At 43.4% G+C, this 72089-nt stretch overlaps 1 long non-coding RNA gene across 1 annotated transcript; it reads right to left on the reverse strand.

Annotated features, from left to right (window-relative positions):
• Positions 1 to 13823: 13823 nt before the first annotated feature.
• LOC125428514 lies at positions 13824 to 35920 on the reverse strand. Its single transcript, XR_007243858.1, has 3 exons — positions 35909 to 35920; positions 29347 to 29355; positions 13824 to 13934 (listed from the first exon to the last, which is right to left on the reverse strand). It is a non-coding gene; the product is annotated as an uncharacterized LOC125428514 (long non-coding RNA).
• Positions 35921 to 72089: the final 36169 nt, after the last annotated feature.

Genomic DNA, 72089 nt, shown 5'->3' on the forward strand with positions numbered 1-72089 from the left:
AGGAAAATTAAAAATTCAATTAACATTAAATCCTGTTTTAACTAATAGCTTGGAACACAGATTTATATCTTTGAATGATCTATCATACAGTTGCGCTCTCACAATGAGGAGGGTTGTGATGGGTTTTGAGCATTTCATGCTATAGCTCACAAATGCAGCAGTTCATAAGTTAAAAGTGAGATAGGACAAATATCAGCCCAGTAATGAGGAAGAAGAGATATTCAATGTACGGTAAGTGTGTCATGAGAATGCCAGCATTTAATAAGAAAATAATAAGCAGGGTTACATCTGTGCTCAGACTGAGAAACTGCCTTCTTCAGCATCAAGCCCAATGCAGGGAAATTAATTACTGGGGAAAAAAATACCCCACTAAACATTGGCACGCCTTCAGTGAGATTCTTTGCCCTTTTCTTTTGTTGACTGCAACTTTCTTCATCTGCCATCCTTCTTCCTTTCCTTTCTGTTCCCTATTTCTGCCCTTATTTGCCCAAACTGGCATTTATTTGCATAGGCTGTGACAGACTACATCATTTTGACACATACTGAGATATCTTTGGCAGAATCACGTACTGCCAGCGAGGGGCTAGCAAAAAAAGCTGAGTACAGGGAGGCCAATGAAGAGAAAGACACTGGAGTAAAGAGTAGCATTGAAACCTGGCAAAATGCAAATCCGTGCCCTCCCTCCCTTGCAGGGAAAGTGAAGGAAATTAGCATGTGTTTTTGCTTTCTTCAGGTATCCTTGCTCCTCCTGGCTTTTCTCACCCACATAACAGCAGTTCTTACCTGTGTGGGTAGAACAAGGAAGTGAAGGGTGGGCAAAAAAGCAGATGGACTAGGCTTTCTTTGCAGTGGGAGAAACCCATTGAAACAGAAAACCCACTACGAAGCACACAGCCACAAGGTAAACCCTGCTTGCATAAATTGTCCCAGATTGCTAGAAGTTTTTCGTGCTTTGTTTCACTAAAGGCATTATTGTGTGACACATTAAGATATTCATAGACCTTCTGCTTTACTTGAATATGGGAACTAACAGGAGATGGGGCTACTCCAAGAGGCCTCCTGGTAATAGCATACAAGCTTGGTGAACTTTGCTTCTGGGGGTGGGTGGGGGCATGAGTTGAGAGAGTTCTGAGAGAACTCAGTCAGCAGCCTACTTACACACTCAGAAATTCCCGTTTGTGGGTCTATAACTTAGCCCCTCCAAACCAAACTTCACCAAACATGGAGGGCATCATCAGGACAGTCCCTGGATGATACCCTGAAAGTATGGTGCTGCTAGCTTTAAAAATGGGCCCTCTGCAGGCCAAAATGTGAAAAAATACCTCAAAACCACAAAAAAAACAGACCTGAACATTTCAGATTTACCCGAAAATTCGGACACATCCGAAAATGTTATGTGTCTAATTTGAGCATACAGATAATTTGATGCCCCCAAAAATCCAAATCCGAATTTTAACGAATTTTTAGGGATTTACCAACCCTATTTGGAAGGCGTATATTTTTGTGTGGTTTTTTTAAAGTATTCAAAATGAATAAAAAGGTTTGCCAACAAAGGGGCAGGGAGGTTGGTAATTTTTCTCCCTGACACTGGAGACTATTTTTTTGAAAAAAATGTAACTAATCATGTTGCATTTGTTACCCTTAATCATTTCATAGTAAGGGCTTTCTGAGAGCTCATTTATTAAGAGCAGCTGAAAATAATGTAATGCCCAACCATTTATTGGACAAGTTCATGATAATGTAAGTGGATAAGGACTAATTCATATGTGCTTAACTATTCACCGGTACTTAAAATGTGGCCCAGACTGAAAACAGACTCACTAAGGTCTGCATGCCTAGCTCTGCGCTGAAGAAATCCCTGCCAGCTCTCTGATTGACTGGCTGGAGAGGAGGCCTGCAGGACCCTGTGCATGCTGCATAAGACCCCAGGAAGACAGTAGCATCCCACAACAAGATGGCTCCCAGCTTGGCAAGCAGCCTGCCCTGCAGGGTGCCAGTGGGGGTCCTGGTAAGTTGGGAGGCCATGCTTAAATCTGATTAGTTTTTACAAAATAAGAAATGTCAAAGATGGTGATGGAGAAGAAGAGCGATTACACCAAATGCTGGTTCAGAATTTATTTTAGAACAAAGCATATTTAAATATGATCATTTCAGAACAATTCTGGGGAGACAGAAGACTTCCCACCACAACCAAAACATCTCAAAGCTATATAAGCTGCTGAACATTTTGTGATGAACATACAGTTTTCAACAGCTGTGATTACTTGTGCGCTGAGCTATGAATCTCATCTTGTGGTTGTTCAAACAGGATGGTGAACACCTTTGCAGCTGCAAGGTAGCTGTGGTGGTGGAACCATGTCTCCCCGTATTGCCCCATCAGGTCCCTCTGTTCTTCGGAGGAGAACCTGTTAGAGGTCCCTGACCTGAAATACATCTGTCAGGCCTCCATGAGGGCCAGGGCTTTTATGGCCCTGGCCTCTACCTGGTGGAATAGGCTCCCTTGGAAGATCAGGGCCCTGTGAGTTTTGCAAAGTTTTTGCAGGACTTGCAAAACAGAACTATTCCACCAGGCGTTTCCATCGGGTTTATTGTATTTTATGGTTTATTGCATTTTATGGTTAATTTTATTGTTTTATCTTCTTGTTGTTCACTGCCCTGAGCCCTACAGGGAAAGATGGGTTATACATTTAAATAAATAAAATAAATATATACCTGGGCCTTTTTATCCTGGTTTCTCCTTTTGCATGGCTCCCCACTTCTGCCCATGAGCAGAGTTTAGTGACCCAGTTTGCTCTACATGAGATGAACTTCTGTATTTACTTTGGAAGCATGTCTGAGCATGCCCAGTTTCCTGCGTTCTGATTGGCTATTGTTTTTGAGTGTCAACTTGAATGGATGTCAGGTGGGGAGATCAGGCAGCTGGGTGGGAAAAAGAAACTTGGTCTGCTCCCAATTGGTTTTTTTGTGTATGTGCTGTGAGAGTGGAAGAAATTGATCTGTGTTTTTAATGGTTTAAAGTAAGATTTTGCTATCAGAAGGAGAAAACAAGTTAATACAGCTGCTAATTGATTTAAAATAAAACTTGTACTGTGGAAAATATACCAACTGAATGTTCTGATTGGCTGTTGCTTTTGCGTGGCAGATTGAATAAATGTCAGGCAGGGAGATCAGCCAGCTGGGTGGGAAAAATAAACCAGTGCTGCTCCTGATTGGTTTTTGCATGGTACAGGCACAAGCAGTGTCACACCGGGATTTTTAAAAAGAACCTTCAAACTGGTGATTTTTGAAAATCCTGAAGGTAAATATTGGGAGGCAACACCGGGGCAGACTCTGTGCAGCTTCAGGAACCGTGCAGAATTTCCGGCTGCACAGGGATATTTTCCGTGCTCACCCCGGGAGATTTTGACCATGCAAAAACAGCCTTAGAAAACCAATCATAAGACTTTTGAAGATTCTCAAGTGTGACTGTATCTCCAGTAAGGGGGACTTATATAAATTAATAGGGCATCCTGTGCCTGGAACTAGCAAAAGTAGAATACACATATAATTTGTATTCTTTTAGCTCAGTGTCCCTTTGATGCCAGTTTCCAACATCAGATATTCAAGTATAGCCCAATATAAACAAAAAAGGAAATATGGTCACAATTGGCAAAATATGTACTAGCTGAAGCAGTTTTGCTTTTTGGCTGATAAATGGAAGATGTTCCTAGTTTGGAATTCCTGATTTCCTGCCTAGATAGTGGCTCTGTCTTCCAATAGATATGCTTTTCAATAGCAAGACATCAGAGGGACCCTTCCATTTGTTTGCTGTTGCAAGAATTACAGGGATTTCTTGGTAGAAGAACCTTCTATACAAGGTTGAGTTGTAACACTATTTATTTGTAAGGACCCTACTGCACAATCTCCTTTTTTATCCTTTTGAAATGAAAGTTTAGATCATTCATTGGTACACAGCAGCACAGATAAACATAAAGCTTGTTTGATGATTCTCAGTATTGCTGTTTGATCTTGGATGTATCCAGAGGCAGATCTTTCTCCAAGGCTCCCCCTTGTGTCTCCCTTTCTTTTCATCTTTTAAAAAGAATATTCTTGAAGCTGCTTTATTTTTAGCTACTTTGTATATGAAGAGGATCCATGCAGTAACAGGGCTACCCTGAGTTTTCAACAGCAAGAATAAGAAAATAAATAAATAAATAAATAAAATTGCTCACTGTGAAACTGACAGTGTACTGGCTGAGATATCCTATCTGGATCAAATCCAGACCACTGTTTTCTGTCCTGGACATATCAGAGACCAAGGCACAAAAACTAAGGTTGTTTGTGAGATTCTGAATGAACCTCGGAAGGGAACTGTGGAAAAAAATCAAAGAGATTATGTTAAGTCTCTTCCCAGATTAAATCATTACAAGAGAACCAACATGAAAGGCACCATTTCTAAGGAGAGAAACTTGTGAACTGTGTAGAAAATTAGTCATGGACTCTGAAAAAGAGACTTTTCATGTGATGTGCCATCAACTAATTGCAGAGAGATTTCACTTACTGATGCAACTGGACTGAGCCAAAGAAACTGAGGAACAATGGTGTCCTGAGGCTACACATTCTGCAAATGAATTGTATGATTCCTCTTAATTTGGCTTCTATTGAAAGTAATGCAGCACTTTGATGGGAACTGATTTATCTACTCAGAGGCATGTGCTGCCAGTGCATACTTACCCAGGCATAAGTCCAACTGAGCATAGTGGAACTTACTTTTGGATTGAAATATCTCAGGTTCTTTGTAAGAAGGGATGACAGATTTCTAAATTTAAACTCATGGGAACTGTATGAATTTGCATAGCACATTAGGTAGAAACCCTTCAGAAGAGGTAGGCAAAAGCTGAAGATGTTGTAACTCAGGCACCTTCTGCACCTGCAGAATAATGCACTTTCAATCCACTTTCACAATTATTTACAGGTGGATTTTGCTATTCTGCACAGTAAAATCGAGCTGCAAAGTGCATTGAAAGTAGATTGAAAGTGCATTATCCTGCATGTGCGGAAGGGGCTTCAGTCTTAAGTCATTGATCTTCAAATGATGTGGGTTTGTGATCCATAAGTAGACCCCACCAGAATCTCTAAGGTGGTGTAGAATTAGCATTGTTACCATTTTCTTTTTCCTGATGAGGCTATTTATATTTTAGTTGTGCATTTGTTGCATGTGTGATAAGTGCTGTCAAGTTGCTTCTGACTCATGGTGACCCTATAAATCAATGTTCTCCAAAACGTCCTAGCATTAACAGCCTTGTGGAGGTCTTGTATGCTGAGGGATGTGATTTCCTTTATACCATCACTCTATCTCGTGTTGGGTTTTCCTCTTTTTCTGCTGCTTTCAATTTTTCCCAGCATGAATTTCTTTCCAGTGACTCTCGTCTTCTCATAATGTGACCAAAAGTATTATAGCCTCAGTTTAGTAATTTTAGCTTCTATAGATAATTCAGGCTTCATTTGATCTAGATCCCATTTCTTTTCTTTTCTTTTCTTTTCTTTTCTTTTCCTTTCCTTTTCTTGTTTTCTTTTTTTTGGGGGGGGGGAGTTCAAAGTATTAGTAACACTCTCTTTCAACATCACATTTCAAAGCAATTTACTTCCTTCCTCTCAGCTTTTCTCATTGTCTAGCTTTCACACCTATACATAGTAATAGGGAATACGATGGCATGAATTAATTTGATTTTGGTTGCCATTGGCACATCCTTACACTTAAGAATCTTTTCTAGCTCCTTCATGGCTGATTGATTGATCGACTGACTACATGTTGTCACTGAGGTTGCTTTGCACATGCATGTTTTTGCTCAGTCACATGGGAACAACAGTTTTCCACCTTTTGTCATTTAATTAACATGATGCAACTGTCCATGACCATAGAGTGAATAGATTTCACCTGCTGTACAAAGTAGAAGTTGTTTGCAAGTTGGCAGTAAATGAATCTGAAACACTGCTGCCTCTGAGTACTTGTGAATCTGTTCAGCAGTTGCTCAAGATTGACGGCAGTGAGGTGAGCAGATCTGAGGTGCTGGTCAATTTTTTTGCCTGCCTAATCTGTTTGCCTGGAGATTCCCAACAATGCAGCTTCACATGAAGAAGTAGAGTTTGGATTTATACCTCACTTGCTCCAACCATAAGGAGCCTCAAAGTAGCTTACAAACTCCTTCTCTTCCTCTTCCCAGAACAGGCACCCTGTGAGGTAGGTGCAACTGAGAGAGTTCTGAAAGACTGTGATTAGCCCAAGATCACTCAGCAGGCTGTATGTGTAGGAGTGGAGAATCAAACCCAATTCTTGAGATCTACCAGTCCTAAGCACTACACCACCCTGGCTCACATTGCTGGCTCACATGGAATAGTACATGCTTTTAGTTTGGGTTTATTGAAAGTTCTACAAAACTGTTCTATGTTTTCACCTGCCAACAAATTAGGTCCATGAAAACAATCATCTAAGATTTTTATGTGACTCTCGTGGCAGCAGTCTCAGGGCCAAACTGAATGTGACAGCAGCCACAGGTCTGACCCATTAATGCCACTGCCTTTTTCAAGCAATTTTAAAATGCCGGAAGGACCTGATCTTGATTGGACCCACAGCCCAGCAGGCTGAGGGATTCTTGTCTCCCTGGCCCCGTGCTTTTTCAAGACTAGTTAGGTTCTGAGTTTGACAGGCAAGGAAAAATAGATGTTTTTCTCAGTTCCAGCTGGATTCTCTCTCTCTGGCTCCTCATTCAGAACAAGCTTCAGCATCTGCTGTGGAAACTCTCCAGAGTCTCAACCAGAGACAAAGAATGAAGGATATTCACTCAGCACAGTCCATATTTCTGAAGTGATTACACTACATGCTGGTTAACTGTTTTCACAAGGATACATTTCAAAGAGAAGCTGGGACAGAGTGTATTTCCCCCCTGCCCAAGATAGAGAAGTGTTCCATGTAACAGAGGGTGTTCAGGGAACTCCGGATTTGGATAAATAACACTGTTGTTCACTGGGAGAAACTAATTAGCAGGGAAGGGATTAGAGGAGGAAGAGACACTTTCTTTGAAGACCTGTAACGGGCTGCCAGTCTCTCAGTCCCTGCAAATATATTTGTATTTTTCTCACTGTGTGTATGAGTTGTCATTACACTGTACATAGAAAGGTGAATTATGTGAGCTAGTTCCCAGGTCCTTCAGATCTGATACAGTTCTGCAGAGCCTAAAAGAGTTGTTCCACCAGGGGTACAGTTGAGGCTTCAATGATTTTTCTACCACTAGCCTCCATCCTTCTTTATATTTTATCAACATTACATCACATCTGTGGTTGTTCTTCAATAACCATAATGTGACTACAGAGGTCTATGCTCTGATAATATTCTGGCCAGATTACTATAATGTAGCTTACTTAAAAAAGTGTTTTCGAGGGTTCCTGTGGGACATTTCCCTCTGTAAGTCTTCTTTCCATTGGGATGCAATTCTTGAGATTGCACCCCTCTTCACAGAGATCCTCCTTTCCAAAATCCAGGTAGTCAAGAGAAAGCATTTCTGTTCTATAGTCAATGAAAAGTACAACACAGTTTTGCTTCAACCTTGCCACCGAAAGTGTATTGGGATAACATTGTCAGATGGTGCCATTCTCTCAAAGGATCCTTCTTGACAATCATAAGACGTAGAGAAAGATTTTCCTCCCTTGCAGAAGGGGGAACATGGAAGAATTGGTATGTATTTCCTTTGTCTTTTCCTGGCCCTAGGACCACTGAGAGCAGAGATATAAATTTCATGCTCCCTAGTTACTCTGGCTAATCTAAAAAGTCAACCTTACTTTTCTCTCCTACTTTCACCCATTACAATGCTTGGCTCCTTCACAAGAAATCAGAAATATGATATGACAGCATTTATTGTACATAGTCAAAGAACTATATATAATAACTACAATCAACTACAAAAAGTTAAAAAATAAAAAATAAAGAACATAATTCAAATAACCAGATCCTAATACAATGTAAAAAAGGGTTGACCCACATTAAAATATTACTTTATAGCCTACTTTTCTCACTATCACTCAAAGCTTTAAAAATAAACATTATCTTTCACCTTTGGCCTATATCATGTATAAAAAGGTTTAGAGACATAGACCATTTGTGCATTTATTACACTGGGTCAGCAGTTAGGAGAGAGAGAAGCTAAGGGAAATTGCCACTCACTTCTAACTCCAGACACAACATATCTTTGCCTTAGATTTTCACTCGCAAATACTAAGCAAAATTGACAAAGCTCACACAATTGACCTGGCTTGTGCCTTTACCCTAAAGTTACTTGGTTACTGCGATAGGATTTTAAAAAATCATTGCAAAAATGGAGCAAGGGCTAGGGGGGGGGGGAGGGAGAGAAAATGGTTAAAGGGGAAGGTTGTTTTTAGTAGTCACATGTAGAATAAATGCAACTGAAGAGTCTATGGAGAAAATGATGAGGGGTGGGGAAAGGAAGTGTCCGGAATTATTTCACAGAAAACATTTCCAAATCCCAAGGTTTCACTACTGGGAAAATCTGTGGCAAACTGTGCATGTGGAAAAGGCTCCTTTCATGTAAAACATCCATGAAATGCCTGGCTAATTTCAATTCTGCATCATGGTCTTTTAGTTGGTTTAGGAAGCAGCCCAAAGAAATTACAACCAGATATTCCATGTGGAACCCTGCAAATAGCCGTCTTCTGCCCAATCTCTCTAGTTTTTAGCTCCACACTAAGCAAGCCCCACCATGTTCCCTGAGGACTCGATTCGATTTCGAATACCTTTAATGGCATATAGATTGTTTAAGATTAGCTTAGCAAGATAATAACAGCCTTTACAACTTTACAATTTCTGACGAGTTAAAATAACACCATTTAAAAATTTAGCCACCGCTTCCAACAGCTCGTAGTTGTGGCTGTTTAAAAGATATATAACCTTCTGTTTATCTGTAATGCCTTCACTTCCATGCAGGAAGGGGATTATGTGCTTCTTCCTACCTATCTCATAAAAGGGACAATCTAACAGCATATGAGATACTGTTTCCACAGAACCCATGCCACACGGGCATTTCCTTTCTTTATGTGGGATTCCAAGGTGGCGTCCAAGGCTAAAGGAAGAAGGCAGGGCATTACACCTAGCTAAGGTGATTGCTCACGCCGGGCCTCAACCAGGAGATAAAGGTACTGGGCTGCAATTAGTCTATCCATAGGTATTCCCAGAGAGATCGGGGAACAGGTTTTATTAGCTTCCTCTAGCATCTGTTGAAACTCTCTGTCAAAAAGTCTCTTCTTGATAGCCCCATAGACCTCCTGCTCTGTTAGCATTAGCAGGTCCTCCAAGGAAATGCCCAACTCATTAAGTTTGGCTTCGATTTTAACCCACCACTGGGTTGTGTGGAGGATGGAGCGTCTCCCTGAGGACTCAAGGGAACCCTCAGCTGAGGGTGGGAGTGTAACATGGTCCTATTTTGTCCACCTATTTCCCATTGGGGTTTGAGGGCCAGACAAAATCAGCCTGGTTCTTCCCTAGCTTAAGGTGACCAGATGGTCACCTTTGTGAACCGGGACTGGGGTGGGTGGGTAGGCGGCCGCACGTGCACATGTGCACGCAGCCGCAGGAGCATGGCCTTCTGGGGCTTGCCATTTGCCACCCTGTCACAGGGCGGCAAACGGCAAGCCCCAGAAGGCAGTGTGCTCCTGCGGCAGCCTCCCAAAAATCGGGACAATTTGAAGAACCCGTGGGATGCAGGACAATTTGTTTAAAGGCGGGACGTCTGGCCAAAAGTGGGACGTCTGGCCGGCCTACCCTAGCTCTACAGCAGCAGGAAAAAAAGATTCCTTGACGAAGCCTGCAGATGTAGAGGAATCACCATGAGGTGAGAGCCAGGAAGCATAATGGGTGGAGAATGGAAAGATGAAAGGTGGTACTAGTCATTTGTGAAAGGGGAAACGAGCAAGTGGGGGGGTGGGGGTGGAGAAGGCTTGGTGCACTTGTTCTGGTTCACTTTCCCCATGAAGTAAGTGCCAAAAAAGGTCAGGTTTTGCCAGCAATGGAAAAATCCAGGAATTCTCTCCCAAAAAGCATATCTGTGCCAGAACTATAGTGTAATTGAAAATCTAACCTGGAAATTGTATTGAATCTGTTGTGTAATTAAAAATCTAACCCAAAGGAAAAGTATCCTTGCCGTAAGAAGACTTTCTGTGAGTAAACGGCAATAGTTTCAAGGGCTACATATTGGGTACTGATCCAGCAAAGGAACAGGCACATGAAAGTTTGCTCTTGCATACCTAATGCTATGTCAAGTTATCTATTTTTTAAAGATTATGCTAGCATTTGTGGGGAAAGAATAATGTGGTCTCATTTCTTGTGTTTAAATGCGGGAAGACACACATTTTAGCCATACTAAGTTTAAACAATGTGAAAGCCAGACTTGCAGTAAAATCCCTTTGGAATAAAGTCCTTTGAGTCAATTTTTCATCTTAACCCATCTCACTGGAGACATCTCCTATAAATAAATGTGTGAGTTATTGCCAGCATGCGCTTCTTTATTAATTTTGTGTAGAGCAAGTTGGCTTGTGCAGAGGTTAATTTTCTGAACGAGAGGAAAAAAATGGCACTTCACCAATCTGAAAATAAATAATTGTGCTGAGGTCTCAGTTCATTATATTTAATTCTGCCAAGTCTTGCAGACTCCAGAGATTCAGTGACAACTCAGAGAAACAATTATTTTCACTAGCCGGTCCTGGTCGTTTTATGATGTGTTTCTGCAGGATGATGCATTTGGAATCTACTCCCATTAGTGATGACAGTTTGGGTTGGTTTAGTAGATACAGCCCCAAAGCATTTCACCAAGTTCCACAGGCAGTTTTCATATAAAGTGAACAAGAGAAATACAACATATAACACTGCCCATCCATTTATACCACTGGCTACAGAAACTATGATGCAGTGTAACTGTAGCTGGAATGAAGCACAAGAGCAAAAAATATCAAGGGAGAAGAAAAATTAAATAAACAACAGCCTAAAGTTGAATCAGCTATCAGAAGTTCTGCTTGGCACCAGTGAAATATAAACAGGATATGGCATGCCTCCACAGGTACAGAAGGTTCCCATACTGGACAGCAGTAAGATCCTGGATCCGTATGGAACAGCTATCAAGAAAACCTTACTTCTACAGTTCTTCTATGATGTTATTCAGAAGTATTATTATGGAAATACTTAAGCATGTACATGTCAAAACATTTCCACACCATTGCTTTTCATTCATGAGATCATGTGAATTCATTCCCACTCTCTCAATGGTCAAACCAGTTAGAGAAGTCTCAGACTTCCTTTATCCCTAAAGTGACCCATGTTGCAGAGGTTTACCTCATGTTGAGAGAGGGAAGAAGGACATGCTTGCTTCCATCAACCAAGGCCCTTTCCTCATGGGCCGAATACAGCGCAAAGCTGCCATTTTCCCACCTCGCTCCCCGAGCAAGGTTTTTGAAAAAAGGCGGCTTCCAGCCGCTGCTATTCGCACGACAGCGGCTGGAAGGCACCATCCCTCCCCCCTTGCCCAATCGACCTACCTTCTCTGCGGCTGTCTGGCACGTTGCCAAGGCCTGGGGACACGCCCCCTGCCCTGCGACTCCGGAGTGGTCGCACAGGGCAGGGGGCGTGTCCCCTGGCCTCGGCGACACGCTGGATGGTCACAGAGAAGGTAGGTCGATCGGGCGACAGCACCCCGTGGCGCCGTCTTCCCTTTTGTTACCGGGACCGTTCATGCAAACGGTCCCGGGGGGGGGGGTCCCGGTACATGATGCCGATCCAACCCCCAGCATGGCTGTGCGGAAATGGCCCAAGACCAACAATTGTTGGTCAGGGCTAATGACTGTGTGCTGTTATGCTTTGTGTGTATTTTCAACCTATAGAAAGGCAGGGTTGTTGTTGTTTTTGGCCATGGCAGATGCATGTGCCATTTTACTTCCATATGTTTCCTGATATGCATAGAGAGCCTTCCCTAGCCTGCTTCTTCTCCACTTAAGGATCCTTTACTTTACTCCTTCACTTTAGCTTGAGAGCCAGCATGGTGTAGCGGTAAGAGTAGTGGGCTCCAATCTGGAGAACCAGACTCAATTCCACACTCTCCCACATAAAGCCTGTTGTGTGACCTTGGGCCAGTTACAGTTCTCTCAGAGCCCTCTCAGCCTCACCTACCTCACACCTGTTGCAGGGAGAGATTGAGGTGTGATTTCTGTTTTGAAACTTCTTAAGATAGAGAAAAGTGGGGTATAAAAAACAATTCATCTTCTTCCAAGCACAAGTTGTCGGGGGGTGGGGGGCGCTCAGGAAATTCTCATGAAACGTGCGAAACATCTCATGACTCACTAAATAGAGTGGGCATGCTCATGTATTTATTTATTTATTTATTGGGCTTGTATACCGCCCTCCCCCTGAAGGGCTCAGGGCGGTTCACAACATAATTATATAAATACAATCAAATATATAAATAGACTCCAAACGTCTTAATACCCCTCCCCATTAAAATACAGTGCTCAATTACAGCATTATATTAAAAAACAACAACAGATGCCATCCGACAGTTTAAAACTCCCCTGGAGGGAGGAACAGCAGGGCTCGAGCTGTCAGGGCAGGGGGGTGCTCATCAGCGGCTGGCCTCCCCAAAAGCCCGGTGGAACAGCTCAGTCTTATAGGCCCTGCGGAACTCCTTGAGGTCCTGCAGAGCCCGGACTGCTGGAGGGAGAGCGTTACACCAGGCAGGGGCCAGAGCCGTAAGAGCCCAAGTGGAAGCCAGCCGCATCATGGAGGGGCCAGGGACCACCAGCAGGTTGGCCTCTGCTGAACGCAGGGGCCGAATTGGGACATAGGGGGTAGCTGCATGTGTATTGCATACGCTGGATCTAGGCCAGTGGTGGCGAACCTTTGGCACTCCAGATGTTATGGACAGATCTAGGCTTTTAATTCTCATGCTAATTAAGCATTCCAAGTAAGTATTCCAATAAGCAAAGCACACATTAATGCATCCATTTTGTCAAAATGGGTAACATTAAAAAAAAAGGAAATGTTATCTTACCAGTCTACTATGTTGGTGTAATTTCACTTTTGTGTGCAGATTTTTTTTTAAATTTGCTCATGCAGTTCCATCCCTGATATACAATTTGCCTTTTATATGAATGTCTCCTAATTACATCTCATGCAGATGATGTGTTCATTTTCAGTTCAAAGCGCCAAGCTTTTCTGTTCTTATTGGTTAAGCTTTAATCCAATCTGTGGGATTTAACTGTATGGTGTTATAATTATACAGTTTGCTAAAATGTTACTTGGGTAGAAATTAAATGCATGTTAAATATGGTCCCCAGACCCCAAGTCTACTAAGTCTGGGCTTAATAGAAAAATTTCTTGAATGTTATAGCGCCAGAGCATAAGGGAAAGCCAAAGAGGGAAGGGAATAGTACATTCAAATTCTATGGTAGAATTTAACAGAGGAGATTATATAAATACACTTTATTTGTTTCAATTTGCATCCCTTAATCTTGTATGCAGAATGTCTGTCTAGGCTTTCACATTCATGATTTTTAACATTTATATTTACTGAAATTGATGTATCTAGACTTTCCAAAAAATTACAAAAAATATGAAATATACAGTGTGAAAGTTAAACACAAATTGCATCAGAAAACACTCAATAAATAACTGAGGAACCCAGTATTTTGGGGGGGAATGTCTAGGTGGAAGGTTGTTGCTTGATGCTTGAAAGTATTTCATTAACATTGAAAATTGGACCTCTCTGTGGAGGACATTCTAAAGATGGGCCCACTCCACACAAGCCAAAAACAGTGCCCTAGGCATGGTAAAAACACTGTTCCTGGGGCACAGTTTGCATGACTGTTGCCTCCAAAACAAGGCAGCATCATGCTTCCCTCCCCCCCTCATACACCACTGACAGGAAAAAACACTGTTTTCAAACTCGCTCAATGAATGAAGTTTTTGAAAAATAGCGTTTTGCACCTGGTGCCATGTGAATAGCACCAGGTTGGAGACACCACTTTTAGGAGCCTCCTGTTTTTTTTAAAAAAAACCTATGTTTTCTCCCTGCGCAGCTCCACAGGGATGAGGAGGCATGCCCACGCTGCCCGCCAACCCATAGGGCATCATCATGGCTGTGGGGGCATGTCCCCTCATCCCTGTGGAGTTCCGCAGGGAGAGAAAGTAGGAGGTGCCTCCATGTGGAAGCGCCTCTGCAGGCCACAACAGCTCCGGGGCCGTGCAAATGATCCTGGGGCTCCACCGGCATCACATATGCCAGTGTGCAGCCGCTTCACTAGCCTGTGCAGAACAGGCCATGGAGAGTAACAATTGAAAAGGTCCTATCTTTAGTCACCACATTTTACCCCAGGAGAAAGGAGCATCTGGAATGTGCCTTCTGCTGATGACCTCTGTAAAGAAGTAGGCTTATATGTGAGATACTCTGTGAACAGGTTGCATAAAAAGACAGCTAGCAGCACAATCCTCCTCAAACTGGCAGACCAATTAAGATATACACAAGTAGATTTATATCTACATGAGATTCTTATTCAATTTGTGGTCTACTAAGAGTCTCATATCCCTTTCACATGTACTGTTGTCAAGCCAGGTGTCACCCATCCCATATTTCCGTGTTTCATTTTTTCTTCAAAAGTGTAGTATCTCACATTTATCTCGGTTGAAATTCATTTTCTTAGTTTTGGATCAGCACGCTAATTTGTCCAGTTCATTTTGAATTCTGACTCTGTCCTCTGGGGTATTAGCTACGACTCCTAATTTGGTGTCATCTGCAAATTTGATTAGCATGTCCTCTATTCCATCATCCAAGTCATTGATAAAAATATTAAATAGCACTGGGTCCAGGACAGAACCCTGGGACCCCCCCCCCCTCTAGTCACTTCTTTCCAGGATGAAGATGAGCCATTGGTGAGTGCCCTTTGAGTTCAGACTTGGTGTCAGGGGGATGCTATCTAGGTGATCGAGATACATTCCCAGAATGGTGCAACTGCTTAAAATACCAAATTGTCAGAAAGATATACGTAACCAGCCTGCTATATGTATCCACTCCCATCTGTGCATTCTTCCCTTGATCTTTACTTTATGGCTTCACATGCTTGTAGACAACTAGGCTTCCCTTGGCTCTCCTAGCCCATGGGAACTGTGTTACATCCATTATCTCATAGGGCAGGAAGCCAGGTGGCTCTCTCTTGCTATCTGCCATTGACCTTGAGGCACCCTAGCTCCAAAGACTGTTTTTCACAAACTCTTGGGAAAATGGGGGGGGGGGGTTTCTCCACGGTGAATAAAGGGAATTGTGAACGCCAGCTTTGTCAGAACTGGCTTGCAAGTATGGTGCTTTGATGCTGTGAAGAAGGTCTTTGGCATGGCCTGGCTAAAGGCATAAACTATGAGACCCTTACCCCATAGAAAAGCTGTAATACTGTGTTTATGTTTCTACAGGAAATTAAATTCCCCGGGACCACATTCTAAAACAGTGGTGGCGAATTAGTTATGATAGGTCACCATATGAATTAGTTATGATAGGTCACAAGAGAAGAGCCTTCAATAAAGAGAGATTAATTGGCCATGCTGGCGGGGGATGATGGGAATTGTAGTCCATGAACATCTGGAGTGCCATAGGTTCGTCACCACTGTTCTAAAACCTAACTGTCAGTCCAAGAAGATGGATCTGGCACCCAAAAGAGAGACAAAAGGCCATATAACTCAGATCACAAGGATTGGGAGGAGATTCCATTCTTTTTGATTACCCTTCAAACTAGGAAGAGGCATGCTAGAACTTGGAACTTGAATAATTTTTTGTTATTTTTTCTTTTCTTTTAAATAAAATCTTTGAAAAAGCCAGCAGTTTCAGAGTATCTGGATTTGAACCCTGTTCTCTCTGTTAAGTTACAAGAAAGAGTTGACCCCACACCCCTGTTTCTTTCACAGATGCCTACTCAATAAATGCTACTGATCAACACTTCAGAGTCTGTTTCTTGGCTTGAGGTTCCAAGACCTAACACTTGCACACAAAGCAAAATGGTCTGATGTGCCACCATTGGTCTAGTTGACATGATGGGGTTTGCCTGTCTGATATACATTGTAATTTTTCCTGAAAGATCATCAACATCCCCACAACCTTTTTTGAAACTAGCTATCATTTTAACTGAATGTAAAAACCCAAGACCTTAAGAGGGTACACCAGACATTTTTTATGAGCCTTTTGTTAATTTGAGTGAATTTCTGATTATTCACAGCATCATGCTATTGTGATGAAGTCCTTGACCATACCTATCAAATGTATTATGATCTTTTTTTCTTGCAGAGGAGCCTCTTTTCTGCTCAGCGCTGAGGGAATAACAATTAATTCGCACAAAGTAGCGAGTATGCAGATTCACTTAAATGCTTATGTTTCTGGTTGAATGTCAAGTCTTCAGATAAATCAAGGCAACGATGGACCCAGAATAATGAAACAGCTACTGAAAAGCCTTCCAATCAGCCTGAGAATTACAGATGTATGTGTGCTGTTTATTCCAGTTAATGTCAGAACCTTACAGAAAAATTTGGACAGGCATCTGCCAGAAATGTTTCATTACAGCTTTTTCTTTCTTGGAGCAGGCAGTTGGATGACAGGGTCTACTAGATGGCTAACATGATGGAACAAATATATGGATGGGTTGAATATGGGAAATGAACATTCAGATCTCGACAAACTATGAAGTTACTTAGGTGACTGGCTTGAGCAAGTAATCTTGAGCGTGATCTATCTCACAGTTTGATGTGGGCATTTTCATAAGGGGAACAATGATCAAATAAAATTGAATTTTATAGGACAGTTGTGGCGAACCTATGACACTCCAGATGTTCATGGCCATGCTGGAAGGGGCTGATGGGAATTGTAGTTCATGAACATCTGGAGTGCCATAGGTTCGCCACCGCGGCTATAGGAGGACACAGGAAAGCAACTTTCCATAAAAGCGACAGTGTTGACAGTGCTGAAATTTTAATTATGAAAATTTAGGCAGTTTTACTTTTTCTCTTTACTTTCATACAGCATTGTTTATTGGCTGTATTATAGTATCTGTCTCACTTTTCACACACTGTAAAATCCACTTAACTGGATCTTGTAATTTGTCACATCTCTCACACAAACTCATTCACTCCTGAAGACACAGAGGTTCACACCCTCTAGTTTTGTGAACGAACTGGAATTTGACATGAATAGTATTAGGAAGCGAATTTGAAATGATATGAACAAACAGAAGAAGCTGCTAAAGACCTGAACAAAGCAAGGAAAGAATGGAAACACAAAGCTGGCCTTGCCTTAGAACAAGGTGACATACAGGCCAGGCCTAAGCAGAAAGAGATCCTGATGTTAGATAGGTAGACAGACAAATACAGTAGGACCTTTGCAATTTGTGGATTTTGTGACTCGTGATTTCACATATTCATGATCTGATTGTGGTGTGGTTTCTAGCCTGTGTCTATTCCCACCTCATATGAACACACATGAATCCACAGTATGCTGAATCAGACCACTAGTCCCTCAAGGTCAGCATCTGAATCAGACCATTAGTCCCTCAAGGTCAGCTCTCCAGGGTCTCAGGATTTTCACATCATCTGCAACTCAGTCCTTTGAACTGGAGATGCCAGGGATTGAACTTCTGCGTGCAAAGCAGATGCTCTTCCATTACATGGTTAGATTTTGGTGTTGAAATTTATTTATTTATATATTACATTGTTAAACCGCCCTCCCTAGGAGGCTCAGGGTTGTTTTGTGGTTGTTTTGCTACTGGGAGGCAGTGATCCTGGAAGCGGATTTCCTGTGAATGGGCCTACTGTAGATTTAGATGTTTGCTCTCTTCAGTATCAGAAGTTCTACTGATATAAATTAAGCTTACCCTGGACTCCAGAGTCTATAGTGTTTATATATGAACAGTAAAAACAAATGGAACAATAGAGGCTTAAAAGAATATTATTTACCAGGTGACATTATTTACCTCCAGCTGCCCACTTCTGGACTATTGACTAGCCTGATCTTGTTCAAGCTCAGAAGCTAAACAAAGTTACCCTTGGTTAGTATTTGAATGGTAGATCTCCAAGGAATACCAGTGGAGACAGGCAATGGCAAGCCACCTCTGAACATCTCTTGCCCTGAAAACCCCACCAGCTGTTTTCATAAGTCAAATGTGACTTGATGGCAAAAAAATTGGCAAACAGTAGCTCTCTTTGAAACTTTAGTTCAATGTATGCAAACTTTTTTTTAAGGAGCAGCAGTGGCGTAGGAGGTTAAGAGCTCGTGTATCTAATCTGGAGGAACCGGGTTTGATTCCCAGCTCTGCCACCTGAGCTGTGGAGGCTTATCTGGGGAATTCAGATTAGCCTGTACACTCCCACACACACCAGCTGGGTGACCTAGGGCTAGTCACAGCTTCTCTGAGCTCTCTCAGCCCCACCTACCTCACAGGGTGTTTGTTGTGAGGGGGGAAGGGCAAGGAGATTGTAAGCCCCTTTGAGTCTCCTGCAGGAGAGAAAGGGGGGATATAAATCCAAACTCTTCTTCTTCTTCTTCTTAAGCTGAATTGCTTTAACACTGGGGTGCTGTGTGGTTTCCGGGCTGTATGGCCGTGTTCTAGCAGCATTCTTGCCTGATGTTTCGCCTGCATCTGTGGCTCTGAAGATGGATCCTCTTAAGATGCCAGCCACAGATGCAGGCGAAACGTCAGGAGAGAATGCTGCTAGAACACTGCCATACAGCCCGGAAACCACACAGCACCCCAGTGATTCTGGCCGTGAAAGTCTTCAACAATGCTTTAACACTGCTTAGGTCATCTTGGCAAAGAAACACTTAGATGACTAGAGAACTAAACCAGATGACAATGTTGGTCAAGGTCCAGTATAGTCTAAAAGAAAAAGAGTTGCAAGTTGTATAATAGCTCCCATCAATTAGCTCCCCAAAAATCTTGATTAGCATTGGTGTTAGATAGGCTGAAAAACACACATTGAGCACATTAAAAAGATGTGTTGACTTCTGTTGGAATCCTTCTGGCCTCCAGTCCTCCGCACTTCTCTTAATCTTTAACATCTTATAATCATTCAGTGAGCTAATGATCCCTTTACATCAAGTGTAATGAGTTTTCCCACTCTAGCCTAGTTTTTGTCAAGGCTTTCATGTAAGTTGTTAATGAGTGCTATTGCTCAGAGTTTTTTGCAAGTGAAAGACAGGATACATCTAGTGATATAATGACAAGCAGTGGCTAATGCTGTTCTGTTCTGCTGAAGCACAGAATACCAGCAGTAAGAGGAGTTAAGAAAGATGAATCCCTCAAGCAACAGGGAGGCTAAGAAAGCATGCTAATCAGAAGCAGACTGACAGCCTCATTTCATTACTTTTCAAACAATCTCAGATGGGCATAGATGGAGAGGGAGAAAGGAGGGACCTGGTTTACCTCTTGAAACATTCCAGTTACACTCATGCAGGAAACTACTATTCTATAACAGGCCCTCTGATTTACTTGGTAGCTGAGAAACAGGGCAAGGATGTCAATGTTTATCACTAGGGTTGCTCACTAGCTGGGCAAGCTGGGGGGTGGGACAGAGTTTTAGGAGGGGAAGGTGCCCAGCAAGGATGTGATGCCATAGAATCTATCCAGTGAAGCTGGCTTTTTCTCAAGGGGAACTGATCTCTTGTACAGATCAGCTGTAATTCCAGGAAAACTCCAACCCCCACCTGGAAGGTAGCAACACAGTGTGGGTACCCTGTGGCTACTCTGAAATCAAGCCCTCAAAGAAACTTCAGGACACATGCACTGAACAGAAGACGAACATGGACATTTCTGAGGGCAGGCCTAAAAAACAACAACCCAGGACTGAAAAGGAGGACATGTGGCCCCTCTGCTTAACACTCCATCAGGCCTGAGAAGGCCCACTTCCCACGGATCACTTCAGAGTCCATTATAGAATTATGTAAACTGGCATACAGGAAAACCATTTCAACATTTTCTTCTTATACATGGCTTTTGTCCCCTCCCCACCCATGAAGTGAATTTATGATTGTGATGTCTGAAGTGCTACATTCCAATATTCAATTATCTCGGCCTAACACCTCAGCATAGACCAGATCTCAGCATTTCCAGAAACACAGTTTGAAAGCTATTGCATCAGGCCTTGCCAACCACTAGCCTGCTTCTTTTAATTGTACTGTAAGGCTGAGAAAACGTGACACGTTTTGCAATTACACGCAGTCTCTTCTGTTTTCTTCTCCACCCGCATGTTGTATGAACTACGTTTGGAAAGACTGCGCCTAAATATCATGCAAGTAAATAAACAATTAGCTATTCATTACTTCACTTATAGTCTGCCTTTCTCTCCAGTGGGGACCTGGAGTGGTTTTTATCATTTTATCCTCACAACAACCCTGTGAAGTAGGTAAGGCTGAGTGTGTGTGACTGGCCTAAGATCACGCAATAGCATTGGCATATGCCTACTGAGGGATGCGAGATCTCCCACCCTCAGCAGATATTCCCTATTGGTACTCCAGCAGCTGGAAGGAGAAAAAAAAGCAATGGTATGAGGTGTCTTCTGGTGTATGTGCTTAAAGTGGGCAACCTTGGCACCTTGGTGAGAGCTTAGCAGAAACTTGCTTCCTCAAATAATCCATTACCATAAAGCAACTGTCCCCAACCTTTTTGAGCCTGCAAGTATACTTTGCGTTCTAACATGGTGTGGTAGGCACAGCAATTCAATGCCTGCTACAAAATGGCTGCTGCAGGAGACAAAGCCATCCACAAAATGATTGGCACAGTTTAACTTCAGTAACACAGTGCAGATCTTTGTGTTGTGACCAGAGCTGCTGCCAAAGCAACATTTTTTAAAAATCTGCACTGACAATCAAATCTCTAAGAGCATTCAGAATTGTAGCTGGGCAAAAGCCCTACCTGGCTTCACTCACTTCCTAGAAAGACTTGGCGGATGCCAAAAGATATGTTGTCAGGTGCCATGGTGCTCATAAGCATTACGTTGGGAACCAGGTTTAAAGTAATATATGTGACATTCTCTGCTTTACTGTGGTGTCAAATTTGTAAGTTTTGAGAAAGGAAAGATGATTATTTCACAGCAGAAGTTGGCTTTGGCATCTGCCAGTCTCAGCCAGTGGTGATGCAAGCTGGAAATCCCATGCCAGGAATTGTTGTAGACCTGGCTACTGCATTTATTATTTGAGGAAGAGAGAGGAATTTTGGGCAACTGGTCAGGATGTCAGACCAGGACAAGGAAGATTCAGGTTCAAATCCCTATCAGCCATGGAATTTGCTGGATGACTAAGCCAGTCATTCTCTCTGGTTCCTTCCACACAGCACAGGCATAGTGGGTTGCAGTCGGGATAAAGTAACCCACTCTTCTGTTTACCCATTTGCATGCCTCCGTGCAGGCAGTGAACGGAGCCCGTAGAAACAATGTGGGTTGCTGTTGCAGGTTGCTGTTGCTGTAGGCAGGCAGGCATGGACCTGTGTGGCTACATAGCTGTGAGGCGGAACCTTTAAAAATGGAGGTAAGCACAGCCACTTAAAGCACTTCCCAGCCAGCCATTCACTCATGAGTGGCCGCAACCCACATTAAAACAAAAGAATTGTGGATAGCGATTCGAATGACCCATTTTGGGGGAGATAACACGGGGCAGCCTCGCTTCAGGGGCAGGAGCCATGCCCCCCCCCCCCGAATGGGTTTTTTCCTGCCCTAGCCCAGGTTTATTGACACTTGCGGAAGGGTCCTCTCAGAGGAAACATTTGTGGGGGATCTTCATGGAGAATCTGCTGCAGTACACAAAATGGTGGATGTGAGCAGTGGAAACAAAAGCAAGAGGTCTGGGAGAACTAAAGTGTTTCCTGCCTGCTTGTGTTTGCTCAGCAGGCAGAACACGTCTTCAGCCCAGGTTGGGGAAAAAAAGATTGTCTGTTTAGCAATTTTTGAAAAATTCTGATTGAGAGAAATATAATGGGCTGAACTCACTTTGGGGAAGAGAGCTGTGTAAAGTTCTTCCCCAAAACGCTTTACATGACGTCTTAAAGGAGTTATATTTGTGCTGTGCAGAATTCACTCCATAGGTGTCAAACTTGTGGCCCTCCAGATGTTATGGACTACAGTTCCCATCATTCCCTGCGAGCATCATGCTGGCAGGGGATGATGGGAACTGTAATCCATAACATCTGGAGGGCCACAAGTTTGACACCTGTGCACTAGACTCAACCATCTCACAGGTGAAGTTGCCAACCTCCAAGTGGGACTGGAAGATCTCCTGGAATTACAACTGAACTCCAGACAACTGACCTCCAGATCAGTTATCCTGAAAGAAATGATTGATTTGGAGGGTGGAATCTATAACCAGCTGAGGTTGTTCCCTTTCCCAAACCCTGCCTTTCTCAGGTTCCACATCCAAGACTCCAGGAATTTCTCAACTAGAGTTCATAACCCTACTCACATGTTGTTAATAGGCTAAAACGGATAAGAGAAGAACTTTGTATACTTGAGCAATCTTGATGAAGGGCAGTCTAAAAATGCAACAGAAAAAAATATAAGAAGAGACCCAAACAAATTGATCTCATAGGTGATCTCAAAAGATTGTTGTTGGATCACAGCCGTTTGTTGTGATGTAAACTCATTGTTATTATTAACAATATTCTTCACAGTATTTACTTCCTTTTTGGAAAATACATTTATAATGAAAGGATTACTTTCTAGAAAAGGGTACTTTAAGTAACTTTCTGCCTTCACCAAGCAGATAAGTAAAAATTACTCATTTGTGGCGCTATAAACTCCTCATCTGTCAACTCCCATAGCATGTGTTTCAGAGCCAGGTTGTGTTGTTTGCTGCACCATTCTTTCAGGACTGCCAGGTGCAAACCGTCAATAGATGTCACACTTGGACTTTTGCTGATGTCTCCCAGTGTACAGATTATGTAGCAGCCTAGAATAGAGCTCCACTACAGCGCAAATTATTTATCTGAAAGCTGCAGGCTTTATATGATAAAATCAAATCTGGGAAACATTTGATCTTGCGCAGCTTTTATGATGTTCACCCACTGCAAAGTATTAAATGGGGGGGGGGGGGGGGGGAAAGAAAGAAACAAAAGGCAGCATGAATCTCAGTTGTTTCTTATTTGCTAAGAGCCTAATGGAAGTCTTCAGTGCATGTCATATTCATCATATGTCAACAAAACATTAAATGGATTTTAGTGACTTTGGCTAAATATGTTCTTTTAGTAAAGAAGAAGCAAAGAACAATGATAAATAGTTTATGACAAATAGTGTTAGGTACAGTTAAAACATGGGGGGGGGGCATGAAGGGTACCATCAACATGTAGTGTTGCTAACTTCCAGATAGGGTCTGGAGATCTGGAGTTGCAGTTGGTTTCTAGACAACGAAGATCAATCCTCCTGGAAAAATGACTGCTTTAGAGAGAAGGCTTTATGGCATGATATCTTGTAACTGAATTGGTGGGCCTATAAAAGGTTGGTTGGCTAGTGTGTGGGAAGGAGAATAGGAAGCAGGGGAAGGTGAGGTTATAGGGGTTTCCAGAAAGAGAAACGTGGAAATAGTGTGGAGAGGGAGGTGTAGGGGAAAGTGAGATGCCCCCACAAGTCCTTACAGGTTTCTCATTGCACACTTGGGCACAGCTCAGTCCAGTGGCTGGAACTGCACAGAATTTCTTAAAAACAGACTTCCAGGAGGAGGGAAGGAAGCAAACTGGGTGTTACATCAGCATATGAAGTTTCCTTAATGAGTCGTATCCTTAGTCCATATAGGTCGATTCCACACAGCATAATTATACTGGGTTACATTCGGTATTTAAAAATCCAGGGATATTTTATCCCGGTTTCTGCCTTCACATGGGTGCCCATTTCCATGAAGGAATTGAGAAGACCTGGAGGAAATATTCTGATTTCTTTCATATGAACCTGGCTTTTTTGTTTTTACAATGCAGTTGCAGCATGCATGCTCAAACATCCCTGCTGTGCTGCATTCTGATTGGCTGTCCCCCCACCCCCAAGGCAATGCTGCTGATTGGTGGATCCACAGCAACCACAGGAAAACTAGGCAGGACACTCCCCCCCCTTTTCTCTAGCTTTGGAAAGGAGCTGGTGCAGTGAGCAACACAGCAAGCATGTTGGGCTATACAAAGTAAAAACGTTTGACCAATACTGGACAAAGCACTTCTACATTTAAAGGTGTGCAAGAAACAACAGCATGAGACCCTCACCCCCATATACCAAATAACATTTGATTGGTCTTTGAGGCTTCCCCCCTCCCCCCAGGACCCCAGTGGAAATGTGAGCCTGGAGCTGTGGGGTTGGGATCTCCAGGCTGTGCCTTAGCTAGTGGGAAGTGCTTGGTGACAGCGAGTGGGAACAGGGCAAGCGCTCATGCTTTCCTGCATGGGCTCACTTGCCTGGCTCCTGGAAGAGCCGTCAAAAGGCAGAAAACTTGCTTGGGGAATGTTTCAGAAAGGGCAGGATGCAGCTTAGCAAAAATGAAACTGACATGATGCAAGGAGGGGAGATCAGGTGGCAGGGTGGGAAAAGTAAATCAATTTTGTTCCCATGGTGTTCACTCGAAGCAGATTCAATGGGGAATTCTGGAAAAAAGATCGTGATTTTAGAGGTTTTTTAAAAACCCAGAATGAGGGAAATATTGTGGGAAAACCCCGCTTTAGGATCAGGAGCCGTGCGAACTTCTTGGACAAACTGGGATATTTCCCTTGCTCAACCCGGGATATTTGGACTGTGTGCAATCGACCGTAGTGCAGTACTGTCTACTTGGCTTGGCGGTGGTTCTCCAGGGTCTCAGGCAGATAAAGGACTTTCTCAACACCTGCTAAATTAGATCCTTTTACTGGACTTGTCAAGGACTGAACAGGCACTTGCTTCCTGCAGAACCTTAATGTTATATCTGCATCATCTGATCATCAGGCCTTTAAAACTTTTTGGTCCATTCCAGGCTAAAATGCAGGATTAATCTGTGCTATCTGGAAGCCATGTATATGATACTGTTGATATCATTGTGGCTGCCAACATTCTGAAAACTATCCTGGCTGGGAGGCAGAGGATCGAAACATGCATACCCCTAATAGTCTATCAGGAATGATACTGAGCAATTTTGAACGAGAGCTGATGAAAAGATGCATATGATAAAATGGACTTTTTTCATCTCGGCAGTCTCGGAGATAAAATTACATCTTTCCCCCCTTATATTCAGAGTTGCTTTCTGAAGGGAATGGCATAGGAGCATAATTTTGGGAAAGGGGGGGAGAGATTTAGCCCAGGATAAAGAAAGGGAGAGTGACAAAGGATGCTGGTGTTTTGAAATTCAGAGGGGGGCTTAAGATTTCTGAACTTAAATTAATTTTGCAAGGAAGAAACAACAACAAAGGTCTCCAGTAAAGAACTTTGGAATATTAGCTAGGTCCCCATTCCAAGCTTTAAAAAATGATAAATCTTTGTCCCTGAAATAGCATCTTTTAATGTTTAATTTATTTTCTTGAGCCCTGAGAAGGTCTTCCTATTTATGTTCTTCAGCCCCTGAAGGCTAATAATTTATTTTCTTCTGCTTCAAGAAGACCTTCTTCATTTATTTTAACATCCCTGAGAGCAAAACTTTTTTTAAAGTCCCTTAAGTGTACAAAAGATGCAGTGTTGACTATAAAAGCAAAGATAAATGGATGTCTACAACCTGACATCTGTTCTTATCACTACCCCTACTGATTTACTTCTCTAAGAGGTTCCATCTGTTGGCCAAATGAAATAAAAGATTGACACAGCAGCCAGTTTTCAAGGAAAAATCTGCAAAAATAAGTAGCAGGTGTCAATTATTATCACTTGTATCATTCATAACTAGGGGTAGCAAATGACCTATCGGTACAATGTGTCTATTTGAGAACTGTCAGAGGTACCCCATCCCCAGAGGCTCAATCCAAAGGTGCTACCATCCAATAACAGGTGTGTAGGAGTGGGAATCCAGCTGTCCCAACATGGAATCTGAGCTTGCTTCCCCTGTCCACCTTTCCTGAGCCACTGAATCTGGCTCCCACACCCAAGGCTAGCTGGGTGTATGTAAGGGGGCGACCTGAACCAGGTCTAACTGGCACCATGCCCCATGTCATACAATGGGGCATAATTCCATGGACGTATACCTGAAAGAGCTCCTTTGACTGGGGGCAGGACTGCCAAGAGCCACCATTTAACATACAATATGAAGTAATTATACTAGAACCAAGGGGCATTCGTTGAAAATGCTGGGGGGAAGAATTAGGAGTAATAAAAGGAAACACTTCTTCACGCAACGTGTGATTGGTGTTTGGAATATGCTGCCACAGGAGGTGGTGATGGCCACTAACCTGGATAGCTTTAAAAGGGGCTTGGACAGATTTATGGAGGAGAAGTCGATTTATGGCTACCAATCTTGATCCTCTTTGATTTGAGATTGCAAATGCCTTAAGAGTCCAGGTGCTCAGGAGCAACAGCCACAGAAGGCCATTGCTTTCACATCCTGCATGTGAGCTTCCAAAGGCACCTGGTGGGCCACTGCGAGTAGCAGAGAGCTGGACTAGATGGACTCTGGTCTGATCCAGCTGGCTTGTTCTTATGTTCTTATGTTCTTATAGAGTATCATAGCTCTCTAGTATGGGTTTTTTTAATGGAAATGACAACTGCTTTTCTTTCGTACGCGTTCTTTTCCATGTGTGTAGTAGAATCTGCAGCCTGAGAATTCACCTCATACATCTGATCAAATAGATTCTGCCTATGAAAGCTGGAAATACTAGAAATTTTTAGGATGGCTCAAGATTCCTTTTTGGTTTTGCCACAACAAATGAACACAGCTGTCTCTCTCTAGAATTTGTGATTTCCAGTTATTCAGTTCTGGCAATTATCTCACTAGTCTTAGCTGAAGAGTCTGTTTTCTCAACTCAATCTTTATAACAATTCAAGATCAGAGAACAACACAGCAATGATATGTAGTCTGCAGTGATGGAATTAAGCAACACTCAATATAGGTAATACACAACAATTAAAACACATAATAAAATACTAGGTTATTAAAGCTGAACAATTTTCTGCCTTAGTGAACATGCCATAGAATAAAACCTTGTTCCTTTTCAGCATGGGTTGAGTTCTGGAAGAAAAATACTTTTGGGCATGCACAAAATGCCTTTCTCTGAACATTAAAAAAACTGCAATCTCCTTTCTTCCCACACACTTTAATAATTCAGAAGTGTACTTGATGCATCAGAAGCAGTAGGATCACTGAATAATATTTTTAGGTCCCTGTGTGAAAATGAGAGTGGGATAACTACATGCTCTGTATCTTTCATAAGAATAAAACAAGAAGCTTGTTGGATTACAACAAAGGTTTCTCTAGTCCAGTGTCCTGTTTCCTATGCTAGCTAGCCAGTCAGATGTTTCTGGGAATGTCATTAGCAGGGTATAAAGGCACAAAGGGGATCGTTCCTCCATTTCGTCCACTTACTCTCCACCCATTTTGCTCACTCTCTGCTTTCCCTTCAATATTTGTACTTCGGTTGTGAAATAATTTGGCACACCTCTACTCCCCCTCCCCCCTGTCTCTTCAATTGCATTTATTCCACATACTTACTGAAAACAACCGTCCCCATCAACCATTTTTTCCCCTTCGCCACACACACAAAACCATGCCAAGCTGATTGTGCGTTCTTTGTCAATTTCACTTAGTATTTATGAGTGAAATGCTAAGGCAAAGAAACATTATTAGGAACAAGTGTTGCTCCTAACTGCAGACACTTTGCCATAGTGTTTCACTCACAAATACTGGGCAAAATTGAAAAAGAGCATACAATCAGCCTGGTGTGTGTGTGTGTGTGTGTGTGTGTGTGTGTGTGTGTGTGTGTGTGTGTGTGTGTGTGTGTTAGCTCACTAACACAAAGGGACAGGGTTGACAGGGAGGAGCTGCAGCAGATTTGGGGGGAAAGGCATGGGAGAAAGAAGTGTAAAATTCAAAGCACACACTGTGGAGGAAAATCCTGCAGATCAATTGACAGTAAACCTCATGGCGAGCTGTAAGTGCATAAATGGCCATAGTGTAAAAAAGTTGCAGCTACTGAGAGATTTCATTTAAAGAAACCTTGCCAGAAGAGGGAAATTGCTACCAACTGTGTCCAGTATGTGAGAGACCTGGGCTCCCCCCCACACACCCCGTTTCTTGGCTCCTGCTCTTGTTCAGCACCACTGGAATCACTGGCTACAAGGGAGGGTCTCTTTGTGCTTTGAAGAACTGGGCCCTTTAAGACAGGTGGGAAATCTGGGCGTGCTCCTGGACTCTGCTATGACACTTGAAGCTCAGGTGGAGGCAGTGGTCCAGATTACTGATTCCCAGCTACCACTGGTTTACCAGCTACAACCCATTCTGGACAGAGACTATTTGGCTATATTAATCCATGCTCTGGATTAATCCATGCTTCAGATTGAACTATTAGTAATATGCTTTTACGTGAGGCTGCCCTTGAAGATAGTTTGGAAGTTGGAGCTAGTGCAGAATGCAGCAGCAAGACTGCTGGCCGGATGCACACCATATTCCTCTTAGCAGAACTACACTGGACGCCAATTTGCTACCAAGTCCAATTCAAGGTGTTATCTTTGACTTATAAAGTCTTAAACAGTTTGGACCCCATATCGAGCTGCCCATGCCTTAAGATCAGTAAAAGAGGTCCTTCTGGTGATACCACCACTTTCAGTGGTAAAAAAAAGGTGGAGACCTGTAATAGGCCCTTTCAAGTGGTGGCCCTGAGACTGAGGAACAATCTCCCCCATGAGGTGCATCAAGCATCTTCTTTATATGCATTTAGAAAACTAGTAAAGACACGCCTATTTCCCCTGGTCTTTGGGTGAAGATATGGTTTCTCCCTCTGGTAATATGAATTTTCAAATATTTTTCATGAATTTTTAACAGATTTTATTAATTGTAGTAAGTCTTGTGAATTGTTATAGATTATTGTTGTAGATATATTGTACTTTGTTTTAGGTTTATTGATATTTTATCATTTTTATCTTGTGTTGTAACCTACTCTGAGACCTTCCTGTATAGGGCAGGCTAAGAATGTAAACAGACAAATAAAATCTCTGTTAAAAAGGGTGGCAAACAGCACCAACTAAAAATAGCATATGTTTGCTTGCTCTGCCTTGCCTGTACCCCTAGTGGCTGCAGTAATAGTAAAATAAATGCATTGGTTGAATGCAGGATAATCCTAGCTTCACTGGGCCCTCGAACTGACTTGGGACCTGGGAATTTGAACCCTCAGCCCCTCCAATTGGGACCCCTGATTGGTGGGGCTGGATGCTGGTTGTCCTATACTGGGCTGTTAGCACACTCCTTTGCTAGGATGCCCCCTTGCTCGCAGGTGGAAGACAGGGGATAACTGTGGCTTTGGGTGCCTGGCACCTGCCTCTCTATTCTCTCTGGATCAATTGACCAAGCAGCTATGGAAACCATTGCCTTGCAGGGTCAGGGCCCTATGTAGCGACAGCAGCAGTAGATGCATTAGTTGCAGGACACTTCCACACAGCATCAGTAAGTATATTTGATGGCTACAGCATGTGCCTCAGAAGGGTTGCCTATACTCATTTGCCCTCCGATGACACTGTAAATTTTCTGGTTATGGGCCTTGGTAGCCCTGCTCTGGATAGCCCAGGTTTCATCAGAAGCCAAGTTGCTCCTGCTTAGTATTTGGAAGGTAGACCACCAAGGACTCCAGGGGTTGCTATGCAGAAGTAAGCAATGGCAAACCACCTCTGAATGTCTCTTGCCTTGAAAACCCTACCAGATTGCCATCAGTTGGCTGTGACCTGATGGATAAAACCAAACAAAAAGACAGTAGAGGGAATCCAGAGAAGAGACTTGATTTGCATGAAATTGAGGAGTTTTATCAAACGAAGTTTAGCTGGATTGCCCGTTCCAGTCAAAAGTTCTCAGCACCTTGGGCTGCCGCACAGATGTTTTGCTGCACTGAACACTTGATAGTTATATATTTATCAGTACAGATGGAGATGAGGCAGCCATTGTTTCTCCCCCAATCTCTGTCATATTGTTTTCTATAAAGAAACAGCCAGAAGAAGATAACGAAGTGAAAGAAACGGTGGCTGTTCATCTAGGGGCTGCTTCAGCAGGGAACATAAAGCATCAGTCTGTGAGCTGCAATCTCCCAACAATAGGTGTAATGCCCTGTCTTGTAACTCTGCACTGGTACAAAAGTTTGTCCTCCATTTTTTTCTGAAAACATTCACTCTCCTGATTTGGTAATAAGCCTGTTTGAAAGAGACAGATGGTTGGTTTAGGGCGGGGTCGCCTTTTCCACCTGATTCTCTTTGCTGTTTGCCTCCAGTGGCAGACTGTATAGTTCAGGCTCTAAAACTCCTTGTAAATTTAAGGTTAAAAGAAGCTTGTAGCTGGCATCTTTGAGCTGCTGGATATGATTGGGTAAGTTGTTGATATGATATGGTAGTGTTTCATTTAAAGGGGCAAAGGTAGATATATCCTTGGCTTTAAACAAGATTTCTTGTCTTCACTCTTCCAGAAAATAGCAAGATCATTGAACCTTTTAAATTCGAATGGATGAATAGATGAAAGAGACACTTTTTTTCTGACAAACCAGGGCTGCTTGAAGAATTTCCTTGTTTTCGAATTTTCTGATTAAAAAAATGGGAGAGGGGAGTATCTGATGAGAATTCTCTTGAGGTCTTTGCAATTGCTGAATGAGGCACAGGAGTTGAAATTAACTATTTCCCATCAAATGCAGACAATTTTACTGGTCTAAAATGGTGAAAATAACTTTGCTGGAGCATTTGAAAGAACCACTGAATAGAGAGACTGGAATATCCTCCCAGTAATGAATGACAAACTTCTGGCATTGTAAAAATAGTTCATACAAAGCTGCCAGATTCTGAACCAGTCGTTCGTCAGACGCTATCCTGAGTGGAGGCATCTTTCACTGCTATTTTCTTCCTCACTAATGAGAATGCTGAATACTATTCACCTCCAGAATTATCCTAGTAAGATACCTGTTTACTTTTTTGGAGCTTGCAAATTTTTCTTTCTGTAAGACTTCTTCTTGCTCTCCCTGTTCTTATTCAAAACCAGTTCCTTGCCAGTTGCTACACTGATATCCAGGTTCATCAGTTTGAATCTGCTAGTACATTTCTATCCTATCTTTTTTCTTCTTTTTAAAATAATGTTCTTTATTAGAAAATTTTTAGGCAAAGTTACAGTTATCTTTCTTCTGATGAGTTCCAAACAGGATTCATGGTTCCCCCTCCTCCATTTTATTCTCACAACACCAGTGTGAGAGAGAGATACAGAGAGAGTAGCCTAAGGCTATTCACTGAGCTTTGTGGCTGAGTTGGAATTAGAACCTGGGTCTCTAAGATCCTACTCAGCACTTTAACTACTTCTTGGATGTCTCTAGTATCATAACAGAAGACATTTAATGCACAATCCTTACATGCTTGAAGTTCTTAAAATGAAACAGCCATTGCATAGTAACCATTGTGGATTCAATTACCACTTGGGATAGATTTTGAAATTGGCCACTCTCTTTATGCAAAGGTGCATCAAATATTTAAAGAACAGATTAATAGTTGACCCACCTTGACCTGGATGGCCCAGGTTTGCCTGATCTTGTCAGATCTCAGAAGCTAAGCAGGGCTGGCCTTGGTTAGTACTTGGGTTGCCTGAAATGGTAGGGTCTGTCCCTTTTTAATATGGGAATTAGTATGGGGCAGATCTAGCAATGCAAAGGGTTGAGTTTATGGGTTCTCCCACCAAAGTTTAAGAGAGTCTTTCTCCTTAGAAAACTGCAGGAGACCAGCAGTAAAGTTTAACTATTTTTAGTAGAAAGCAAAATAATAAACTTATATACGCAAATGGTAAAATGCACACAAACAGAGAGAGAATTTGGAAGAGGCCTAAGATTTAAAAAGAGAGGAAGGATAGATTGGGAATAGAATAGGTTATTGTAGGGGAGGCTGATACCTGTCCAGAAGAAGATGAGGTCCAGAGGGGCTGAATCCAACACCTGCACTGAATTCCAAGAAGAAGGGGTAGAGTAGCACTGGGTACAGTGCAGCTAGATCAGAGTTAGGGTTGGTAGATCCCAAAAAAATTCATGCCCTGTTCGGGATCGGGCCCAGTGCAAAAGTATGAGCTTGGATCCCCCATGCTCCGAGCCTACCAGACTCGGATATCCCCGATTTTCATTAGCATCCGAGATTCTCGGATACTTTTTGTGTGTGTTTTCCTCTTTTCCTCTTCTGTCCTCCCCCCCCTCCACCTTGCATTCAACCCTCCTCTCCTCCCCAACATCCAACAACTCCCCGCCACAGGGCTCTTCTCCCCCCCTTTCTCCCTGGCGACCGCCTCCTTTGCAACCAACCTTCAGGCGGCCGAGCGCAACAGGGCCGCTTCCAAGGTGCCCAAGCTCGGCAAGACGGCAGCAGCACGCGGGAAGAGTATGAAGAAGACCTCGTGGATGAAGGAGCCTGCCCACCGGCCCAAGGAGCAGTGCTGCAGCAGCATGAGGGGAGCGGCAGCAGCTCGAAGGAAGGGTGCGCGCGCCTATGGAGCCCATTCCGCCGCCGGCCTCTGCAGAGGCTCACCTAGTGGCGCCATGGATCATCTCACTGCCGGTGCCCAGGAGAAGAGCACATTGGGCGCAGCACAGCCCACAGAAGTGGCGCACGGCAGCGGCGGCCCCCGCAGGGGCTTGCCCGACGCCGAGCTTCCCAATGCTCCTCTGGCCTCCTCTACCTGGCTCGGCTCCCCTCCCCTTCGGGGGCTGCTGCCACCGCTGTGCACCGCGTCCGTGGACTGTGCTGCGCCCGACGTGCCCTTCTCCTGGGCTGGGCACGTCTGCACCGGTGCCCAGCCCAGGAGATGGACACGTCGGGCGCAGCACAGTCCACGAACGCAGCACGCGGCGGCGGCCCCCAAAGGGGAGCCGAGCCAGGTAGAGGAGGCCAGGGGAGCATTGGGAAGCTCAGTGCCGGGCAAGCCGCTGCGGGGGCTGCCGCTGCCGTGCGCCACTTCTGTGGGCTCTGCTGCGCCCAACGTGCCCTTCTCCTGGGCACCGGCGGTGAGATGATCCACGGCGCCACTAGGCGAGCCTCTGCAGAGGCCGGCAGCGGAATGGTCTCCATTGGCGCCCAGCGCCGAGCGTCTCAATACTCCCCCTGGCCTCCACCCGGCCCCCCTCCCCTTTGGGGATGTGGACGGAGCCGAGGGCCAGCAGGGAGATTATAGTGGCACCAGTCCGCCGCTTGGGGAAAGCCCGATCCGAACGCATGGCGTTCGGAAAGGGCATAGTTCGGAGGGGTCAGGGTCGGGCCCTCGGCCCTCTGAGACCTTCCAGACAGGCTCAGCTCGGCCCGATCCAAGGGTCGGGCCGAGCCGAACCGCCAACCCTAATCAGAGTTCAGTCCAGAAAATACTGAGCAAAATTTGAGCAGCCTAGATATTGCATCAGTCTAGTAACATTCAGATAGGAGACCACTAAGAAATATCTGGGATATTATGCAGAGGAAGGGAATGGCAAATCCCCTCAGTCTCTGGCCTTGGAAACTCTACTGGGTTGCCATAGGTCAGCTGTGACTTGATGGCACTTTAGACACACACACTATTTGATCTTGACAACTGCTGTTCACTCTGATGAATAAAACAATACTGCCATGGAGGCAAGGGTTTTAGGGAAAGCAGGAATCATGCCAGGCAGCCTAGTCATCCCCTATAGCCAGCCAGCAAGGTTAGAATATCAATGGTTAGAATATCAGATCTGGAGGCCTTGATTCAAAACCTCACTTTGCTATGAAGCTTGCTGAGTGATTTGAGCGAGTCACTCTCAGCCTAATTGACCTGATAGGGTTGCTGTGAGGCAGTGGTGGGATCCAAAATTTTTAATAACAGGTTCTGATGGTGGTGGGATTCAAACAGTGGTGCCGCCACACACACGCACCTCCAGTCCCTATTGGGCAAGGAGGTTGCTTTAGTAACCCCTTCCCGGCACTCAGAAAAAATTAGTGACCACTTCTAGAGAAGTGGTGAGAACTGGTTGGATCCCACCTCTGCTGTGAGGGTAAAATGGAGGAGGAAATAAAATGTATCTCACTTTTAACTCCTTGGAGAAAGGGCAGAAAAAATGGGCTAAATGAAATAAACAGTACCATCTGGGTTATAATTTATATGCACAGATGATGTTGAATGATGGTGTGAGCTTTGCAAATAAATATTTACCCAAATTGAATGCATTTTGAGTGCCCATTTTATTTTGGGTGCTGTGACAAATGCCCATATTTGGGAAGGGGTTTCCAGTGAGAGACTGCCCTGAAAGTGTTAAGTCCTGCCCAGTCCTGATTGGCTGGAGGAAATTGCCAGGGAGAAGAAAAGGAGGCAGCTGGAGTGCTGAGGGCTCTTTTTCATTGGTTCGTGCTTGGACCAGGATCCAAAGCAGAGAGAGCAGATCAGGAAGGGAGATCTTTCGCTGCTTGTGTGTGCTGACAAGAAGTCAGATTGCTCTAGTCAGGCTGAGGAGGCTTGATAGAGTGTGAGGGAAAGCCCTGGGCATGGAGGAAGGTGAATCCGCCACTCAGGTGCTTGGCAGCTTGGCTGTCCAGACTAGTGTCTGTCCAACCCCAGTCAAAGCCCAGTCAGGAGAAGACCAATCCATAAAGGGGGCAGTTAGGCCTTAACAGGGGACTGTAAGGGAAGGTGGCGAGTGTTGAGCCAGAGTCCTTCCAGTCTTAAGACTTGGGTGGTTGTGTGAACTAGAAAGGGTGTGGATCAGAGAGAATCTAGTGTTTGTGTGTGCACCAACTAAAAGCTGAAACCTCTGTGAGAGAAAGCTGAAGTAAAACAGAACCTGTGTGTAGGAGAAAGCTTAAGAACCAGAACCTCTTTAAGAAAAAAAATATATTGGCCACCTGCATGTGACCAAACAGAAAACTTTATTGTAACTGATTGATTAACCTCGCAAGTAGAAGCTCTTTACTTTCTGTAATCCACAAGCGTTTAAAACCTCTCAAGTCAACTGAGAAGCCTTCAATTCTAGTAAAATAAACTTTCTAGTAAGTCTTCAATTCTAGTAAAATAAACTTTACAAAATCTGTTTCCCGTTACCCGAAGTTCCAGACTACTTTTTCAGTGTGCCTACAAAGGGAGGTGTCTGTCAGCATTTGGGCCAACACTCTCTCATACAGAGTTTCCCCTCCATTTTTGTCAGAGGTTCCTTCTTTTATTTTAACTGGGGAGAGTTGGAGGGAGACAGACTCCAAAAAGGGAGTCTGAGCCTCCACACCCAGTTACAGGTGCCATACTCCATATTTTCAAAATGCTGATTTGCAGACCATTTAAAATGGACAGCGTTTCTAATGCCTTTGCTTCTATGTAGTCCCCACCTTCCACCATGTTGTTTTTGTTTGCTCCTCTCAGTATTCTTCCATTCCCCCCCTTCTTGTCTCTGAGCAGATTGTGTATATATGTCAAGGTGTTGGTTCCCTAGGAAACCACAGGAAATTTTATTCAATAACAATGTCATGTTCTGGAATGGGTTTCTGTACAAACATCAGAGCAGACAGGTGACAGGATAGAAAAGAATAACAAAGAATCCAGTAATCCCCTGGTTGCAAAATGCAAGCAGAGGTATGGAGCCAAATTCTGCTGCCCATCTGCTTTAAGACAGCACACAATTAAAAACCTCCTTTGATTAGCGATGCCTTTTCTTCATTTTGGCCATTCAGAAAAAAAATGCAGTTTTGCCAGCTTTGAAGGACCTCTGTAACTATGAATTAGTTCTGTGCTCCCTAAACAGAAACAAACCAAGGGGAGGGCATACACACTTTGTAGACTATGGCTGATTACACACGTCGAGGTTCCCGCAACTTCAAAGAGAATTGTCCGGGGAGTCATTGTTTTGCAGCATGTTCGGTATTATTACCCATCAGCTGGCTTTTTGCTTGTGTCCAGGGGGAGGGGCAATGTTTCACAAGTTCTCTATTATGCATCTTCCTCTAGCCTTACTCCAATGAAGTTGCTCTTAAATGGAGGAAGGCTACCTAGCCTGGATGAATTTCTTGCCTCCTATGCTATGGTGCTTCTCAGTGTTGTTCTATAACTATGCAATGTGCAGAGAGAGAAGAAGGAAACAAAAGTTCCCTCCTGGATCAGATTATCTGGTTCTGCACCCTGTTTCTCACAGCAGCTGTCTAGATGCCTGGAAGGCCCACTGAAGGGTTAAAGATGCCAGAGTCCCTGCTTCTGCAAACCCTCTCCAGCAATCAGTATTCAGAGGTATACTGGATCTGAACACAGAGCTTTCACTCCACTGTCACAGTGGGGAGGTTTCAAACCATCATGACAATTAAATGAAAGGAGCATCAGCTACGTTTGTCAATAAGGTTGCCAACTGCCAGGTGACACTTGAAGTTCTCCTGGAATTACAAACCATCTGCTGTCCCAGAGAAAATGACAAAGGACTGGATGGCATTACATCCCTTCGGAACTCTCTCTGTTCCTAAAATCCGACCTCCCAAGGCATTACCCCTCAATCTCCAGGAATTTCCCAAACCAGAACTGGGAACCTGGTATAGGTTCTGAAATGAATGTGATCAGCTAATACCAGTAATATCTTCATCGTCATTTATTTGGCATCATCCCTGAATGGTCTGAACATGACTAAAAAATAATAATTCCAAACGAGGGAACAGTATAATCCTTGCATCTGTTTGCAAATGGTGCTGTGCATGCTAATTAACCCCCCCCATCTACTTATTTGTTCTAAGCATAAATTATTTTAATATTAGTCTCCTACTTAAAGCACAATTAGATACTTGTTTCTAAATAATATCCATTATTTCCTGATTTAATTCTTCTTTAACACTATTGGCATTTCCCAGATGAGTTTCATGTATTAAGGGCGGGCTTAGAAGCTTTGCAAATACAAGAAACAGCTGTTTCTTTGTGAGCATTATGAGTCCTATGAATCCCTCCCTGCCTATAAAATGTAATCATCCCCTTTATTTCTAGAGGTACTAGAGGCACTTCCCAAATAACTGACAACAGGAAACAAAAGGTGGGTAACAAACCGTTTTATAACCTCATATAACTATGACCCCCATGGTGCAGTGCTTTTTCCCAGCCCTGTGTTTACACATTGAATAAAGAAGGATGAATGACAAAAAGAAATTCAGCCTAACATCTCAATAACAAGTCTTCCATTGACTAGTCATGAAAATGTTTTATGTAAGCTTCAGCTGAGAAAGACCAATGAAAAGTTTGTTATGGAGTAATTCAGGGATAACTGAGGATGTACAGTATGGTGTTGAGAGTCAGTATGGTGTACTGGTTAAGACCGGTGGACTCTAATCTGGAGAACTAGGATTGATTCCTTACTCCTCTATGTGAGCAGAGGACTCTTACCTGGTGAACTGGGTTTGTTTCCCCTCTACTCCACATGAAGCCAGCTGGGTGACTTTGGGTTTGTCACAGTTCTCTCAGAACTCTCTCAGCCCCACCTACCTCACAAGATGCCTGTTGTGGGAAGAGGAAGGGAAGGAATTTTAAAGATTTTTTGAGACTCCTTACAGTTGAGAAAACGGGGGTATAAATCCAACCTCTTCTTTCCTCCTCCATTTACAGTTTGCCTGCATTCAAGAAATCAACAGGTTTCCTGTCTGAAGTTTCTTTTTTTATTTTTATTTCTTTTTATTTTATGAAATTTCTGTCCCACCCTCCCTGTCCAATGACAGGTTCAGGGCACTGCACAAACATATTCAAAAACAGTTCACTAATACATTAAAATTCACAAAACTACAAGATGGAAACATTATTCAAGCCTACAGCACTCTCCTAGCCCAACTCACAAGTAAACTTCATTAAAACTGTCCCAGTATAGGTGAGATTAAGGGACGGACAACACCAAGGCAGCATATTAATGGGATACATGAGTGGCTTCAACCAAAGGCCCAGTGGAACATCTCTGTCTTACAGGCACTGTTGAACTGTTTAAGGTCCTGCAGGGCACTGGTCTCATTAGACAGAATGTTCCACCAGGCTGGAGCCAGGACTGAAAAAGCCCTGGCTCTGGTTAAGGCCAATCACATATCCCTGGGGCCAGGTCCCTGGGGAGGTTTTATCAGAAGACCAGAGTATCCTCGGTAGGCAGTATAGGGTAATGCAGTTTGGTAGATATGATGGTCCCACACTGCTCCGGACCTTAGAGGTTAAAGTCCAACTCTTGAACCTGCTTTGGAATTCTACTGGCAACCAGTGCAGCTGCCAAAGCACAGATGTAATATGCTGTCTCACCGAAGCACTGGTGAGGAGTCTAGCTGCTGCATTCTGGATCAATGTTAATTTCTGAGTCAGTCTCAAGGGCAGGCCCACATAGATTAAGTTGAAGTAGTCTAGCCAGGAGGTGACCATTGCATGGATCACTATGGCTAAGTCAGTGTAAGTAGGGGGCAAACTACCTAGTCTGATGAAGATGATAAAAGGCAATACTCACTGTGTTAGTGAACTGAACTTCCATAGAAAGAGAGGACCCCAGAGCCATACATAGTCTGTTAACTAAAGCAGCTTGATGTAATGTTGAATCCCCAAATTTTAGCAGCTGGAAACCCTCTACCAAACCACTATGACCCAGTCATAGGACCTCCATCTTCGATGGATATAACCTCAATCTTTTCTTTTCTAACCAACCAGTCATGGCCTCCAGACACTGTATCAGATTATCTGGGCAGCAGCTGGCTCACCCTCCAACAACAGAACAAGCTGATTGTCATCCACATATTGGTGACAACTCAGCCCAAAGCTCCAGACAAGTTGAGCCAGGGGCTGCATGTAGATGTTAAATAACACTATGGATAGGATAGTCCCTTGCAGCACAACACAAACAAGTTGGTGCCTCCAGAATCTCTCCCCTCCCCCCAAGTGTCACCTGCTGTCCCCAGTCCTGGAGAAATGAGGCCAACCATTTCAAGGCTGTACCCCAGATCCCAGCATCAGTGAGGTGGTGGGCCAAAAGGTCATGGTCAGCCATGTCAAATACTGTGGTGAGCTCTAATAACATCAACAGTGCTGATCCACCTCAGTCTGAAGCTCATCTGTGATGGCAACCAGCACAGTCTCCATCTCATGACCAGGCTAGAAGCCTGCCTGGAAAGGGTCCAAAACCGATGTGCCTTCCAGAAATACCTGCAGCTGTTCTGCAACTGCCCTTCAACTACTCTACCCAGAGATGATAGATTCGAGACTCAGCGGCATTGGGCCAGATCCATAGGATCTAATGATGGCTTCTTCAAGACTGGGTGTACCATTGCCTCTTTTAGCCTCCCTGGGAAAAACCCCTGTGATAGGAAGCAGTTGGTAATTTCCAACAGGAGGTCCCATATCACCTCACAGTAGCCTTCACCAGCCACGAAGGACATGGGTCAAGAAAACAAATGATAGGTCTTTCAGCTGCAAATACTCTGTCAATATCAGATGGAGACAGCAGATCTGAGTTCTAGTTTTCCATTGAATTTTAGCCAAACTTTTTACACAGGTCATCAAAAAACAAAACAAAAACAAACAGCCCCCCCCCCAAAAAACATTTAGCACGTTTCCAATTGAGTGTAATGTTTCCTGATGAATCAACTAAGTCCGTGGTGGCGAACCTTTGGCACTCCAGATGTTATGGACTACAATTCCCATCAGCCCCTGCCAGCATGGCCAATTGGCCTTTTCTGGGTTGGACTGCCCCATGGCTGTTCCTTAACTTTAGAATTAAGAAAACTGGGATAAGAGAACACAGACTGGAAGACAAGCTCTTGGCCCTTGACTTACAGTCTGAGACCTGAGATGAGCCAGCCCATGGGATCCAGGACAGGTCCAAGAAGTAGCTTGATCATTTGTCTGGCTATATTACATTTTTGAATGACCACTTACCTGTTTGGGTCTGCATTGGGGACAATTGTGGGTCCTATTTAAATGAGGAAAAAATAGTTTATATTTTAAAAAATAAATACTCTGAAAGCCACTAGAACAGGCTCTTCCACAGGTGCAGAGCTGATCAACATGGTGTTCAGTATGCGCTTCGAGAAAAACACCAAGGTATATGATATTAGTTAGAGAAGTTAAATATTCCACTGAATTATCCAGTGCATATAAACAAAACTAAACTAAACAAAGCTACATGAATAAATAAATACAAAGTAGAAGGAAACTTTCCATCCCAGTTAATATTTATGACTTGCAATTTTCAGGAACTTGGAACAATTTTCTTAAAGAGCTTGATGCTTCGAATCAAAGGAGACAAACTATTGTTATTCTACCCTCAGCTCTGGCCATTGCCAAAGTTGCACAATGCCTGAGCAAAAGCTTATCTGAATTAAAAAAAAGACTTTTTGTTTCTCTGCAAGAGATAACTGGTTCTTTCTGCTGTCAAGTTGATGTGAAGCAGATATTTTTTCTTCCCTCCCTACCTCTTTTCCCACTGCCTATTACAACCTATCTCAGGAAGAGTGTACATTTGGCAAGCAAATGTGTCTTGCAGCTTGATCGGTGCTCTTAAAACCCACTTCATAAGAACTGTGAAGGACTAGCTGTTCCTAGCTCTGCATCTTAAATGAGTGGTATATGATGGAAATTCATTTGAAGCACCAGATGCATTGGAATAACTTCGTTTCTGAGAGTACTAAAAAGTTTTTTAGAAAAAACCCCACAACTCTTGTAGGTACTCTGCCTTGATCACTTCTTGCCTTTCAGCCACAACCATTTAACAGCCCCCATTCTTTTCTGTGGCCATGCTGTTTTTAAAGAATGAACATGAAACCGTATAATCGAATAAAGAAATGCACCTCTGAGCATGTATCCAACAGGAATGTTCCATCATTCACTCGTTCGTTTTGCAGCACATTTGCAAGTTTTGGTCAGCATAACTGAATATTGAGTGAACTGCTTTTGCTGTACACGTTTTCAATCATGAAAAAGTCAATGGCGCACGAACATTGTGTGCAATGGCGTAGTGGTTAAGAGCAGGTGCATTCTAATCTGGAGGAACCGGATTTGATTCCCTGCTCTGCCGGCTGAGCTGTGGAGGCTTATTTGGGGGAATTAAGATTAGCTTGTGCACTCCCACACATGCCAGCTGGGTGACCATGGGCTAGTCACAGCTTCTCGGAGCTCTCTCAGCCCCACCTACCTCACAGGGTGTTCGTTGTGAGGGGGGAAGGGCAAGGAGATTGTAAGCCCCTTTGAGTCTCCTACAGGAGAGAAAGGGGGGATATAAATCCAAACTCCTCCTCCTCTTCTTCTTCTTCTTCTTCTTCTTCTTCTTCTTCTTCTTCTTCTTCTTCTTCTTCTTCTTCTTCTTCTTCTTCTTCTGTGCTTCCCTATTCACCACCATTTAACTTTCCTTATTCACCACCACTTTGCATTTGTCATATTAAGAATTCAAAAAAAAAAATTACCTTTCACTGTTCATGATTTATAGTTGTAAGGTGCCTATCCAGACCTGAAACTATTTGCATTCTTTCCCAATTTCATACAATGTTGTTTTTGGATAAAGTGACCAGATTTTAACATTGGTAAAGAGGGACACCATTGACCGGAGGAGGTGGTGGTGGTGGTTCTTGATTAAAAATTTGGTCTATATGTTGAATCACAGATTAAACAACTTATTGGGCACTAAAATTCCCCTTGGAAGTTTGAACATTTCCATACCCTAGTGCAGCCTTTGTCAAATGCAAGACCATAACAGATATCCTCATTTCAGAACTGGAGAACTCCACTGAAGTCCACAGATCACACAGAATTCCACTGAACCCTACTGAAGATTACCACCCCAACAGTGCAATCCAAAACAGAGGTGCTCCAGTCTAAAGCCACTGAAGTCAGTGGGGTTAGAAAAAGAAGAAGAGTTTGGATTTGTATCCCCCCTTTCTCTCCTGTAAGGAGACTCAAAGGGCTTACAATCTCCTTCCACCCCTCACAACAAACCCCTTGTGAGATGGGTGGGGCTGAGAGAGCTCAGAAGAACTGTGACTAGCTCAAGGTCACCCAGCTGGCATGTGTTGGAGTGCACAGACTAATCTAGTTCCCCAGATAAGCCTCCACAGCTCAAGCGGCAGAGCAGGAAATCAAAACCAGTTCTCCAAATTAGAGCGCACCTGCTCATAACCACTATGCCACTGCTGCTCCAGACTGGAATCGCTCCGTTTTGGATTATACTGTGAATCTTAGAACCACACAGAGTGACCCAGCACTAGGAAAAAGTTTTTAAAGGTGTGTCTCTATACTAATAGTGTGACCCTTAAAGGTGTTCCAGACCCCTGCCATGACTCATCTCAGCCGTGTTGTTCAGATGAACTTGTAGAAAGAGAGGCTGGTTTGCAATAGCAACTCAAAGAGAAATAGATTCATTTTAGTGTGGGTGAAAACTGCTTGCATGGTGCATTGAAAGGCAGAGCAGAATTAACATATGCTCAAGTATGTGATCATGCATCAAGAAGTGTGATGCATGATAAGTGGGACTTTTTAACATCTCTAAAGGGTAGATCTGGCTGGCCGTGGAATGCTATGGCATAGCCTGATTTTGCCAGATCTTGGAAGCTATCAATACACTCTTGACCAAACGATGGCATTCAGGTGTCATTCTAATAGGCCTCTTCCTATTCTTTCTTAGACACATGGCTTGTGTTCCTTTTGTGATTTGGAATGGAATGGAATGGTAGTGCTGGTGGTGTCACTGTTGACACTCTGCCATTTCTTGGATGCACTGCCGTTACATAACCCTGCAGTGCAGTCCCCTCCCCATTTACAGCAGAGCTTTGTCATCAACTCCCTGACCAACATTGTAATATTTTTTTATTGTGATTGAGGAGGTAAGGGGTCAAAATGGAGTGTGGTTACAGATTTTTGCTCTTCCAGAGATATAGAATAATATGCCGAATCCCTGGCTACACAAATACATATCCCAAAACCTTTGCCCTCTTCTGTCCAAAAGGTTTCACGGACATTTTTACTGCCTCCCCCATCTCCTCACACTTAGGCTCATTCCGCACATGCAGAATAATGCACTTTCAAACTGCTTTCAGTGCTCTTTGAAGCTGTGCGGAATAGCAAAATCCACTTGCAAACAGTTGTGAAAGTGGTTTGAAAACGCATTATTTTAGCGTGTCTTGGGAAGGCGCCTTAGCTTCTTGTGCACATCTGTTCCACTCCAAACAGTCTTCTATTAAATGAACTTCTTGAAACTTAACACTTAAGAGGTGAGGGGTAGATTCTGTTTACTAAGAGACGAGGGTAGATTCTGTGTACACAGATTTGCAAAACCAGCATGGTGTAGTGGTTAAGAGCAGATTAAGAAGCAGGTTAGATTCCTTACTCCTCCATGAGTAACAGACTCTTATCTGGTGAACCAAATTTGTTTCTCCACTCCTACATTCCTGCTGGGTGACCTTGGGCCAGTCTCTCTCAGTCCCACAGACCGTTACAACATGTCTGTTATGGGGAGAGGTAGGGAAAGGGGTTTGTATGCCGCCTTGGGCCACTTTACAGGAGAGAAAGGCAGTGTGTAGATCCAGAATTGTTCTTCAAACAGAACAATGGGATTAAGGTCTTTTTCTCAACTCAATGCTTATTTTATAATATTTTTCCAGTGAAGAAGAGGCATGTTATCTCTGTAGACACAAATTCACAGTTTTGAGAACTGTCTGTAATAATATCTTCTGCATGGAAAAACTGCCCAAAATAATGTTACAGAAATCTCTGGAAGAGCATAACATTGTGAATGGGTTAATGGAATTCATCTACACAATTTTTAAGCATTGCATGAATATACAGTCTCATTCTACATAAATTAAAAACTAATCCTTATTTCATGATAAATAACCATCAGACTATAATGTCTCTTGAACAGAAAACTATTCAAATTATCTATAGGTAGATGTTTCCATTAAAAAGCATTTCATTTTTAAAATCTGATTTAATAAAAAAAAATTAAATCAATTTAAAAAAATCAATGACACGCTAACTTTTTACTTGACAGTTTTTAAAACAAGGAAAGTTTTTTGTTTGTGTCATCCACTAACAGTCCAAACCAATTCAATCTGTGACTCCCTCCCCCACCAAAAATGATGCTCAAGGTTGTATTTGTGATGATCCATACAAGCTGCAATGTAAGAATCCATTCAAACACATATCAAATATGCATTGCAAGAACTAGTCCCTCCTTTACAGAGGCCCACCAAGAAACAGTGTATGAGAACATGACTGTCTGCCTCCTCTTCCCCACCCCAGAACATATTTGTCAGCCACAACAGAAATTTCCCTTTTCCAAAACAACCTAGATAATTTCTTGCAAGTTCTTTTGACCTACCCTACACTCCAAGTGAACATGCAGGACTTACTTGGCTGATGCAGGCTGGGAAAAAAATAAAGGATTCTAATTTCCTCCACAATCTATTTTTATTAAAACATAAATATTTTGGCTCTTGGTTTAAGGTGGCTTAAAGTAATAAACTACAACATCCCCAGCGAAACCCCAAGAGTGTGGTGTAGTGGTTAATAATGCTGGATTAGCATCAGGGAGAACCAGGTTTGAGTCCCCACTTGTGCCACAGAAGCTGGCTTGGGTGGGTCAACACTGTTACAGTACACCTTAACCTACTTCGCTGGATTGTTGTGAGAATAACATTGAAGAGAATGACATCAGCTATCTTGGGATCCCATGGGGGGGGGGGAAGTGGGGTATGAATGCATTAAATGAAATAATGAAATAGCAAGTTCCAAATCGTCCCCCCCCATTTACTCTTCCTCCCCCTCCTTGTTGAAATCTGCTGGTTCTGCACCCAGCTTGCACCCACCTGCCGCCATCTGCCCCCTCCCCACCCCCGTCGAGGCATTGCACTCAATGCCCCAAGCCAGCAACCTGCCGGCTCCCTTCCTCCTCTCTAGGGAATGGCCCCCTCCCAAGACCTTCGTTTTAAAAGCCTATTGGCCTCCGATTGGGGGGGAGGAACAAACCAATGAGCTGGGGGGGATCAAGATTTCCACGCATTGCAAGATCTGCAAGGCTGGAAGAAAAGTGATCCCAAGCCGCCCGGTGACCACCAGCCGCACCCGGAGTTCCTCCTCTCTCTCCCCTGCACCTGCCGAACAAACCAATGAGCAGGGTTGTTGTTTTTTGAAGATTTCCACGCATTGCAAGACTGGAAGAAAAGAAAGTTACCCTAGCCCTTCCCAGTTCCCACATTTTTGCTGTTTCCCCCCCCCTCTGAAAGAATGGGGGCAACCAGAGGGGGGGGTCGGTTTACCTTGCTTGCCAGCCAGTCAGATTCCGCAGCAGGGCTTGCAGGGTTGCCGGTTGGTCGCGGTCACGCCACCGCCACTGGAGCCACCCGGTGACTTCCACCCGCACCCGAAGTTCCTCCTTCCCCCCGCAACTGCCTGCCTGCCTGCCTGCGAGACACACGCAGCTGCAGTCGGCTTCGCCTCTTCGCCCCGGCCGGCCGTGTTTCACACACGCGCCAGTTAGTTTCACTGTTTCACAGGGAAGTGGGCGCCGCCGCCGCCGCGCTGGTCGTTTGGTGGGAAACTTTTAACGCGCCAGGCCAGCACGCAACCGCACTGCTGCTGAGGAGGAGGGGCGTAACGAGGCAAAAAAAATCTCGTGGTTCCCTCATTCACATGCCCTTCCAACTGGCAAAAATCGGGACTTTTTAAAATCGCCGCGGGACGCGGGACAAGTTCTTTAAAATCGGGAGGGTCCCGCGAAAAGCGGGACTAATGGTCACCTTATTCTTACCTATAACTATCTCCTCAAAACTATCCAATTGCAGTAAAACTGTCAACATTTGTGGTCCTTCCCCAGTGTCTGCCCTACCAGCTGGTGTAAGTGCCACTTATGCTGGTTGGGAGGGCAAATAGAGAGGCAGGCAGGCATCATGGAACTCTGAGGCACCCAACTCACTTCTGGCCACTGCTTCCAGAGTTGTGTCAGCCTAACTTGTAGGCTGACTAACTTGGGGTCATTCTGCTGGTGTTCTCAGAGGCAGAGTCAACATTAATCAACTCCCACTGGGCTTTGACCCCAGGATTGCCAGTGGCGGGGAAGACTGACTTAGGGCCTTTCCCCACTTTTCCTTTTACCACCTTTCCTTTCCTTACCACCTTTCCTTTCCTTACCACCTTTCCTTTTACCACTTTTCCTTTTACCACCTTCACTATGTGCTACTCACTGTGCGCGTCATTTCTGGCACGCGTCCGGGCTTCCCCACGACAAAAGGCGCCATTTTGAGGAGTGCCAGGAATGATGCACACTGAGGGGGCACAACAGTGGCAGCGTCGGGGCGGCTGCGTTGTCGCCGTCCCTGTAGTTGGGAGTGCCGCGGGACCCCGCGCTACTTGGCCCAAGTAGCGCGCAGCAGAAGGTAAGTGGGGAAAGGCCCATGCAAAGCCCTTATGGAGACTTTTTGCTTTTCCTGTCTCCCCACACCACTGGAAAGCCCTCTGGAGATTTCCAGAATATTTCCAAAACAGAATATTTTATTCTACTCACTTTATTCTGCTCACAAGAGAGACACCAGAGAGCCAGCCCAATAACAGCAGGCAGTTGCAGTAATGAATTTTAGAGATGATTTGCTGCAAACCACACTAAGTGGCAAATGGATTTAAATATAAGAACCAGTTTTGTTCTTATTCCAAACCTATGTAGATAGGTGATGTGCTGTGTAATTGTTTTTCTGCGCAATGTACTTTCCTAAAACAGTCGTTCATCTTGTGGATGATGCTAGAACTGTCTTTTTACATTTACAGTCAATGTTTCATCTTGGTTAGAAGAACTACTGAAACAACAAAGAAGGTAAACCTCATGAGTTTCTTCCCTTCCCCCTACACTTTCAGCGGAACAACTGTTAATGTCCTGGGGGGAATCATCACTACCACCACACTCAATTCTGATACAACAGAAAGGCAAACATGTACAGAATGTTTGAAAGAAGCTTGAGGGAGAAGGAATGTGATGGAATCATCGATGATTGGTTTCTGATGTGATGATTTGGTCCAAAGAAATTTTAAGAAAATATTATAGTCTGGGTTAGAAAAATAAATGAAGTAACAGAAGAATCCACCGATTGTTTTGATAGGGCATTTAAACAATTGATAGCTCAGCCCTGTCCAGAATTTGTTATAGGTCTACTAATTTCAGTCAGACATTGATATGTAGATACTAGAATGATATAGCCATGCCTCTGATTCATGACTTTGTAAGAACATCTAGGAAACAGTTGAGAAACCACATACTATATTAAAGGTTTGACAAAGTAAATGAAGGATCAACCTGTGTGAGACAGCTTGGAATATATTCATAATTTTTTGGAATTCTTTTTGGAGCATAGCATCAGCAATATGCTCAATTGGCTGTAATTTCTAACTATATGTGCATAACCTACGAGTATTTGCTAAAACTAGCTTGTTATTTTGAATCCTTTTTTTTTGAGAAATATTAAACAGAAAGCTGAGCCAGTGGGAGAGGATCTTTCATAAACAAGACCAATATCTTGGCTGTGGTTGGTGTAGGGAGTATACACACTTTATTCTTTTATCTGATGGTGGGCATATTTGGAACACTTAACTGCAGGTGTTTTTTTTTAACAACAGAAATATGAATCATCCATTGTTACGCACTGTTTGCATTATTATTATCATCATCTGCATTTGGCTCACCTGAGCACCATGTTCCCCCATTTCAAAACACAGACAATTCTCTAACCTGTTTATTTCTCTTGCTATTCTTTAACTGGATTCAGGATTGTGCATGAAACAGATCTGTTGTATTTTGGAAACATACTTTGCACAGATTACCAGGAGTTAGAACCCACCATGTGATAGGGCCCCATGTGCCAATTACTACAGTTTATCTACATTTCCCATAAACTGGATAGCATGGACATTGGACAGCTATTGGGTTTTTTGGGTTCTAGGAAGCTTCTGAAAATGTAAGGATTATAGATTTGCTGAGGTGAAACCATCCTGCAGGAGGTATTTTAGAGCCCCATCTATACATGGTGTAAATAATAAGTATGGTAACTGCATAGTCCAGGTAGTACATGACAGCCTTGCATTCAAACTTAATAGGAGAATTAATTATCTCTTTCCATCTCCCCTGAATTAGAGGCCAAACCAAATTATACATTTGTTATGAGTCAGACTGGGGTTTCTAACTCTAATCCCTCTCAATTAGATGACAGCTTCTGGGAATTAACGTCCCAAGGACTGCAGGAAAACTATTGCCCTTTGGGGACTGCTTGTGTACTCTTTGCAAACAAAACACCATCCTGAGTTGCTTTGGGTTGAGAAAATGGCACAAGGAGGAGGCTGAAACCCTCCCTTCCCATGCTGTGGGCCTGATTTGAACCCAGGGTTCTGCAGGACATGCCCAGAGAATCAGTGCACAGCTGCTGTCTGACTGAGGAGAGTTAGAGTTGGATTATGGGAGCTCCAGTGCAACTAGACACAAAACATATTGTCAGTATAGTGTCTCTTATGGCCCTCAGCTTTACTTCCTTGCCTATAAAATGAGAATATGAGTCAGTCTGTGGCTTTGATCCCACCAAACACCAGTGGAAATCACTGTTCTCCAGAGCCATTTGTGATCCCAGGAAAGTTTGTTTCCAGGGTCAAAGGACATATTTATAACACTATCCACACTGCTTGGGTGGCTTTAATGGGGAGGGGGGAAGAAATGAGATTGCCTTTTTTTGTTTGTTTCTTGCATGCGTGGGACTCCTCCACTCATGGAAGAAAATGAAAGGAACAATTTCACCCCCTTCTCTCTAACCATTACAGCCACTTGATCAACATGGCTACACACTGCTGTATCTTTGAAATCCCACATTCTGCACTGGTTGTACTATGGTAGCCTAGGCAGTTGGCTGTTCATATTCTCATTTCACTTTTTATTCCTAGTCCTGTAACATTTCTGGGGTCCAAAATAGAAGCCAGAAGAAGTAGTCCAAGCAGTTTCAATCTAAGAAGCAACTCCAACAGATTCAAACAGGCACTCTCAACTAACTGAACTGCATAGGTGAACATGTGATTTTAGGGAGGGCCTTCAAAGCAATACACTCAAGTGATATAATAACTTGTTATAAGTTTCATCACAACAAGTCCTATTGCATTGTTCAATTGCATTTTTTAAATTATATGTCTTATGCTGCAAAGGACATCCAAGTCCTTTGATTCCCTGGAATAAACTCTCCCAGGATTGAAAGCTGCACTGGAGGGTAGAGCTGACAGGGAAGATCTCATGATATTTGTGCCTGTGGATCACTGGATCTAACCCTGTCTTTTTCAAGGATCAATCTGACTATTGTTATGTTTATAATGTTGTATTGTTCTATCATGATTGCTGATGTTTTGATTTTGTAATACTGCTTATTGTTGCCTATATTATATGTGTGGTACACTGCCCTGAGGCCTCCGGGGGAGGGCAGTATAGAAATTAAATCACCATACCATACCATACCATACCATACCATACCATAAAGGGACATAAATGTCTGTACATTTTTGCTTGTAAATTTAAGTACATAATAGAGTTTTCTGAAGGATTTTGTTCCCCTGGGGATAAATGTCACTCAAGGAAATTGATCATTCTCCACAGTTTTGAATAACCATGTTGTTGTGCCATGTGCTGTCTTTTGGAATGCCCATGAATTTTTATGAGGATTAGTAATTGATAAGCATGAAAAACATTGACTAGCTATTGTCATATTAATTTTTTATCCTTTGCACACTCATTGCCTCCACAATAATTTACAAAAGCTAGTAATAGTGGTATGCATTCAGCAAAGCTGAACTGACCCCCTGCCCCAAAAAACCTTATTGAAAAAGGCACCTATTTAAGAGAGCCAAAACCTGTATCCCAACTAATGCTGCATTTTCCAGCATTTTGGTGGCACTTCAGCACTGTCACTAATTTTAAAAGACTAGGGAGAACCCCTTTCTTACTTTCTCCTCCTCACTCTTCAGCTGGCTGGCCTGGCCCAACATTTAGTTCTATTCTGCCGCAGCCTCCAAACTCCATGGGGCCCAGAATTTGGTTCTGCACTGCCGCCTCTGAACTCCACATATGTTTTGGAGGTGGGAGGCAGGGGAGAGTTGAATGTTGGGCCCAGCATTCAGCATTCAGCTCTGTGGACTTCAGAGGGGGCAGTGCAGAACTGAACTCAGGGCTTGGCTGAGCTGAGCCTAGCATTAAGGTCTGAACTGCCACCTCTGAAGTCCACGTGGGTTTCAGACGCAGCAGCCCAAAGCTAAAGGCTGAGCTTGGCCTGGCCAAGCTGTGTTCAGCTCTGTGCTGCCACCTCTGAAATCCATGGGAAGTTTGGAAGCAGTGTGGAATGTTTTGAGTTCAGGTTTAATAGACATGAAAACTTTTAAATTTCTGATTTTTTTTAAGGAACCTTATACTAGAATGCGGTTTTGACTTTCTTTGGATTTTTCGAAAACTTCTGGGTTTAATTACACCACAACGTAAAAAATGCAAAAAAAGAAAAGAAAGAAAAAAAAGGGGGGGGGGAGGGCTGAACTCATATGAGCGGTGTTCACTGGAATCATAGAAGCAAAGCCTGAACAACTCTCCCTTCTTTTGTTGGGATTGTTCCCATGCTACCTATGGATCCATTTCTAATAGATAATGATCTCCCTGCTTTTCGTCAGCAAAGATTCATTATGGTGAGGCTCCTTTGCAAAATGCTTTATCTGTACCTTTGGTAATTACAAGAACACATTGGCTGGCTTGCTGTTATCTTGTTGGCTAAAAGATGCATTGATGATGAAACAAACAACAGTCAACCTTCCTAATGAATGCAATCAATCACAATATACACACTTCACAACAGAGGCCTAGAAACATCCCTCCAGTTCTGTGTGGAGGAAATGTCTACTGAAACAGCATGCAAAGCAATATGGGAGTGATTTTTCAGGAATGGTGGTCCGGTATGATGAGAAAAATTAGGAGACACTGCATAGCATGGAGCTAACATAATAGAATGATTAATGAATTTTTTTTAGTAATCAGGCAAAAAACGCTTTCACTATAGTAGGCACAGAATGCATAAAGCTGCCATATATTGGACAAATCACTGGTCTATCAAGATCACTCAGTGTTGTCTATGTAATGGCTCTCGGGGTCTCAGGATGGGGTCTTTCTCATCATCTGTTACCTGGTTCTTTTATGTGCAGATGACAGGCATTGAACCTGGAACATCTAGCATGCATAGCTGACTATTTATTGCTGAGCCATGGTCCTCCATTGGAAATTCAGAGCATGACAGCCTTGATTTCTCTGAATTTATATGGTCTTATCTAAAAATTAGACTGTTGGCCCATCTAGCTCAGCATTGTGTACGGTGACAGGCTACTCTGTTCTTATGGCATGGTGTGATATGATGGAACCCAGAGAGGTATATCAGTTCAGATATCAGACTAGCATCTGGAGTAATGAGGTTTGAATCCAGGAAATACAGTGGTACCTCGAAAATCGGTGCCTTTAACAATCGTTGATTTCAGAAATCGACTATTGCCAGGCGCCAATTTCTGCCCTCAAAAATCGTCAGCCGCCTTGATTTTCAGCGGCTGCCGAGGGTACACAAATGCTGTTGTGCGTACGCAAACGCCGTTGCGTGTGCGCAAACAGCGTACCTCGAAATACGCCATTTTCTAAAATCGCCGATAATCACCAGATGGATTATTGGCAATTTTCGAGGTACCACTGGCATGTGAGAGAGTGGGGGAGAAGGCGGGAGACCCCACCTCCTGCCACACTGTTGGCCCAAGTCAAATTGCTCCTGTAAGCTTTACAAGTGATGTTCTCAGCTGTTGCTGTGTAACTGTGATAAAAGTGAACTGGGTCAGCTGGCTAGTCCATATAAAATGTGGAATTCAGCCACAAACGGCCTACCCCTCTGCCCCTTCAGTTATGATTTGTGTTGACTTGAAAACATTTTTTAAAATATAATTTTTGGAGCTTTAAAAAATGGGAGGTCTTCAACTCTTGTTCAAGTTTGCTAGTACATAAAGTGTTCCCCATTCTATCACTGACAGGCTTGACTGGGGGAGGACCACTACTACCACAGCCTGCAAAGAGAAGCAAGAGGGCATTGCCTTCCATTAGCTGGGCTCTGCATGTTGAAAGTATTGTGGATGAACTCTCTCCTTCTGTATTTTATGTCTGAGCCACTAAAAGAACAGAGAAAGAGTGGCCAGTCTCTCCGTCAGGTGTGGAGGAAGATGCAAGCAGCCTGTGCAATGGGATTATCAGGTCCCCCACCACCACAGGTGGGGGATGGGAGTAGGGTTACCAGATCCAGATTAGGGAACTCCTGGAGATTTGGGGATGGAGCCTGGGAAGGATAGGGACCTGAGTGCCAGAGTCCCACCTCCAAAGCATTCATCTTCTCTAAGGGAACTGATCTCTGTAGTCAGAAGACGAGTTATAATTCTGGGAAATCCCCAGGTCCCAAATTGTGGCTGGCATCCCTACGATGCCACTCAATTGCCCTGAAATGAAGAGGACTTACCTGGACTTGGTGTGTGAGAAGGAAGGATTGAAAGGCAATGTGCACTGTGCTAAGGAGAGTTGAGGTGAGGCAAAGGCTCTCAGGAACTACAGGAACAGATGGAGGGGTGAAGGGAAGGCAAACTAGCTCCATTTCATAACCATGTAGCAATCCCTAGGGTAGCACCACAGACATCAGCATCTCCCCAAATGTGTTGAGCCCTGTAGGGGCCACTGCAGTGGCTGTTGTAGGAACTGAGGAAACATACACTCTGCTCGTTAGTCAGCGGAGGAATTTCAACAACTGATAAGCACTTTTTTTTTTCACGGCAGTATTGTGAATTGTGGTGGGTGAGAGGAAAAGGGTGAGTGGGGCTTGGGTGGGGGGAGGGTATTGGAAGGAAAAGATACAGTCAGTGAGAGGAGAACATTTCATATGGACTGGCTAATCTTTTTTATAGGTTCCCCCCTAAAAAAATTCAGTCATCTGCTTTATGTATTAGCATTCAAAGTTGTCTTCTTTTCAATACAGTATATCACAATGTTGCAGTGACAGTAGAAGCCACAACAATCAGATCCCAGATTTAGCAATCTATAGTTCCTTTGTTGGCTCCCTTCCTTGCCTGATCCTTCACTTCCTGCTAATAGTATACAAACCCACATCTACTCTTGAGTTTTGCTATCAGTTTCTCAACTCCTCAATACCTCCACCTAACATTAGATCACTGCTGTTCATGCTAGTTACTACTTTTCTCGTCTTTAACTCATCCATATTACCCTCTTATCTCTCACCTCCCTACCTCCTTGGGTCCCTTTTTACAGTCTTCACTCAACTGGTTCTGGTGGGTTTTCCAGGCTCTGTGGCTGTGGTCTGGTGCATCTTGTTCCTAACGTTTCGCCTTCATCTGTGGCTGGCATCTTCAGATCTTCATTCATTTTTCATTTTACAGTCTTCATTCAGTTTCCACGGACCTTTGTAAATCCAGTCGAAGTGACATCTGTCTCTTCTCTCACACAATATGGATTGCAATCAGCTTTATTTCTTGAAAAACTGAACATTCCAATCCATTATACCAACTGAATCAATCAGTGTCAGAAAGCTCACTGCCATGTGAACCATACATTCAAATGTATGACAGATGGACATGCGAAGTGAACTCACTCACTGGAACTGCTTAAGGTATCAGCTCACACTGACAAAGTAAGATGGCTCAGCTGATCACTTTGGAACATCAGGATGGAAACTGAGCATAGCACTTTTTAAAAGGCAGGAAGTTGGAAGAGCAAACTGGAGGTACAATGACCATTCTGGAGCAATTAACCACTTTTATCGTAATGGTCAGTATAGCTGTAAGGCTCTTTCCCATGGATTCCATCCATACATATGGCCTCTGGGAACATTAATGCTTTCAGAAAGCTAACAAGATTTCAGTCTTTAAAGGTCTCACCTGAAAGATGCTTGTGAAGTCAGATTCATTTATTGGGCTAATGCACTTTGAAGATAAAAAGAGCTCTCTATGTGTTGAGTTATTACATCCACCCTATGCATAATGTGAAACTTTCGGCACTGACAGTGTGTGTTGCTTGCCTCTGTAAAATATTAATGTTTTGCAGAGGGCAGAAAGAAAAGATGTCTTTTATGAATGTGGATTGCATATTAAAGGCTAAAATTCTGGCGCGTCGGCTGGAGCTTAGGGCATTATGATGTCTCTTCATATACTCTAACACATTTTCCTTAGCACAGATAACATCAGTGATCTGTCAAGGCATGCCATGCCCATTTAATTTAAGGTAATAATGAAACATTAAATATCATTCAACAATGAAAAATACATTAAAGGGTTGAGTCTTGTCTAGAAATTTCAAAGCACAGGCTGAAATTTCCAGCTGTCCCTTCACGCTTTAGTTCAGGCCATTCTGTTCTGGAAGGAAAAATCTGATATTGTAAATTAAGGCAGAAAAATGAATCTATGTGTCCTTGTTCTTCAGATCCAAAACTGTTTTTGGGGGCTTTCACAGAGGGGCACAGCCTTATTCAAAAGATGCCTTAAAGGTTACATTAGCCAAGTTATGCAGTTTTAACCATTTTTTAATCTGAATAGAAAAAGCTGGTAGACACACAAGAGAATTCACGTGTCAGTTGTGAATTACTGATCCATGTAACTTTTGTTTTTGTACCTATGGAATACTTTCACATTTGATAATCATGTGTGAGGGCTGACATGAAAATGGAACACTTGCACAGGGATGGGTGAACGCTCCTTGTTTTCACCACAATTTTGTCATAAATTGCCCTTGTACACTTGAAAAACGCTCAGGTGTTCTCAGCTGGATTGCATATACTTGGTGCAGGGAAGGCACACTTCTTCCTCTCAGCCCATATTTAGCCTCCATCTGGAGTTTTGTGCCTCCCAGATACACACTAGCTCTTTTCTGTTTGTTAACACAGTATGCAGGGAAAAACAACTCCCCCCATGTTTTCATATCCTCAAACCAGACCAAGGAGCCAGTGTACTTCTAGGAGGCACCAAAGTCTCTTTGCATGTGTTGTTCCCCCACAAACATGAGGACTTTATAACATTAGATCAACCCTCACCCACCTCAGTTAAATATGAATTTCAAGAAAGCTCTTTGTAAGGACTTCAGAGTCATCACTCTTACAAAAAACAACACCCTCCTTTTAATACAATGGGAAGGACAGTTTCGTATCTACATATCTACATCCCTGAGCCAGCCTCAAGCAGATGCTCCATTTTTTATAAGTAACCCCTTGTAAGAAGGAGAGTACATTAGATCTTTCATCTCTCCAAAGAATCACCAAATCAAAGAAGTAATACTCAACATCTCACCTTGCATTTATTCCAGTCCTGGATGAATCCCACCGCTGTAGAAGGAAATTTGTTAGGGCAGGTTCACACATGCCTATTTATTACTTTATGACTGCAGCATCAAGTGCTGGCTTGCATGAGAGAATGAATGAGATTGAAACACAGATAAAGCTATCAGATCACTTCACATCCCCATGCTTTTCAATAGCTCAGACGTTCAGTTGCAAATCTTTGTGTAAATAAGTAAAATGGAAGTAGATGCATGAGTGTATGAACCAACTAATATTTTGGAAATACATAAGAAAATAATTCAGATCAGAAACCTTTATTAGGCATCGAAATAGAAAATCAACAGAGTAGAAACAAACAAAATGAAGTAGCTGGAAAAAAAATACATATCCAGCAATCTTGGAGGTAATGTAAACAGGAAAAGGGGGGAGGACCCAAGATATTAATTCAGAGTGTTAGTCAGAAACATGGCAACCATTTCCAATATCACAGGATCCTGGTTATTCAAGAGGTAGTTCAGTTTAGAGTTAAGAGAACAGGGGCCTGCCAAAGTGGGAGCCAGAAGAAAAACGTTGGGTCTAAATTCCATACATACATACTCCTTGAGAGTTTGGCAGTAAGTGCAAGCATGCTTCTGATGTGCAGATTTCAGAAACCTCTCTAGAGGTAATGTGAGAGGGAACATGTTGGTTCTTGGCCTGGTGATCACCTATCTCAGTGTAGGGTCAGAAAGTATATTTAAATAATCGGTATCTGACATTTCCCTGGTATAATGTCAAAATGAAGGGGTGAACAAAAACTCCTTGCTTTTCCAATTAATGATTGATATTGCTGATCAAATAATCGCTCCTTAATCTGGTGAAGGATCTCATTGGGGGAAAGCATATGAAGCTGGTCCAAAGTAAAACCCCAGGAAAATAGCTTGGTTTTGTTGTGAGCCCACCAGGTGGAAATCTGAAGTTTGGGAAGAGTGAGATGGATAAGGCTGTTTGAGTCACGGAAAAAGCATAGCCGGACCCAGAATTTAAGAGTGATCCTCCAAGTTCTTGTTTCCAAGAGATGATGTCCTGCTTCAAGGCAGAAGACAACATAGGGGACACAGTGGGGGACCCCAAATAGTTTGTAAAGGAATCCAGATTGTATTCGCTCCAATGAGATGTGCCATGTATCAGTCCAAAGGGGTATCTCATAAAGGAGTTGTTGTGACACCTTGGAATTAAATACCTTTAAGGGTGCTGGTATAAACTTGCCACCTTTAGAGAAGAAAATTTTTATGACAGCAGCAGAGGTACTTTTGCAGCTCTTAACTACTGACTTTCTATGTTTGACCCAACTGGCTTTGTAATGAAAGTTTATACCCGGATATTTATAGAACTTGACCTGCTCAATAGTATCACTATCCAGAAACCAGTTTGCAGGCTTGAAGGAACTTGAAAAGACCAGGATCTTAGATTTGAGTGGATTGATCACTAAAAGATTGGTAGCACAATACTCACTGCATTTGACCAAGAAGCAGGTTAAACCAACCTTGGTTCGGAATAATAGAAGTGTGTCATCTGCATAGAGTAGTATTGGCAGTGGCACATTCCTAAGGATAGGGCAATGTGAGTCAACAATTCTCAAAGTGGGAGCAAGATCATTGAGAAACAGATTGAACAGATAAGGGGTCATGATTCTTGTTTGACTCATTTAGGCCGTTTCCGCACGGCCCATTAACGACGGCCTGGGGGCGGTAAAAACACCGCCCCCAGGCCGCCGTTCGCACAGACGCCAGCAGCGGCGACCTGACTGCGCTTCCATCCCCCCAGGGCGGCGTCAGGCCGCCCTAAACAACAACCCTTTAAAGGGTTGTTGTTGGGGAGGAAGCGTCTTCCCGGCGGCGCAGTGCGAACCGCGCTGCCGGGAAGACGCTGTCTCCCGTCCCCGCCCCACTCACGGTGTCCTTGTCGCCGGCCAGTTAAAGCGTCGAATCACCCACACTGGTCCTCCCACCTCCAGGGTTGGAGGGCAGCGCATGGGCTGCGACGCAGCAGGCTTTTACAATGAGGACACCGAGTGGGCGGACGGGAAGAGGGCGTTTCAGCGAGCCGCCTGCCGCCTGCCGTACCGCCACTGCTTGCATGCGTTAAATGCTGAGCGAAGTACTGCATGCGCCATAGAACTCTTTGGCGCGAAACATGCATCCTGGCCGTGCGGAAACGGCCTTAGTAACTATAAATTTTGGAGCCAATTGGTCCAAGAGAGGACATTTCACTTGACACGTGATGTTAGTGCACAAGGCTTTTATAAGCACCAGGAGCCTGGGATCAATTCCCATAACCTCAAGTTTATTCAACAAGAGCTCCCTAGTGACTGAATCGAAGGCCCCTTTGAGATCGAGGAAGGTAGTGTAGAGATTGACTTTGCCTCTCTTGGTATATTTGGAGATAACCATATTAAGGATCATGCAATAGTCTAAGGTGGAATACCCTGACCTCAGCACGGAGGAGCCGGCCAGAGTCTATAAAAGGCTTGGCCTGGCCGCCGCTCCTCCAGTCTTGTGGTGGCCACAGATGGTTTCCCACCCTTCTCTCCCTTTTTGTAACATGTTTTTATATTTTCTTTGTTATAGCCCAGGGGTAGGGAACCTGCAGCTCTCCAGATGTTCAGGAACTACAATTCCCATCAGCCCCCACCAGCATGGCCAATTGGCCATGCTGACAGAGGCTGATGGGAATTGTAGTTCCTGAACATCTGGAGAGCCGCAGGTTCCCTACCCCTGTTATAGCCTTTGTGGGTTGAACATGGGGGACAGATCTGTAAGTGGATAAACGGGTTAAATACTCGCTTTTGGTGGAACCTCCTTAAGAGGTTTGGGGTGGAGTAAGCCAATGGTGAATGTTGCCCAGACGTGGGCCTCTATGGCTTATGCCCCTAGCAGCAAAAGGGAATCTCCAGTCAGTGGCAACCACCCAGCTGGTCTTCCCATCGCTGTTCCAGTGTGGGAAGCATTTTCCTCAGCAGTCGGGCAAGAGGAACATTTTATTTGCTGGGAGACAGCAATTAAGCTGCCCAGCACACAGATCAGACCCCTATGCTGCGCCTTAAACTTCTGTTTTCTTGAGTCAATATGTTGTTAATGTGTGTGCTTGTCATTATGGGATTTCTTATATGGGCTCAATTCTTTCACTTGGGCTGCATTGTTCCCTCCAACCACGTTCCAGGATAAAAATTTCAGAGACTGGAGAGAGGAATTACCAGACTTCTGGCATCAGTCCAGCTCCACAACCAGGTCAAGGGAACCATTGACATCACTGAAGACACAGCAGTTGGCATCCTTACTTGACAACTGTTGAATTTGGCACAATGGGGTAGATAGGGAGCTGGTTGACAAGTAATGGTTAGAGCTTGAGGAGTTAGTGGGTCCTCTGCTGTTCCATGATCAACTACTAGAGATTCTCCTGCTTCCTTGAGTTCCTGTGCCCATGATTTGCCACGATGAGATCCAATAGGACTGCAGTGGGTTTCCCATACAGCTTGGGAGTCCAATTCCAGTTCGCCTGCATCTGGTGGAATAGCCAACTTAGAAGAGCAATCAGGGATGAGATCTTGGGGACTGGAGAAGATGAGAGATTTTTCAGGCAGAGTCATATTTGAAGTTGCAGGTCCACAGGTGCCAGGCAATATATCCAAAACCAAAGTGGAGTTCTTGGTAAGGCAAATAATTATTCATTGGGCTTTTTGTATTCCATGCCATATGAATCTCACTGCATGCCTGTCCCTGCCTGACCTTACTGGAAGCGGTGGGGGCTGAAGCAGTACTATTCAGAGCAATCCTAATCAAGCCTCCTCAGAAGTCCCAGCTTATTCAATGAGTTTTTCTCCCAGAAAAGTGTTCTTAGGATTCCAGTCATATTATTGAATTACCAATTAAAATACACATATCTTTTTTCCCCACATGACTCGAGATGGTTCACAGATACAAATATATTCAGAGATAATGTGCAATTACCTGCCTCTGTCTCATGACCCTGGTCCCATCCAAATATATCTGTCAGCTTCCAAGATCTGATGCAATCAGGATATCCTGGGCTATGCAGGTCAGGGGTCTCCAAATAAATAGCCCACAATAAATCAGACCATGTTTAATTGGCCTGGGTTTAGCGAGAAACAACCACCTTTCAATTGTCCATGACAGATCATACAATCTATTTTCCACACTGGACCCATTCAGAAGACTGGTTGTGCTCTTGCAGTGACTGGCTTCCCACAGGCCCATTTCTAGTCATGGATGTTTTCAAAGAGATGTATGCAGAAAGTTCTTGAAAGCCACTAAGAAATAAGTTTATGCAAAGAGAGCAATGTGGCCTGTTTTGTGGGGGATTTTTTGCTCTCACTTTGTGCTGCTTGATGAAACTGTTCTTGCCTTGAGTATTATACTGATGGACTTGCAATAAATAGCTTTTTCACTTATCTAGCATCCCAGCACTGCTTTGGTGCCTAATTGACCACAGAAGCTGTTTATTGCCCTGTAGCTCTCTTCCATAATAAATATCACTCCTTATTGGTTGACACTCTGATTAAAAATAAAAAGCAGCACCGTGCCAGTGATGGAATACTTGTCCTCTTCCTCATGGCTTTGTAAAGAGATGCCTCTTCTGCCTAGCTGTATTTCAAAATGCTTCCCAAGTCACCCTTTTCTTGACTAACAAACTTCCAGCACAATCCACTGCAACTTTATTTGAAAACTAGCGATAAAGCCAGTTGTGCCAAAAAAAATTACAGTGGACTCTAGAGCACTGATCCTCCCAGATCAAGAGATGTGGGGACATCACATATCTACAAATGTGATGCCCCCACATGGCACTTGTGCAAACGCTGAAATTGTACCCTCCAAACACACTAGCTTTGCAAGGAGGGACAGCAAAGTACCTGGGAAAATGAGAAACATGCTCCCCATTTTCATAAGCACACTTCCCCATTTGCAAAGCTGGATTCACAGCTTTGCAAAGAAGGAGGAGCTTGAAGGGTCCCTGTGAAGATGAGAAGAGTTCTTCTGCCCATCTCCACAGGCACTCCCTCCAGTTTGCAGAGCTAGATCCTGGCCTTGCAAAGGGGAGGGGAGCCAGTGGGGTGCCTGTGAAGATGGGGGGGCAGTTGGGTGAAAAAATACAATAGGTTCTAGCAAGTGGGAATTTGCAAGTGGGGACTCAAGAAGAAATTAGCATCACCTTTTTTTCTTCTGTTCTCGCCCTTCTTCTCTGCAGCGGATTCCGCATGGGCCAAAAACAGCAGTGTGAAAATGGTGTAAAATGGTTTAAAACAGTGTAAAAGGGTTTACACCATTTTCACACCACTGTTTTTGGCCCATGCAGAATCCAAATGCCTCTCACTCTCCATCGTGCCACCCCTTCTCTTAACTTTCGCTAATTTTGCTCCACTACCCCAACTCTTTTTTTGGTCCCCTACCCTAGCTCTCTCTTCCTGCCCCACTGTCTCAGCTCTGTTTTTAATTTTCTGTTCTGATACCCCAGCTCTCTCTTTATCTGTCTTTCTGCTCTGCTACCGCAACTCTGTTTCTGCCCCCCCCCAGTGTCTGCCCTCTTATTCCAACTCTCCAACTTTTGTTCTTTGCATGCAGACCAGCACACATCTGCCAAGAAGGAACACTTATAGGTCCCCTCACAGATCAATGACCAGAGTTTAGGGATATGTTCCTCCACACCACATTACCAATGCTTGAACAGCCATGACAACATTTCTAGCCTGTACCAAGAGAAGAGGCTGGTCTGTTGGCAAAGTAAAACATAGCAGACATTTGTGAATACATAAATAATGACACATTCAGAAGCAACTGTTACCAGACTTTGTTTTTCCTCCAAAGAGAGTGATTTATGTGTATTTTGAGGGTTCCAACTGGGAAGGGTACTCTAAGTACCAAGCCTGTGTTAGAAGCTGCGTGGAATATCCATTACCCATTGCCATCTGAAATATAAGAAACTGTACCAACTGAAGAACATCTAAGCTGAGAACAAGCTTATTAAGCCTGTGCTGAAACCCAAATACTGAATCTCTGTGCCAAAGCTCTGTTGTATATATTTTTGTCTCATCCATTACTTTTCTCCAAGTTATTAATCTCCCGTTCCCATCTCTTATCTGCTAAATAAATCTTTGATTCTGTTTAAGTTTTAAAATCTGACTCACTATTATTTTGTGTGCCTTAATGAGGAGTTTGCTTTTTCTGATGTGTCATGGAAAGGGTGTAACAGTGAGCATCCTTCACCTTCAGGGATAGTTACAGGCTAAGTGCTTCTGTTTACAAATACTACCATTTTCTGAAGCACCTCAGTCCCTGAAGGGAAAAGGTGGGAAAAATTTGACAAGACAGGTCAGTGAGTTGTTTCCCTGCCTGAAGAAGTTGAGAAGGTGAGGGGTCTGTCATAAATACATTACAAAAAGTAGGGAGTAAAACACAGAGTGGGGTTATTCCTTTTCAGTCATCTTTAGAGGGCAACCTCTGCCTAAAGCACCAACTCAGGATTTGTTCCACCCATCACAGAATTGTAATTGTGGGACTAAGCAGGGGAGGGAAAAACTATGAGAGAAGCTGCTTTGAGTCCCTGATCAAGCAGGATAAAAACAAAAAATAAGTAAGCAGACAAGTGACATTCCAATATGGAGAATCAAGTTAGAAGTTTAGTCTTCTTCATTAGAACTACTTCATCAGCCAGTGGATATATCCTGAGCATATTCATGCATAGAATACTAATGCCCTGAAAGTTCTCAAAGAAGACAGTTAATATGTCAATTCCACATCTGCTCACAACGTTATTTTTGGGTGGAGAGGATGAGACCAGAACAAGATGTGCATGGGTCTTCCCTGCATTCTCACAAAATTCCTATGTGTTCTAACCTTTGACAGTTTCAAGTGTAACACCCCACCTTGGTGACAACAAAGCACAGTCTGTTTCTTTTCTCATTTCATACATCATTTAGAGTTTGTTGCACAATCCTGCATAGCCAGTGGAGGCTTTTAAAAGTTAATGAGGAAGATATGAGAGAGATGTAGGATTTGTTGTTTTCAGTGTCTGGGGTTATATACAGTGGGCTGCCATGTCATTCCAGACTGTTTTGTTTTCAGTGCACTTCACAGACAGGCAACAGGTTTTCTTTTTCTCTTCACACCTAAATCATGTTTTGAGTTTGGATATAAGAAAAACTCCTAAGGCCAAACAAGACGTTATGCAGCAGGTGTGGGTAAAAGTCTCTTAGTATGTTTGAAATGAAAAGTAAGTTTGGAATTCCATAATTCTGAACAGAGAGAAGGGGCGAGGAATACCTTTCCCCTCAGGACCTTTTCACACTAAAAATCCAACCCCTCCCTAAGTTGCTTTTCTGTTCATAAGGAGGGAAACTGTAGGTACCTTTATTTTTTTTCTCCTGAATGGAAAAAGCTAGGGGGAAATGAAAAAAATTGATTTATTTAAAAGGTCCTCGCCTCCACTGAAGACTAAGTGGAAAAATGACCCAGGGAAAAACAGTTAAGTCCCTCCCCTACCATTTCTCTGTAGACTTCTCCAACTGCTTTTCATTACATGTCAAAACACTGTTTTGTGCATCTGTTGTGTAGCATCTAGTTTGGGCCCTAGAGGTCTCAAACAAAGTGTGATCGGTCTGTCTAGTCAGGCTTGCCACCTGTCCATAATTGTTATGGATTGCTCATATTTTTGGAGCTCTGTCTATAATAAACAGAAAAACCTATTATGGCCTGTCACAGTTGGTCCATTCTCTTTATGAAAGCAGAATTGTGTGTGTGTGTGAACAAACTTCACTGAGTCCTTCCTTCAGCTGCAGAAATGTATGTTTACAAAGTGATATGAATGCTTGAACGAATGCTTCAAAAAAAAGGGGGGGGGGAAGGCTGAAACTGGTATGGTCGTGAATAGCAATGTATTACATTTTTGTTTCTAATGTATCTGACAGTTCCATTTGAATTCCCGGCCTACACATGCCTCAGAATGGGATGGAGGAATTTTGAGGTGGTATAATGAGCTGCTCAGTCCAAGCTAGCCTGTTCTCCTCAGATCTCAGAAGCTAAGCAGGGTCAACCCTGACCAGTATTTGGTTGGGAGACCACCAAGGAAAATAGGGTTGCTACAGAAGGAGCCAATTCCCTGTATATATTTCTTGCCTTGAAACCCCTATGCGGTCATCAGATGTCAGTTGCAACTTGACGGCGAAAAAAAAAAGTTGTGTCACTTTAGACTGTAGATGGGGAATGCTGAATTTTTAATGCTTCCCTATGTAAAAACCTCTTTCAAATTTAAAAATTGGGGGGGGGGGGAGATTCTAGCCTAGATCTATTAGTTGTCCATTTAGAGGGAATGATGAAGCAGTAGAATGGTGAACAATGTAATCCCTCCCTTGCAGCCTGAAGGGATATGGTCCATTCAGAATTCAGTGACCTAATTCTGTCATGTGGTTCTATCAGGACTTAGAAATGAAGTTGCTGTGTAGGATAAGATGGGCTTGTATTGCTGATGAGTTTTCTACTTCCACTTGTAGCAACTAATGTTATTGTTAGCCACCCTGAGGCTGGCCTTGTATTGGGATACAGTGTACTATTAAATGTAATAACAGCAAACAACAAATATATTGAACAAACAAACCAATGGGATGAGGTATCTCAGTTACCCAGATAGCTCACTTATACATAACAGCAGTTGTTCAGCATTTAGATAACTGGGGCTGTTTTCGCACAAACCAAAATCAATGATTTTGGCCCGGTAAAACACCGTTTGGGTGGGAAGCTTTTGCACAGGTGCCACTGCCAAATCAATGCAGCAGCGGTCTCCCCCCTCCCCCCAAAAAGAGTGTTTTTGAACCTTGCTTGAGGTTTTTGGAAAATACCGGCTTCCATTCGGTGCCGAGCAAATGGCACCAGGTAGAAGCTGACTGTTTTTCCCATGGCCCTCCATCACTTTGTGGAGACCAGGGGACACGCCTCCCTGGCCTCCGACCCATTGTGGAGGCCACAAGGGCATGTCCCCTGGCCTCCCCAGTGCAATGGAAGACAGCAGAAGGTAGGACCTATTTGGGACCAGTACAGCCTGTGCGAAGGCTGTGCTGCCGGCTGCGCAGCAAGCAGGATGGTCCATGCCAGGGGTCTGCAACCCACCGCTCTGGAGCCACATGCAGCTCTTTCATCCTTGCACTGTAGCTCCGTGTGGCTTGGGTCCTCTCAGCCTCCTTCAGAGAGTTGCCCTAAGGGTTAATGGGGAAAAGTCCCCATTCCTAGAGAGGCACAGCCCGAGACGGCGATCCCAAGCCATTTCCAGCTTCCCTGTCCCAGCTGCCTGGTTGGCTGATGCCAGCGATGCCGGTGCAGGGCAGGGGTGGAGCACCACTTGTGGATCCTCTTGAAAGGTGAGTGGCAAAGGGTGGGAAACATGAGGGAGTTGCAGGAGCGCAGATTTTCAGAGCAATCCTAAACCCTGTCCGCCCCCCTTGAATGGGGGGCAGGGGTCAACCCTGCTTTGGGTGGCCTCATTTCCCCCTCCCCCAGGCTCCCTCTTGAGGGGCGGAATCACATGGGGGACCCCAGCAGTGCAACCTTGGGTTGCAGACGCCCTAGCAGCCCCACTGAGCTCCAGGGGCTCTCCTGGTGAATGGCAGCCTGGCTGAGTCCAGGTGAGAAAGACGATGTCAGGTTTTAAAGGAACTCTGCAAGGTTGCACTTGTTGGGGCTGTGTGATGGGGAGGTGGGGATGGGTGGGAATTGTTTGCTTCTGCATTGCCAAGGAGGGCAGGAGCGCATGGGGAAAGCCTTGCATGTGGATCTTGGAAGGTTTACTTCAGAGTAAGCCAGTGGAGGATAAGCTTGTAGATCGTGGAAGGGAGGAAGGCCAGGATCACCCTCAGCCATGGTTGTCGCGGGTTGCCAACTCCCGGCAGGCAAATCCCAGGACATTTGGAGGTAAATTCTCAGAAGCTATGGATTTTGAGACCAGGGCGGGGGCCATGCTCAGTCAGGAATATGGCTATCGAGTCCACCCTCCATGGCAGACATTTTCTCGGGGAGGGGGAGAAGTTCAGCCCCCTGGAAGTTGCCAAGCCCATTAAAGGCACCAATTTTGATCCACCATCCAAGTGGAATTTGATGGGGTTCTTTTTGGGGGGGGGCATAATCAGTGTCTTTCAACACAAGAAAAGAGAAATGTGTGAAATGGGTGTTCTATTGCTGGTCATTTGAATCATGTACAAAACAACAGGCTTAAAAAAAAACCCTTTTGCTTTGATGGGTAAAAATGGGCCCCAAAGAAAGGAACTTCTCCCTGCATGAGAATATATACAGTGTTATCTTCAATTTAGATGTCAGGAAGTATTTGCGGCTCCAAGTGTTTTCTTTTCCGTGGAAAATGGGTCCAAATGGCTCTTTGGACGTTAAAGGTTGCCGACCCCTGGTCCATGCGAACAGTCCGGGGGGGGGGGGCATTGGCATAAACTATGCTGATGCACCCCCACTCAGCTGGCCATGCAGAAACGGTCTTTGATGTACTCTACACAAGAAAGATGATCTGAAATCTTCAGTCCTATTCAAAACAGAATGAGCCCAATTATTTACAGGACAAACTGTTAGGAATATATTTCCCTGTGTTGGAGAAGCTTCAGCCTCAATCTTTCCTAGTTTCTGTAAACAATAAGCCTCATTGAGAAATCAACCCTTTCTCCTGAAACTTCTGTGGGGAACTGCTATTTGCTGCATTGTGAAGCAAATTACACAACTGTGAAGCAATTACAGATTATATATATTGCTACACAACCTGACCTGGATAGCCCAGGCTAGCCTGATCTTGTCAGATCTCAAAAGCTAAGCAGGATCATTCCTCATCAGTGTTTGGAGGGGAGATCACAATGAGTACCAGTTTCCCTCATAGAGGCAGGCAATGACAAACACTTCTGAATGTCTCTTGCCTTGAAAACCTGATGAGGTTGCCATAGGGCGACTGCAACTTATAAGTTGACAGCAAAAAACAAAAACAAACAGAGAAAGAGAGAGAGAGAGAGAGAAAGAGAGAGAGAGAGAGAGAGATAATTTTCCTGAGGGAGCAACCAGTAGCTCCCAGTGGCAGTTTCAGGGCATGAAAATGGTGTATGATAGAGATGAAGTCCCTTCCAAATAGGAGCTGTGGTAAAGATCTGTATCAAGCCTGTTTGTGTCTGGGAGACACAAAACTCCCATAATGCCCATGCTCCACCCAGACCGTCACACTTAGGTTTCTGTTGGCTGCCTCTATGCTTGTTGGGTGGTTTGATGGCCTCTGAGGCTTCTTATTCCTCAGCATTGTCATTGTTATCCTGTCACCAAGAAAAGATGCCATCAGTTGGCACCTGAAGCTCTGGGGCCCATCAGGAAGATAGTGAGATCCACATTCGGTTGATGTCCATGGTCCTGTCCTGGGTGTTGTGGCCAAGTCAATGGTGGCTGCCTGAGGTATGAGGGAGGTGGGTGGGTTTCTCTCAGCTCCTGCAGCATAGGGAATGCCCAAAACTTCAGCAGGTAGTTCAGCCAAGGACAAGCCAGATGAAGCGACAATCACTTATTTCCTCAATTTGTCTATTAACTATTCAACCTCCACTTGTTTACGTTAATCATACCTAGGCCCCCCCACTTTGTTATTACCATCTTAAAGAACACTTCCTTTTTCACTTTTAAAATATTAATAACAGCGTAGGGGAGCTTCCTTCAGTTGAGTTTGCTTATGCTCATTTCTGAGTACCATTGTCATCACAATGACAGCCCAATCATTTTCAGTGTTTGAACATTTCTTGCGTCAGTATTTTTTAAAGCATTGCTTTCAGTAGTTGGCATAATTATAATCTCTTTTAAATGACAGTGTCTTTCAAATTATATACACCACACTTGTCTGTTAACAGAAACATACCAAGCAGGAATACACAGGGGAGGAATCAATCTTGTAAAAGACAGTATTTGACTGATTATTTATCCTACAACAATAGAACCCAAACTGCTTACCGCCATTCAACCATGGTAATGATGTGCAGGAAGAAATAGATTCATTTTGAATAGTACGATTGTTTTTTATTCTGGTAACCATATAGATTTAGTGCCTGCATTTCAGCTAGGATTCTTGAACATCCACTTATTTATTTATTTACTGTATAATTTGCCTTTCTGAATATGTAATCCTCCTTGTCTCAAGTCTGAAAGGCAGATTACATATCAGTTACATATTGGTCAGTGATGCAATCATTAGAGTGAAACATGTAATAAGCAACACAAAAGGACTAGATTTACAAAACTTAGAGAGAATGGGGGGAAAAGACTGGAAAAAAATCAAACATGTCTCAGCCAAGGTTGGAAATGGTATTCTCTTTCTCACTTGGACTCAAGGATTATGTGGGGTGAGTCAACACAATCAACAGACGGGACATTCAGTAAACAATGCAATAGGATTAAGGTTGTAGAACTAATCAGAAGTGAAGCATAATAACATGACACATCAAATGATACAAAAACTCCATAGTAGGATCTTAGCTGCAGCAAGCTATAGACAGTAGTGTAAACCTCAGCCCCATTATTTTCTTTTTCCTAAGAAATGTCATGAATTCTATTGCTTGTGTAGAAAAGGCTTCATGAATAATTCTGTTTTGCACAATTTGTGGAAAATCATGAAAGGGAGCTTTCTTGACTGCCTCAGACAAGCTGTTCCACAAGGTGAGGGTCACAGTGGAAAAGGCATGTGTTACAGGCAGTTGTTGAATTTGCCCATTTGCAGATTGGCATTTGCAGAAGCCCCTGCACCAATGATCAAAACTATCATGGCAGAGCATGGGGGTCTCACAGATATGAGGGTCCAAGGCTGTAAAGGGCTTAGTATGTGATAACGGTCTGTTTGATTAACATTTTTATCTCATTCCTAACCCTATGGCCAAAAGTGATCAGAAAAAACTTCTGGGGAGGCACTTAACTTAAACCTATACAGTATACTTGTACCTCCCCTCAAGGAAAGAAATGAGACATCAAATATATGAATAAACTAGGTTTTATTCTTAACTGATCTATGCCATCCATAAAAAGCACACTAAGAGGAAGGCTATATAGAGTAACAGCACTAGTGACAGTGTTTATTCTTGCATAAGCTTTGTGAGTTAGAGATGACTGCATCAAATGCATATAATATACGGATGTTAGGCTGACATATACTGTCAGTAAGGGACAGCTGAATCTTGTGGAGGATTTCTGGAGGAGAGACAAAGTGCCCAAACTGGAAATGTTAAGTGTGTGGCTGTCTTTGATATCTACTGGAGACATGTGAGAGTTAAAGATGTTGGACAGAGGAGACACCTGTAATAAATATTGCAAAGGGATACTGATAGACAGATTTTTCTGATATACTGCTCTTGGAAAACACCTAAGGGACTATTAGGAATAAGAAGCAGGATTTGGTATGATGTTTTTGAGTGTCCACTGAAGATATTTATTGATATCTATTAGAAAAGAATAAATGATTTCAGATATTAAGAACTGTCTTGTACAAATATTGTAACGCAGGAACCTTTCAAACACTGCTAAACACATAAGAAGGGGATTTATTCACTTCCTTTTGCTGAAATCATTAACAATAGTTTGGTTTTCAAACAGATGTTACAGATGTAGAAAAAAGCCTCTGGGATTATTGCAGTAGTGGCAACTGTATTCATTTTGATACATATATAGAAGGCATTTATTTTCAGGTTTAATTATATTATTTCTTATATCTTTTATTTTTTCTAAAAAAACAACCATTGAAATAAGCAGCTGCATGCTTAACTGCTCACTGCCCTTCAACAAGAAAGAAAGAAAAAGAGAGAAGAGAGAGAGAGAGAAGAGAGAGAAAGAGAAAAATAAATGGAAGAAGTTGGGTTTTTCCCCCCTCTGGCATTTACATATCTGGATCTAGCAGAACTTGCCCCTGTCCTGATGCAATTTCCATGGTTGCTTGCCATCAGTAACCAGCAGACGAAGCAAAGCAAGGGTAAGGAAAAGCAGAATGTCATGATTCAGAACACAGGGGAAGTCTCATAGATGTTGTAGAGAAAGAGGAAGTTCAGTGTTTATCCCTGTAGAATAGTGGAAACTCACTGGCTCTTGAGAAAGTTTGCTTGCTGGGCTTAGCAAGAGACGCATGAGTAACTCCTGGTGCTATTGCTGCCTAAGTGTGAACGCTTAGAAATTGGCGCATTCAAAGCTTTGGGCTCAGAATATGCAAGGCTTGCACTTTCAAATTCATCATACAATGTCCATGCCATAGAGACGGGATCCCTTGTTAGAGACCCGAGGCCCAGTATGAAGTACTGACAAGGAGTTAACTCGATGCCACTGGCAGATCTTGGTTCTTCACACTCTCTCATGAGCTAATGCCACTGAAATATTGTCTCTGTCTAACAAGCGGAGGATATAACTTCAGGCAAAAATATGCTTCATTCAGAGATGACCTTCAGTATCGCTGATTTGACAAAACACTCAAAGGAAAGGCACAAATGACATTTATGAGAAAACACTCCTTGGGCTCAGTTGTGACACTGTATATAAAACAAAAGAATCCTCACACCAATGGGGCTGGGTGTTTTAAATTCACTCTGCCATTTCTCTACCCCCTGACATCTAGGTTTCCTGACTCAGTGCTTTCCAAGTGCCCCATCACTTTTTGATTTCCCATTGGCCAACAAAATACAGCCACTAAAGTCTCAAGGTCACGTCCCTGCCCCTTCCCCTGAAATAAAGACATCAGACACAAATGTATTGGTTAACAGGGGTTTATTAGAACTTCTGAACTGCACCAAAAAACTAAACTGAGCACAACATTCTAAGAGGCTGCCCAATCAAATTTGTCAACAGTTGGTTAATTCACCCTGGCTCTCTTTTTGAAAAAAAAAATGCCGCTCAGTTTAATGCAAAGGATGAACATCCGGTAAAGTTCTTCTCAGCACTTTGCTGGTCATATAAGCAGTTCATCAGTGGGTGAGAAGATCATTGTGGTAAGTTACTACTTGGTAAGACATCATTTGTATTCCCCTTTTCATGTTTGTACAGATAAGAGACAATGTAATTCTGCTTAGGTTGGTAATCAGCAGAAGTCATCTGTGCAAAGAGTCCTCCCTTCATTCATAACTTGAGGGCACCCTCAGGGCCAAGACTTTTTGTGGCAAGTATAGGCACAAAAAGTCCCTCTGCCCCTGAAAATCCATATAGAACTGTATTCTTTTTGAGGCTGAACTGTATCTCATGCATCTTCAGCTGCTGTGAGAATATGATGGTTGTTATGGTAACTCCTTTTCACTGAATGACAAAATATTAAACACACATAATAAATTGAATAGCTACACTCAAGCCTTCCCATTCATAGCTTCTTCCTTCCTCCTTTCCTTTTTGGGAGTGGGGGGTGGGGGTGGGGGGAAAGGAATACAAAATGTCCCTCTTAAAAAAGGTATTTACACAAGGAACCGTGTTCTAAGGTTTCCACCTCATTCTTTCCCTACTACCAGTGCTGACAGGGGGAGACACATTCTGTCATTGTAGTTTTATGCTCCTTTTTACATGTATAAACCCTATTTTATTTTTTGATAAGAGCCCACAAAATTGCGAGGCAGCAAAGTAGCTAGAACACCGACAGACTCCTTATTTTCTCCCATGTGCCTGAGAATACATACTCACAACTGGAATAGTGCCTGGAGAGGGCAATAGAGGCATGAAGGAATGAGCTGGCAAATAAATAAATAATCACAAAATCAGCTCTCAGTCCCCCAGAATTATTTATCAGAATGGATGCTCAGATGCAGAAAGCAAAAACTGAACAAGGAGCAGTACAGATGAGAGAAGCATGCCAATAAAAGGTATTGGAGTGGGAAATATTATGACCCTGTAGGATTTTCAAGGCAAAACCAAACAGAAGTGGTTGCCTATCTCTGTGTAGCAACCCTGGTCTTCCTTGGTGGGCTCCCAACCTTGGGTCCTGGAGTCACCTAAAGATGTTCTTCTTTCCACACTCCTGCTGCCCTAGTACAGTAGGTGGCACTGGCCACAAGAAATGGTGTTTCAATAACAGTGCTGCTGTAGCTCTGGAATACCTTCCAAAAAGATGTTCATCTGCCCTCATCCTTTCCAACTATGGTTGCCAACTGGCCAGAAGAACAGTGACTTGTCCTTTCAGTGGGGTTTAATAGGCAGACAGGAACAGTCAAAACTTTTTCATGATATGGTGTTAAAAACCATGTCATGGCATATGAAACGAAAGGACAGCTGGAGGGGCAATTTAAAAGCTAACAACCCTGTTGTTAATTGCTGAAGTAGATCACGCTTTATTGGATGCTGTTACTAAATCTGGGATTAGAAGTATACTTCACTTACTGTTTTGCTAAATGTGACTGTTTAATTCCTTAGTTTCATTTGAGAATGAGCAAATGTTCCCTATTTAGTTTCCTTTAACATTCATTTATATTTTTGTAACACTTTCAGGTGTATGCATGTGTTGCTTATGGCTGTTGGATTCTGTAGATTTCTGTGTATTGTGTTTGCATTTTGTACAAAATGTATGTATCAATACACTCAATATGTGACAAGCACACACACATAGC

Source organism: Sphaerodactylus townsendi, linkage group LG03 (assembly GCF_021028975.2).
Source record: "Sphaerodactylus townsendi isolate TG3544 linkage group LG03, MPM_Stown_v2.3, whole genome shotgun sequence".
In the NCBI taxonomy this organism is placed as follows: domain Eukaryota; kingdom Metazoa; phylum Chordata; class Lepidosauria; order Squamata; family Sphaerodactylidae; genus Sphaerodactylus; species Sphaerodactylus townsendi.